Source organism: Mesocricetus auratus, unplaced genomic scaffold (assembly GCF_017639785.1).
Source record: "Mesocricetus auratus isolate SY011 unplaced genomic scaffold, BCM_Maur_2.0 Super-Scaffold_15014, whole genome shotgun sequence".
Lineage (NCBI taxonomy): Eukaryota > Metazoa > Chordata > Mammalia > Rodentia > Cricetidae > Mesocricetus > Mesocricetus auratus.
Genome location: NW_024429186.1, coordinates 13,756,341 through 13,827,825, shown reverse-complemented (window position 1 = coordinate 13,827,825; position 71,485 = coordinate 13,756,341). Strand labels below are relative to the sequence as shown.

Genomic DNA, 71,485 nt, shown 5'->3' with positions numbered 1-71,485 from the left:
CTGTGTGTGCATGTGTGTGTGCATGTGCTGTGTGTGTGCGTGTGTGTGCATGTGCTGTGTGTGTGTATGTGGTATCTGTGTGTGTGAGATGTGTATGTGTGTGTGATATTTGTGTGTGTGTGTGGTGTCTGTGTATGTGATGTCTGTGTGTGTGAGATGTGTATGTGTGTGTGATATTTGTGTGTGTGTGTGTGTGGTGTCTGTGTATGTGATGTCTGTGTGTGTGAGATGTGTGCGTGCATGTGTGTGTGTGTGTGTGTGTGTGTTGAGGATTGAACTCAGGGCATTACCCACGCTTATCACTGAGCTGCCTTCCCAGACTCTTTTCACTTTATTTTGATACAGGATCTTGCTAAATTGCCTGGGCAGTCCTTACTTAGTGACCCAAGAAGCTGGGATCACAGATGTGTGCCACTGTGCCCAGCTGCCTCATTAACCTTCATAATCACCCTGAGGTGCGACACAAACTAGAAAAGCCAGGACTTGAACTCAGATCCTCATGCTTGCGTAGCACATCAGAAGCACAAGTCACTAAACCCTGCAACATGTTACTGAAGGCCTGGCTGTGCATCCCAGGCCTGGAGGGTGGGGCATACCCCTGCTCATTCCTGCCCAACTGTCCTCAGCAGCCAGCAGAGCCGCGTACCAATTAATTCCGCAAGCGCCTCCTCTGCCGTGTCTGTTTTATCCATCAGGCTTCTATGAGCAGATTTCACGACGGCTAAAAATAAAACAGCACAAAGACTTACTGGGAAACCCACGGTTTACATCTCACAGATTAGAGGCCAAAAGATCCGCCAGAGTCCCTGAGCTGCCGGAGAATCCTGTCAGTTTCAGGTGTCACCCAGAACTGGGCTCTGTATAGCTCAGAAGCAGAGAGCCTGTCTAGCAGAATGTGTCTCCATGGTCCCTTCCCCAGCATCATGCAGAAGAGGGACCAGGTCAAATGCTGCCTGGCCCCAGGCCCAGAAACAACAGTGACTGGAGCTTGGTTTATAAACATCAATTCCAAAAGATCCAAGGTTTCTTGAAACACAACCACCAGTCCCCAGCCAGGAAAGTACACTGTGGACTTACAACATCCAATAGTCTCTGAAACCCTAAGTGACCAAAACAGTGATGGGACTGTGATGGTCAGTCTTTATTGTCAACTGCATTGACTCCGTAATCACTAAGAGATGCCCCTCTGTGTTGATCTGTGATAGTTTCCCTGGAAGAATTAACTGAGGGGAGATGACCCTTCCCCCAGCATGAGCCTTGTCTTCCCACAATTGGCTCAGATATAGTGAATCCTGAAGAAGGAGCATTGGAGCTTGCTTTCTTATCTTTGCTTCTGCTGGTGCTGTTGCTACCACCGCCGCCCTTCACTGACATCAAACTCCAGCATCTTTGCCTTTCCAACAAGGCTGAGAACCAGAAACTCTCCAGGGATCTTCCAAGGCCTTCAGTGCTAGATTGAAATAGCTGGGCCATCCAGTTTCATGCGCCAAGCAACCAGAAGGTGCTCAGCCTCTCCAGTACAATGGTTCAGCCCAGCACCAAATCATAAACTTACTTACAGCACCACAATGTGGTTTTTCTCAATTGTGTGTTCTGGAGTATGAATTTTGCAGATGTCCATGTCAGGTCACAGCATCAAGAGGTTGAACAGCTCTGGTAAACTTAGTAAATGCGCTCTCATGACATATACATTCTATTGGTTCTGTTCCACTGGGGAACCATGCCTAAGAGGAGAATATAGAAAAGGGTGTTGTCACCAATGAGACTCAGTAGATGGGGCTTCCAAAGCCAAACCCGGCCAGAGTAACACAGTAATGATTAACTAAAGCATGCAGCCCTCCGATGCCGGCAGGGAAGCCCAGCCTCCATTGTGATTGGAAACGGAACCTTTCCCAAGTGAGTATGTTTCAGTGGGGCCGTGTGGGCAGAGCTGCAGAATGGCATTAGTGGCTCCTTGTAAGAGAAGACACCAAAAAGTGGCTGTCTCTCTCTCAGCCATGCGGGGACCCCATAAAAAGGTGACCACCTGAAGCCCACAAACGAAGCCCACAACAGACCTCAACTGTCCCTGGATCTTGAATTTCGAGTCTTCTTCAGAATTATGAAATATTTCTAGTGTTTAAGTCCTCCTGTCTGTGACATTATGTTACAGGAGAAACCTGGGCGGCAACCACTGGAACCTGGAGATTAGGTCATCCTCGATCATGGAATAGGACAACCCCAGGAGAAGCTACACGATGTGCTGGGGAGTGAACAGTAGCATTGTGGGACTGACTCTGCTTTGGGGAATGAATTCTCTGCCCCTGACAGCAACAGAGGAACCTGCTAAGAAACATGTTGTGGAGCAAAAAAAAAAAGGTAAAAATAAATAAATAATAAATATCTAAACCTAACCCATAACCCACTGAAACATTCCAGACTACAGAGCATAGAGAAGTAAAAGTGACAGTCAATCCCAAAGCTGTGCCCTACAAATTCCTCCCAGGGCCTGGAGAGATGACTCAAAAGTTAAGAACTCTTGCTACATGAAGCTTGAATTCTAATTGGTCTTAACAATGAAATCCTGAAGTCAGATGTAGGGGTTAATGCTGAAAGATCAGAGAAGCAGAGCAGCCTGCCACTGTTCTCACCTCTACTGAATCCTCAGAACAAAGAGGGGATCCTGTCCTTACTCACAAGCTCCTGTCTCCTCCCCACTTACAATCCTCTCTCTGCCCAGCCATATTCCTGACTGTCTCCACCTCCCTAGTGCTGGGATTAAAGGCACATGACTCCCAAGAACTGGGATTAAAGGTGTGAGTCACCACTGTTTGGCTCTGTTTCTCTTTTAGGCTGGAACAATTTCACGTAGCCCAGGATGGCCTTGAACTAACAGAGAACCATCTGCTTCTGCCTCCCAAGTGCCGGGATTAAAGGTGTGTGGCACCACAGCCTGGCCTCTATGGCTAACTAGTGTGGCTAGCTCTGCACTTGGATCTTCAGGCAAGCTTAATTTGTTAAAGCACAAACAAAATGACCTCACAGCTGCACAATAATAAAGACTGGGTTTTGGATCCCAGTACCACATATCAAGCCTGGCATCCTGTGAATTTCTGTAACCCCACCTTGGAAGGGAGTGAAGTCATCAGGTGTCCAGTCTAATGGAGAAAGTATGAGGTCCAGGTTCAGGAGAGTAATGGAGGACAACTGATGTCCTCTTCTGCCTCTGCATGTACACAGACTTGGGCATCTATACACATACACACATATACACCACACAGACACATTCACACACACACGCACACACACACACACACACACAAATAAATAACTCCTTAAAAACAAAACAAAACAATTTGCTGGGAGTGTAGTTCATGGTGGAGCTCTTAGCACGCATGAGATACTAGGTTCAGTTCTGAGCACTGCAAAAAGAAATTCAAAGACATTATGGAAGCTCTAGTGAAATTTAGATTCTTTTATAGAACAGATAACCGTATTGTATTAGTGTGAAATTGTCTAACTTTGATAATTATACTCTAAGAAGGCTATTCTTATTATTTAAAATATAAAGTAAATTTAGCTCACTAGTGAAATGAAGAAGATTTCCATAGTTCAGTAGCTAACTAGGTCTCCATTCCCATTGATGTATTAGTCAGGGTTCTCTAGAGGAACAGAACTTATACAATGAATTCATTTATTAGGCTGACTTATGGGTTGTGGTCCAGATGGTCCAACAATGGCTGTCTCCCAGTGGAAGTTTTAAGAATCCAGTTGTTGCTCAGTTATCAAGGTTTGACGCTTCAGTTCAACACACCGGAAGAAGTAGGCTCTAATGCCTGTGAGGCAATGAACTTGCTGGCAGGATCCAGAGCAGGCAGGCAAAGAGAGCAAGCTTCCGTCTTCCATGCCCTTTATATAGGCTGCCAGCAGAAGCTGTGGCCCGGATCAGAGATGCACCTTCCCACCTCAAAATATCTATGTGTGCCTTTCCACTTCAAATTAAGCAAAAATCCCTTACGGGTGTGTCCCTCCATTTTGGGGTTTTAGTTCATTCCAGATGTAGTCAAGTTGACAGCCAAGAACAGCCATCACAGTCTGGTTTGTACAGTTCTGGAAGCAGTGGTTGGTTGTAGTGGTTTTCTAACCCATATTCCAATCAGCTGTAGAAGAAGAAATGCAGACTGTAAATACAAACAGGAGTTCCCAGTATCCCTATCTTCCAGCCACACTCGCCTTCAAGATCAACTGGACTTCATTCTTTTTCCATTTGTGAGTGCATGGAGTACATATGTATGTGTATATTTTCTCATGTGTGTAGGCATATGTTTGAGTGTGAATGTAAAGGCCCAAAGCTGATGTCCAGAATCATCCTTAATTTTGCTTCCAATTTGTGCAAAGAGACAGGGCCTCTCAATCGAGCACAGGCCCACAGGGATACCCCCCTTGCCATCTGAGGCCCTTTGTCCACCCAGCATTTACATAGTGTCTTAGTTAGGGTCACTATTGCTGTGATGAAATACCATGACCAAAGCAACTTGGGGAAAAAAGAGTATATTTGACCTATGTTTCCACATCACAGTTCATCATCCAAAGATGTCAGGACAGGAACTCAAGAAGGGAAGGAATCTGGAGGCAGGAGTTGATGCAAAGGCCATGGAGGGGTGCTTCTTACTGGCTTGCTCCACATGGCTTTCTCAGCCTGCCTTCTTATAAAGCCCAGAACCACCAGGCCATGGATGGCACCACCCACAATGTCCTTGGTCCTCCCCCATCCATCACTAATTAAGAAAATGCTCTACAGGCTTATCTGTAGCCCAATCTTATAAAGGAATTTTCTTAATTGAGTTCTCTCCTCTCAGACTTCTTTAGCTCATGGTCAAGTTGACTTAAAACTAGGCAGCACACATGGGATCTAGGAGCCTAAACTCCAGGCTTCACATTTGCATGGTAGAGGCTTTAAGCACTATGCCATCTCCCTAGCCCTCAACTTGATGTTGTATAAGACAACAACACTCTTGTAGCTACGAATGCCAATTCAATATGGCTTAGCCAAACCAACTTATTGGCTGACTTGGCAGGAAACTTGGGAGCTCCAAAGTCCCAGGAGCTCAGGATGGTGTCTCAAGCCCAACTCAAGGGCTTTGATCTGAGTTGTCCTTGCTTTCAGGCCTTCCTCCCACAGGAGCTAGACACTCCCAACCATCCCAGGCATTATACTTACCAGCCAGCTCTGTGGCCTCATGAGAAAGAGAGCCCCTCATTTTTCCTTCTCTGTGCAAAGACAGTATCAACTGACTCTCCTAGGAACTCATGCATGCCCCTGGCAGATCCTAAGGTGTGATCATTAGTGACCCAGTGTGTGGTGATGCAGGGACCCCTTCATCTGAGAAGTCAGGAGGTAGAGACGTCTGTCTGGCCTGACCACTGTGTGGCCATTGTGGGGTCTGTCCCTGGGGGAAAACAGACTTCTTAGAAAAGGCCAAGCAGGGGTTAGACAGGCACGTCACCCGGATCCACCCTCCCGAAATGCGTCATGAGGTTTTCTGGCCTGGCAGGTCCCACTGCCCTTCTCAGTACCAATGAAGCACACAGATGCTACATAGGTATGAACACGGTTGGCCTTTGGCTAAGGTTTCTTATTCTTAATCAGTAACCCATTTCTGTAAATCTACATAGGTATGAACACTGTTGGCCTTTGGCTAAGGTTTCTTATTCTTAATCATTAGCCCATTTCTATAAGTCTAAGTGTCTCCATGTGGTCTTATCTTACCGGAGAAAAGGTCTGAGCCTCTTACTCCATTGGGGTCTACATCATGTCTCTTCCACATCTCTGGAGAGCAGCGAAGAGAAGAGAGGAGGGAAGGGGAGAGGAGGGGAGGGGAGGGGAAGGGGAGAAGAAACGACTTCCCGCTTGTCCCTGCTTATATACTGATTCTGCCCTACTACCTCACTTTCTGCCTGTATCAGGTGACTACTTCTCTTTACTACATTTCCCAGAATCCTCCTCGACTCCTAGTCCCACCTATCTTGCTTCCCTCTTGGCCAACAGTGCTTTATTTATCAACCAATAAGACAATCATATACACCGAAGAACATTCCCCATCATCTCCTCTTTTCTGTCTAAGTAAAAAGAAGGGTTTTAACTTTAGCACAGTAAAATATATAACAAAACAGTTATCAAGTATAAACTATAGTTACAATATTTAGTACATTAACATTTGGCAAAATTTATAGAATATATTCTATCATCTATCCTATCTTTGTGAGTCTAAAGTCTTATATATAATTTATCTTTAACCCTAACTAAGGAAAACCATAACCATAACTATCTGTCTTCAACTCTATCTAAGACCACAGAAGGATAATATGTAAACTATAGAACTGACAGAGACATCTCGTGCCTGGTTAGTCACCCAAAGTTCCTCTGTAAGATTGGAGCATCCATCTTCAGTCCATAAGCCACAGTGTGTCTGGAAGACTTCTCAGCAAAGCAGGAAATTTTAAATTGTCCACCTGCATTGGCAGTTTGCCAGTCATTTTTCTGTGTCCTGCAGAATGTCTGGAAGACTCTTCCATGAAGCAAGACCCCTTTAGGACTTTCCCATCAAGTTCAGCAGTCACATTCCTGTGGGTCCTACATGCCCAGTTTATCAAACAGTCAAGGCAAGAGCAATTTCTTGCCCAAATGGCTAATCTTGAAATGTTGAAAGCAAACTCCATAACGAGTTTGTTCAATGCCCATCTGTAGGGTGAAACTTAGTACTCCACCATTAGCCATGTGGCATATTAGAGGTGCATACAGATGAGGTAATAAAAGGGCAGTTTACCACACCGCTAACCATACCCACTTTAAGTGTGACTAAAGATGTATACAGATGTAGTCGGTGAACTACATCACTAGCCAGGGGCATGTACGGAGGAAGGAATAAAAGACTGAGCAGCAGAACCTCTCGCCCTCTTAGCAGCTTCCAGTTTGGAGGCGGAAAAATGCTCGGCTCATCTGGGTTGCTTGTTTTTCTCTTGTGAGTAATTTCTACAATAAATACTTACCTATACTGTCAGTAGGTGTGCTGCTTATCATTGCAGCATCACTAATTCTCCTCTCAGACACAACGGGTGTCAGGAGCTGTTGTGTCTCACTGTCATGAAAAGCCCTAAACCATTTAAATGCCATATATTCTTTGAGAAGTTTGAAGAATATCTATCCATCTCAAATACATCTCTATCTAGAAAACCTAACTAATATACTTTTTGACTATTATAAGTGACTATATACAATCTGTACTTAGTTATGTATTACATTTTAAAAGATCTGCATAAACACAACACCTAAGCAAGAGGAGAAATATACATATAACAAGATCGACCTTAAATTTGTACCAACAAACGAAAATCCATTCTAATACCAAGTATTCAATTCTATATCATATTTCTTTTTTTTTTCCTTTAAAAAGAGACTGGTTGTTATTATTAACCATTTATAACCAACCCCATATAAATGAAAACAAACATTTATAAACAATAGCTGGGAATGTAGGCGCTGTTCTCTCCAAACTACTTCCTGTTATTTGGGGGCCACTGTCTTGGGGATCCCAAGAAGACCCAGAAATCCTAGCTGTAGCGGTCTGTGGCTGCATCATCCCTGGTATCTTCAATGTTGGATCACCTGGGCCACTGCTTCAGAAGGTCTTGCTTCATCAAACCATATTAGTTTGGAAGGAATCCACAGCTTTTCATTTCCTGTAGAAACAAAAATCCTAACTTTCACACACCATGGTCTTCCCAGACCCTCAAAAATGCCTCTAGCAAGCAAGTCACAAGCCAGTGTTGCCTTCTCTCCGTCACAAAGCAGAGACCATAGGAAATCAGGCCCAGATCCAGATCTTAAGCCAAGATCACTGGGTGGGTTTCACTCCATTGGATCTAGAAGTCCTCTCTAGAGGTCTAGTAACATAGGCCTGAATGCGAAACCACAGAGGGAGGAGGTGACATGAGCGTTACCCATGAGAAGAGGTGACAGCAGGGCCTGTCTCTTCACAGAGTCCAGGTTATCCACAACAGCCAGGACCCCTGTGGCAGTGGCCGAATGCCCTGGTCAGCACGGCTGGCTGTCCCTCATTCTGCTCTCTGGGACAATCTTTCTGACCCTATCTGTTGACCATCACTCCTATATCATAAAACACTATCCTTGAGTTTGTCTGCTCCCCATCCCTATCACAGGGGCCCACTTCAGAAAGAGATCTCCTGGGACTCATAATGCTGGAGTTTTCAGTTCATATCCAAATGGCCTTGTTGCTTTTGGGTTTGTGCTGAGACAACACAATAGGAGTAGGGAGTGAAAGAGGGAGAGAGAGAAGGGGGAGATAGAGAGAAAAAGAGGGAGAAATCCCTTTAAGGTCCTATCTCCAAAAGCCTAAAACTTCCCACGATGCCTTACATCTTGCTTCATTCAACATGCAGGCCTTTGAGAACGTTCTAGAAAACCCTACAAACCCTGAAAGCATGTGTCCTGAGCAATCTGATTCCATGGCTGCCTTTGGCTCTGAGCTACTTGGCTACCAGTTTCTAGGACCAATATTTCTCTCTTAATCCTTTGGGTGTTATCAGCTTAGATGGCAAACTACCTGCCATGCCAGCATGAGGACCTGAGTTTGGATTGCCCAGGGCCCAAGTGAAAGCTAGGCGTGTTGAGCATGGATCTGCACGAGGCAGGAGGAGGGCACTGGGGAAACAGGCAGACACCTGGCGTTTGCTGGCCAGGCAGTTTAGCCAACCAGTGAGTTCTAGGTTCTGTGAGAGACCCTGCCTCAAAAGAGATGGTGGAGGGCAATAGTAGAAGATGCATACATGAGCGTGCAAACAGAGCACAGAATCTGGTCCCGGATGTCACCTGGAAGGCCCCAGAGACATTGCTCTGAGGAGTCATGACATATGAGGTGGTGGCCTTGAATTGCCAGGTGCTGGGTTCAAATGCTGACTTGAGACTCAAGTAGCCACTGTAAGGAGATGGCTGCTCCTCTGCGAATGACAACTACCCCGAAGGGCTGCTCTGGGGATTGAGTAGGAGCCAGTGAAGGGTCCTGGTCACTCACGTAAGAAAACAGGAGCAGCCTGGAAACCATGTTGGTCGCTGTCATCATTGCCCTGAGCTGGAGGAAAAGCATCTTTCAGTTATGTCCCTGCATCACCATCACCATGGGCTACCCACCCCAGCAGAACTGCAAGCTCCCTGCCATTTCCTCTGGGTGCAATCAGTGCTTTAATTAAAATGACTTCATCAGACTCTTCCAAGGAGCAGCCAACAAAGAAAGGAAAAGAGGTACAGCCTGGAGGAGACTCAGGCATCTCCTAGGAAGATATGCAGGTGTGGGTGGCGGATCCAGCTGGGGACTGGGGAGGGGGAGCACTTTCTGGATGGGGGAAGATAATAAAAGCAGGATGGGCTTATGGTGAGCCCAGACAGTTCTGTGGATAAGCACCGCTTGCCCCAGCAGGTGCCCAGTCTGCCTAGAACCCCACAGAGCAGCAGACAGCTACATCCCCCAGAGAGTGTGAAGTGAGACTGGCTGGGTTGGGAACAGCTGCTCTGTCAACTTGGAAAATGAGGCCTTACTTGGGTTAGAATTTCTCAAATTGGTTCCCTTGCTAAAGCCTCTACCTGCTTTCCTCTCCAGCCAACATCCACACATCTGCCATCCTCCAAGACTGTAGAGCCTGCCCAGACCCCTTCAGCCTTCCTGTACCCACATCCGTATGTGCACACTGTATGACCCACAGCCTTCCTGTACCACATCTGTATGTGCACACTGTATGACCCACAGCCTTCCTGTACCACATCTGTATGTGCACACTGTATGACCCACAGCCTTCCTGTACCACATCTGTATGTGCACACTGTATGACCCACAGCCTTCCTGTACCCACATCTGTATGTGCACATTGTATGACCCACAGTCTTCCTGTACCCACATCTGTACACTGTATGACCCACAGCCTTCCTGTACCACATCTGTATGTGTACACTGTATGTACCCACAGCCTTCCTCTACCCACTGTTTGCTTTGAGCTATTTGAGCCGGGAATCTTCATTAGAAATGGAACACCAAGGAGCCAGGGAGGCAGTTCAGTAGAAGTGTCTGCTTTGCCAGCACAAGTTGGTGAGTTTGGTCCCCAGAGCCCACATGAAACAGCTAGGGATGGGGGTGTGCACTGTGATCCAAGCCTAGGAAGTGGGGGCAGGTGGATCCCTGGGTTTTGCTGACTGGTTGGTGTAGTGCACTTGGCAAGTTTCAGTCCAATAAGACACCTTCTTTCTTGCAGGTGAATCTCTGAGTTCGAGGCCAGTCTGGTCTACAGAGCAAGTTCCAGGACAGCCAGGGCTACACAGAGAAACCCCCTGTCTTAGGGGAAGAAAAAGATAACTTCTGTCCAAAATAAGGCTGGCAGGCCCTGGGGAATGGCACCTGAGGTTATCCTCTGACCTCCACATGCACCCTCCCCCGCCACAAAGAAGTAACATACAAAGCAATAGATAATTTAGAATGTTCTAGTAGTGATATATAAAAATGCCTGCATTTTCCACTTCCCTTTCTGGCTCAGTGAGTTTCCAGGGCCACAAACAACTCCCATATTGGCCAGAGCAGGTCTGAACTGTGAGTTCATGGTTGGGCAGTGACCATGCTTCCACTCAGCACGGTATAGTCAGACTGTGGTCTGAGAGAGGGTCCTCCCTTACCAGGGAGCCTGGCACAGTGCCTAGTACTTGGTTGGAGGTTCATACTTACATAGGGGTGAATGAGTGAGGCACATGAGGGTCCCTCTGCTCCCGTATTGAAGAGAGCTGCAAGAAGATGTCTAATTCTCCCGGTACACCGAAGCCCGGACCCCCTGTTCCACATTAACTCTGCTCTTCTGTGTTAGTTTCTTTTCTGTTACCGTGGCAAAACACCTTGACTGAAGGCAACTCAGGGAAGTGAGTGTTTGTTTTTGTTTACAGTTTCAGAGGGATAGAGTCCATCGTGGCAGGGAAGATGTGGCAGCAGCAGTGTGAAGCCAGCCTGGTCTTCAGGAAGCAGAAAGATCACATTTCACTCATATACTATGAAAGGGAGGGGCAGGAGGTGTGGCTAAGCTATGAAGCCCCGAAGCCCACCCCTGGTCACACACCTTCTTCAGCAAGGCTCTGCCTCCTACATGTTCCATAACCTCCCCAAACAGCACCACCGACTAGGAACCAAATGTTCAAACACTGGAGCCGGTGGGGGACATTCTCATTAAAATCACTGCATTTCCTGTGCTGCGGGACACCCTTCACCTGTTGGGGCCAGACTAAGCCACAGGTTAGCCACACATGTCCATCTAGTCCCCATTTATAAAAGTCTGTCCTGGTGTGTGTGCCTGGGCAAAGGACATAGACAAGGCCGTGGAGATGGTAAGAGGGTAAGATTTTACTTCTTACGGTCTCCTAATTCTTGAATCCATACATTTGTTCACTCATTCGCCCATGAAACAGTCCCAGAAACCTCTGTTTAAGTCAGCTACCTGCTAGGTGCTGGTGAGTTTTGTGAACTCAAGTTGGTGGTTGGCTGTCAGGGAGGGGGGTTGTCCAACCCTATGTGAAAAGTTCTACAGCAATACTTGCCTGATTAGCGCTTCGTGATAGCGGAGAGGTTGGAATGTCTCAGGTCAAGTGCCACATTATCTTGGGCTACTTTTAGTCCCCATAATAGCTAGTCATTGCTCACTTCTGTGTGTGACCTGACATCCTGTGACTATTAGGTAAATGTTTTTGGAATGTACAAACAAATCTTTTGGGGTTGGTGAAGAATGTTGTCAGACAGCATCTGAAGCCCATGGCCCAAACTTTCCTGCCTGCCTTGTTGTAGCCTGTCCACCTGCTGTCCACTGACATATTCAGTAGGTGTCTTGATTCATTGCTTTTGTTCCGTGACTATTAATAGTTTGTATGGGTGCTTCCGCGTGGGAACATGTCATACAGGACAGCATGAACACGTTCTCAGTACACAGTCACACCATGGCATTTGACTCAGCATATAGAGTCTCTTATTCCCTGTGAGGTGAGAGCTGTGTCCTGTGTCACTGGCTTCATAACCAACTTAGACGTGTCCTCCCCTCACTTTGCAGCCTCTGCTGCACTCCAACAGAACATCTGCGACAACCAGAAGAAACAGGGGCAGGTGAGGGTTTCCTTATAGCACGTTCACTCTCCACCTAACCCTTTACCTCTCAGTCTTCCTACTCAGAGATGAGAACGCCGTGGCCTAGAAAGGTTAAGCTGGTGTCCTTCCTGGCAAGTGACAGAGCTAAGACACAATCCAGTTCAGTCCTCAACCTCCCTGGTCTGAGTGAGAATGGCCCCATAGTCTCATATATTTGAATACTTAGTCCGCAGTTGGTAGAACTGTTTGGGAGGGGTTAGGGGTGCAGTTTTGTTGGAAGAGGTTTGTCACTGGGGACAGACTTTGAGGTTTTAAAAGCCCATGCGATTCCAACTCTCTCTGTCTCTGTGTCTGTCTGTCTGTCTGTCTGTCTGTCTGTCTGTCTGTCTGTCTCTCTCTCTCTCTCTCTGGTATTTGTGGATCAGATGTGAGCTCTCAGCTATTGTTCCAGTACCACCATGCCTTCCTGCCCTCTGCCATGTTCCCCCACCATGACGGTCATGGACTCTCCCTGTGGAACTGTAAGCCCCAATAAACTCTCTCTTCTATACATTGCCAAGGTCACAGCTGGAGAAAATAGCTGAGACACTCCTCAAACTGAAAGCTTTGGTCACACTTTCTCCTTCTGGGGACACAGTACTTGGAACATAGCAAATGCTCAGAAAATCTGAACTGAGTGTGTGTGTGTGTATGTGTGTGTGTGTGTATGTATGTGTGTACATATGGCATGGCATGCAAGTGGAGGTCAGAGGGCAGGCAACTTTCAGGAGTCAGTTCTTTCTACCCATCAACTGGATCAAGCTCAAGTCACCAGGCTTAGTGGCAGGCACCTTTACCCACTGGGCCATCTCACTACCCTGTTGAAACGAGGAAGTAACAGAAGAGTGAATCCCTTCTTCCATTCTTGACCATTTGCAGAAGCCATTGCAAGATGGCAAGGACTTTGTTGTCATCTTCTCTGGATTCAAATGCCAGCACTACCCACGTGTGCCGAAGGACCTCAGCAAGGCTGACTGCTCGCTCTATTTCCTGTGGTCTGAATGCACTGATGTGTGGTGCAAGCATGGTAGTTCCTGCTAAATGGAGCTAGCCTGGGCTGCAGTTTTTGCCTGGGAGAGGTAGCCTTGAGAATCACCTGGGTCCAGAGTGCTGAGTCTGGTTCCAGAGCACTAGGCGTTTTAACAAGGTCCCCTCCTGGTCCGCATACTAGATACCTCGGAGTCTCCTTTACAAAAACACCGAGAGACCCTGCAGTGAGGGTTTTAAACAAAGTGTCTTGGAGAGAGAGCTGGCAGGAGAGGGAGAGCGGGGGCCAGGCTGGGTTTCCTCCTTCTCGCTTCCACACTTGCATGTCCGTCTGTTGCAAGGATGGGTCCTGGGCCATACCCCCCCCCCACTCTTTATGCTTCTTGGATAATTTATCAAGTCACTCAGTGGAGCATTCATGAATTCTTAAAGCCCTTCCCAAAAAAACCAGCCACGCCTCCACTGGGGAGGGCTCTGCAGGCCCCTGTCAGTCAGTGGTCAGGTCAGGCCCCTGCTGTGGTCTCTGGCTGGAGCCTTTGAAGGGACACGCTGTTCCCAGTCTCTGCAGCCTGAGTTCTCGGCACACATGAATTATGCAAACAGGGCTGGGCTTGGCACTAGCACATCCCGACTCTCCCTGGAACCAGAGGCATATCTCTTGCTCAGCCCCAGACCAAGTGGCCAGGACCCAGAGCTTGTGGTAGGCCTATGGCTCCTTGCCCTCATCAGCTCTGAGTTGTTGGCCTCATACTGGAGTGATTAAACCTCACCTGATCCCCAGGAACAAGCGAGAGAAAAAGCCACCACCAGCTGCCAGTAGCTCCCAAGACACCAGCCAATGCCATCTTCTGTGTGATGATACTCATCATCCCCGTATCTGCAAGTCCCAGAGGCAGGAGTGACACCAGGCCCATGACCCATGGTTAGACACAGTAGGCTGTGTTATAGAGGAGCAATGTACAGCCCCATGGATTTACTAACTGTTCGGGGGGAGAAAAAAAAGAGAAAGACCTTCTCATGTCCAGAAAGGAAGATGGCCTCGCTCAGTCTAGATTATACACTGAAGCACAGCTCTGCTAAACAGCCCAGGAGAGAGCTCACCAGGGCATTGTGTTCTTGTCAGCCCCTGGGAAAACTCGGGAGCACTCAAGACCCCAGGCATGCCACCTCTTCCAACAGGAGAGTCTGTCTCGAAGACAAAGAAATTTTATGGACAAATAAAATAAATTGGTAAGACAGACACAAGCCACCATGGTCCTGGAGGGCCTCCAATTAGAAGTGGGTGAGGTTTTATTTTTAAACGTTTAATTGTGTGTGTGTGTGTGTGTGTGTGTGTGTGTGTGTGTGTGTGTGTGTGAGTGTGGGGGTAGGGGAATTGCATGTGAGTGCAGGTGTCTAAGGAGGCTAAAAGAGAGCTCTAGATTCCCTGGAGCTGGGGTCACAAGTGGTTGTGAGCCACCCAAATGCAGGTGTTGGGAACGGAACATGGGTCCTCTGTAAAAGCAGTGTGTACTCTTTCATGGGCTGTCTCTCCTGCCATGAAAACGTGGCTTTTGAAATAAAACCTGAACCACTTAGAGAAAGGTCCACGGCAGAAGGAACCCCAGAGATGATGGCACACCAGCTGGGATTCTCCTGGTAGAGAAAGAAGGTTCCTGGGTGGCCCTCATCCAGACATGGACTGAGAATCAGGTGAGGGAGAGAGAAAACTGAAGCTGATGTCCAGTTCCTGCATAATTCTCCCCCAAAACTATTTCTGGAGACTCAGCAAAGACACTGTAGGAGGCAGAGAGGTCCTCGTGCTCACAGATGGGCACTGGGGGAAGCCGGGCTGTTAAACACGGTGTTGTCCTTTACAGGGAAGGATATATAACCTGTTATCCACCCAGAAGGCTGGGAGTAAGCGTGGTTAATTGTGCTATCTTTGTGGTGGGAGACGACACTGGATCCCTCCCAGCAGGTTGGGTTTTTTTAATCTATAGAGCCCATCTTTAAGGAAGGCACCACATGTACTTTACAAAGAGTCTTGATGTCATCACGTCTGAGCTTTATTTAGCTTGTTTTGTTCTGTGTGCTTTATTGTGCACATGAGGCTGAGTTAATTATCGCCAGGAAAGTTTTCACCAAACTGTACTATATTTAAATACGCCTAAAATAAACTACTGGGGGGTCAGACTCCCGAAGTTTGAATCAGCAACAGCTTACTGAGTCATGTTTAGCCGTTGATACACATGGCATGAAAAGAAGAAAAAATTCTATGGGTTGTTGAGACTTGCCAACCTGAATATGTAAAAGTGGTTCATTTGGGTGACCAGAACTACCTGCAGTGGGCTCCTCGAGTGTCACAGGAAGTTACCCTTTTCCTCCTTTACTGTGTGACAAACTAGTGCTTACCACTGAGACGCGATGAACACTGGAAATGAACTCCACATTCACTGGCCACCACTGCCTCTTCTTTCAGAGGTAAAAGGCCCACCGCCCAAGGACAAGGAGGGCAGATGAGCCTCGTCCAAGGACACAGCTTGACTTAGGCACTGACCACAGGGTACTCAGAGAGCCATGGATTTGCAAACCAGAAATAAAAACAACTGGCTTACTCCATCCAGCCCTCTCCTCCTCCAGAACACGGTCAGGAGAAGTCAGACCTGCAGGCTAAGGAGTCACTGAGCATGCTCTGTGGAACATCCTGTAGAAGTAGCAATGCTCCAGGACCACCACCATGGGAATGGGTGAATGACATGTTCATATGACCCCTGAGACATGCGTGTGCATAGCAGCTGTTTCCATAAGCACCAAAGAACATAGACACCTCAGATGCCCTCTGTCAGACGTGTGGTTAAACTAACTGTGGCACATCAATAAAATAAAACACTACCCAGCAATAAAAAGGAAGAAACTGCTGCTACCACGACAACCTGGATGGATCTCCTGGTAACCAGGTTGATTGACACTGACCCCAGAGGGTTACTGGTCATGCTTCCATTTATAGAACCTTCCTGAAATGATGTAATTGCAGACATGGAGAACAGATTCCTGGGGAGGGGACAGGCAGTGGTCAAAGCGTTGTTCACTTTAGGAGAAAACCTGGGTATCATGTAAACACCAGCAGACGGGTGGTAGCATCCATCACCATCGACACAGACACGGCGCTGACTGAAATGGGGAGAAGGCACCTCAGAGGGATTCTACGTCTCCACGCAGATTTGAAGCAGGTAAGTGTGGGGCTGTAAGAAGAGAACAATGATGGCGAGCATTTCCATTACAGGAGGCTGGCACACAGCGGGGCAGGCAAGAAAGAGCTTTGGAGAGACGCCCCTGGGGGTTTAAAGTACATTGCTTCTTCTTTTGAATTGTCAGCCTGAGTCTTTAATGGACAGGCCATCTCTCCAGCTCCATTTATCCTTTTTGTTAGACTGCAAGGGGTATCATTTTTTAAATTGTACCTCACACATATGTGCATATGCATGCATGCACTCACGCACATGTGCACACGCGCACACACATACACACACACACATACACACACCTCTGCAAGTATAGGACTTCATGGTGAAAGTGCAGAGAGGTGATGAAGGTTCTAGACAGGCTGAGGAACTGCCAGGCCACACAGCAGTGGCTCTCAACCTCTGGGTAGAGACCCCTTTGGGGGTCAAATGACCTTTTCACAGGGGTCACATTTCAGATATCCTGAATATAAGATGTTTACATTATGACTCGTAACAGTTGCAAAATTACAGTTGTGAAGTATCAATAAAAATAGCTTCATGGTAGGGGCTGGGGGTCACAATGACATGAGGGACAGTATTAAAGGGTGGCAGCATTAGGGAGGTTGAGAACCATTGCCATAGAGGGATGGGACCCAGTTGGGTGGTTCTGGGCATTGAGACTCGAGGTAGGTACTTGGACTGTGTCTCAGTTAGGGTTTCTATTGTGAAGCACCATGACCAAAAAACAAGTTGGGGAGGAAACTGTTTATTCGGCTTTACACGTCAGCATTGCTGTCAGTCACTGAAGGAAGTCAGGACAGGGACTCACATAGGGCAGGATCTCAGAGGCAGGAGCTGATGCAGAGGCCATGGAGGGGAGAGGCTAACTGACTTGCTCCCCATAGCTTGCTCAGCCTGCTTTCTTATGGAACCCAGGACTAGTAGCCCAGGGATGGCACCACCTACAATGGGTTGGGCCCTCTGGCATGGATCACTAGTTAAGAACATGCCTTACAGCTGAATCTCGTGGAGGGGTTTCCTCAGTTGAGGCTCCTTTCTCTCCGGTGGCTCTAGTCTGTGTCAAGTTGACACACAAAGCCAGCCAGTACAGACTGGAAGGGGGCAGAAATGACGGGTGGGGAAACGAGGAAGAGACCCAGGATGCAAGAGAGGGAGCAAACCGGAAGAAAAGGGTGGGAGGTGGGAAGAGAGAAAGAAAGGAGGGAGGAGAGAAAGAGGATGGAAGGATGGACACACACCCCAGAGAAGCCGCTGGGCATCTCTGTGACTCCCTGCATGCAGCTATGACACCTGAGTTACCTTTCTGAGGTAAGACATCTTAACAGAGCCACGGGCACTGTCTGCAAGTTGTGTATGTCATCCTGGAAGGACATTCACTCCATGCTCTCCACTAAGAGACTCTGCAGCTCACCCTGTGGTGACAGATGCCATGTCTTATTTAATTCCTAGGTTCTGTAACTCCCCTTTTACAAATGAGGATACCCGGCCTCAAACAAACACTCATTTACCCAAGCCACACAATACAGAAAAGCTAGACTTTCCACTTTGTTCTGCCTAGCTCAAGAGCCAAGCACTCAGGAGTCTGGGCACAGGGTTGCCACTGAAAGCCAGGTATATCAACCCCGTAACTCAGCCAACCCCAGGAAGGCTGGAGTCAGGTGCCCTGGGAAGGGCGCCCACCAGACTGGATTTGGGTTGGAGGCTGGCTCACCAGCCCAGCTGCCCCACCTCAGGCCTCAGTCTCCCCACTCGGCCAAGGCAGAGAGAGGATGGCTAGAAATGAGGGGTCCTGCTCGGCCCGCCCCCGGGGGTGGGGCTGGGAGTGGTCACGTGAAGGGGCGCAGCGCCCGGGGTCTCCCTCCCACTCGACGTCTGGAGCGGTAGCCCGGAGTCAGCGAGGACGCCGCAAGGGCTGCAAACGCGCCGCCACGCCGGGGCTGCTGAGGTCACGGTCGCCGGGGCCTGAGGACTCCCTGTTGTGCCCGCTCCGGGATAGCTGTGAGGGTGACTGGACCCGCAGCGGCGAAGGCGACGACAGCAGCAGCGGCAGCGAGGACTGGAGCGCGGACCGCAACAGCAGCAGCAGCCACGCCAGCAGCGACACCATGGATCTGTCTTTTATGGCCGCGCAGGTAACCCGGAATCTTTTCCACGGTCCCTGGGTCGCCAAGTTTGCAGAACCCCAGCCTTGCTGTGCTCCCCGGTGCAGCTCTAGCGTCCGTGGCCAGGTCCTTTGTCCCGAGCCCGGCAGTCCCACCTGGTGCGCGTACCCAGGGCCGGCAGCTTGACTGTCGTGGGTGGAGTGGCCGTGTCCCTCGCACACCGAAGGTGGAGCGGAGCTGCCTCCGTTGAGCGCCCCACTTCTGAACAAGACAGTCTGAGAACCCTGGGCAGCTGGAGTTGCCCCTCCCAGCCCAGCCCCCACACATTGTGTGTGCTGGAGCCCCGGGACTGGCAGAGGAGAGGTTGGAGAGGAGCTGCCCTCCCCACTCTGGTTTTGCTGGCGCTGACACTCTGTCACTTGTTGGTGTCCTCGGGGCAACACCGTTTCCCTCCACTGTGGGTAGGACTTTAGCCCCTGCCGATTAGGAAGGCAGTGACAGAGCTTTGTGACAGAGATGGATGGTTTAATCCAGTTTTGCTTTGTGCTGGGTTTGAGCAGGAACCCACCACCCTTCCCTCCACACAAAACAAGCTCTTCATGGCAGACCTACAAATGACCTCTCTGTGCGCACTGTCTGGTCTCCGTGGCAGGAGAGTGCCTTGGAGATGTGATCTTAAGTGTTGATTCTTTTGAACCAGAACAAAGACACAGACCCTTTTCTGGGCTCGTGTGTGTTCCTTGAAAAGACTCAGAGGTGACCACGGTGAGGTTGCATTTGGCTGGACACAAGTCCCAACCCACAAGACAGACATTTCACCTTCTGTGGCAGAGAAGCCAACCCTGATTGTCTCCTGGGGGTGTGTCCAGGCCCCAGTCCCTGCTGCTTGTCTTCAGGAGTGATGTTTGAAGGGACACTTTCCATTCTCCAAACTTCACCCGTGTGGTGGAAGTCTGTTTAAAATGTAACTTCAAAAGCCAGACTGGATATAGAGGGTTGTTCCCAAATGGGAGCATCAAAGGACACAAAGTACCCAGGTTGGCTCTGGGACCTCAGGATCCAGGGTTGGGCGAGGTCTTAAGCAGGGGAGCCATAACCCTAGCAATTCCCACAAGCTGCCCTTCTTCGCTGATGATCCGTCTCAAGTTTACCTGTACATAAGTACTGTATGGTGAGGAAAACAGTCACTCCCGTTGCAGATGGAAGTGTGTTTAGCTGCACCGTAAGTGCAGTGAGGAGGCAAGTGCAGGATGTCTGTGGCTGCCATCCTCTCAGCATCCCACAGAAGCTGGTGTTTCCATGGTAACAAGATAAATTGATCATTACTAACTAACCCCAGAGCTGGCTAGAGCATCCATCGTTGCTATGGTGACTTGATAAAACAAACAGGGCTTTTCTGCATCTGTGGGCAGAGCCTGCAGAGGTCTTGGGTTTTTGTTGTTGTTGTTTGGTTTATTGTTTTTGTTATTTGTGGTGTTGGCAGTAGGGTTTCTGCTTTTGTTTTTGTTTTTATAATTCACATTTCACTTGGCCAGTTTGTTCCTGCCAAAAGATGGCATTGATTATGTGCTCAGCACCATGCTGGCCGAAAGAAACAGAAATGTGACTGGGCACACCAATGGAAGACACACTAAGGTTTGTTGAGGACCTACTGTGTGTGGATTCTTACAAGTCCTATTAGCCTGGAGTTCTATAGGTCAGCATGCCAGATGTCAGGAACAATTTACCCAAGGGCATGCAGTTCGTGAGGGAGGGAGCTGGTTTTGAACCAGACCCTAGGCTCTGCAGAGATACTGGGGTTTCCCCGTGTGGCTTCACCCTAGGAACACATTCCAAGATGGCCCATCCGTCCAGTCCCCTTCCTCTGGAGTGCTGACACCATGGTGCCTCCTGCTCAGTACAGCCTTAGCTGTGGTCAGTCCTGCTTCCTGCTATACATCTGTCTCACTGTCAACATAGGATGAGAATTGCTACTTTTTAAAATCAGCCTCTGTACATTGTGTGTGTGTGTGTGTGTGTGTGTGTGTGTGTCCGTGTGTCCCTGCTTCCTCTTGTCTGACATTGAGCACCTTCAGAGAAATGCTGGCCCTCTGCTTACTTCTTTGGCACGAGGCCATGGACCCTGTCAAGCACTAGGACGGGCATGCTGAGGGACAGAGTTGGACGGGACCTTCCTCTGGGTGCTTACAGTGTATTGGTCAGACCAGGACCCAGCAATAGAAATAGATCCAGTGCTGGGCCCAGCACTGAACCGACACACCGTAGGCCTTCAACAAGTACCTGTTAGATGATTGGATGAGGGTGACATGAGCTGTGTCCTCATGAAGAAGACACTCAGATGAACAGAAAGTGAAACGCAAGATGTCAAATGTGTATACCAACACCAGGACTTTGAGAAGGAGGCAGCAGACGTGTCAGGACGGCAGGCAGATAGATGGTCCCGAACAAGCCTGAGAATGAGACTTCTCCAGAAAGCAAGGAGGTGCTGAGGCCTGGGACATAGGCAGAGCCCTTCAGAGAGCTAGAGGACAGGAGACACAGAACCTCTGAGAGTGAGAGGTCAGGACCAGGCTTGGAAGGTGCTGACTGACAGATGAGACATCTGAGTTGAGTCAGAGAGCACTGGGAGCTATTGTGGGTTCTTCAGCATGTATGCCTGGGGAAAGAAACCCTCTTCCCCTGTGAAGAATGGCAGCTGGAGGAATGGGTGGGGTCAGGAGTATGCTCTACCCACTCCAGACCTGAGCTTCCTGCCTCCAAGTCCTGCCAATGCTAAGTAGGATTCCTGTCAGCATTTTACATGATTCACAGCATGTGAACCTTTGGAAGGGTTTGGGGCTGCAAAAAAATAAGTGTTGAGATGACACCCATCAGCTCTGCAGTGTAGACGTGTTCCCCTGATGCAGGGATCTGCCCTGCATGCTTTATAAGAGGCTGAGACAGAGCATAGGAGAGGCTCAGCCTCAAAGGTTTACGATAGAGCCCCTGGGGCACTTGGCCACCCTAACTGACACCTTGAGAATACTCCACACAGTCCCTTACAACCCCTGGATCCTGGAAGCTTTGGAGATTGTGGACGTGCAGGACATCCATCACTCTGTAGCCAGAGGAGACCAGATGGGCAGGGCCACCAAGACTCCAGGACTAGAGAAGGGGGGGTGTCAGTCACAGGTCTCTAGGATTTAACCCAGATTCTTGCACTCAAAGATGGCTACTACCAGTTCTTTCCCTCAGGAGCCCGCATCTGCTTTCCTTCCCCTTCAAACCTGGGCCACCATAGTGACTTTCTAGGCCCAGAGCATGTTGTGTTGGTGACACTTAGGAACTTCAGAGACTGAATTCTGAGAAACAACCTGGGACCCGTGTACATCTACTCTAGGGGAAGCCAGTGCAGTTCAGGAAATGGGATGCTGCTGGGGCCTTTGTGGGCTAGAGGAGGGACCCTGCTGTGTGCCAAGCTGCCACTCATGCCCACAGGGTTTGTGACGGGACCACACCTTCCCATGCACTTTGGATCAAGCATGTATAAGAACTCAGCCATGCTTATATCTTGGACTGTCTCCGAAGTGGCTAGTGTATGGCTGGTATTGGTCAATTTTTCTTGACCCTAGGGTCCTTCTGGGGTCCCCCAGTCCCACCCCGGTACCCACATCACAGTAGAACTTACAGTATCCATCAAGACTGAGGCCTGGAGTACACACCCAGCCAGCAGGATGCCCTCCCAAGTCCTTAGCTCTGTGGCCAGTCTTAGACCATAATAAGATGTGTGTCTCTGGAAAATTCCGAACACAATGCTGATGCCGTAGCTTAAAATACTTAAGCTAAGAACTTGCTCCAAATCTGAGAGTCCCTCCTGTAGAATGTGCCTGGCACAGGGGCCAGCTGCAGTCCAACGGGTGATTCTGGTTTTCCCATTGTGCAGTCTGGGAAGAAACAGATAGCCTGAGGGCACAGCCACCTCCTCCACAAACAAAGGAGTAGAGCCCCCAGAAGGGTGGGGGGGCAATGGATCCTTCTAGAATCAGCCTCAGGGAATCCCCCATCTTCTCAGATGTACCAAACATTATCTGTATGCAGTGTTTAAGCAAGTCTTTAAATGAACAATTGGGCAGAAAGCCAGTTAAAACTAGAGTTTCTTCTCCTGCAGCTCCAAGGCCAGAGGTCCACACAAGGTGTCCACCTGTCCTGATTACTGAAAGCCTGGAAAGAGGTCAGCCCCCTGCCAGTTGAATATCAGGGTGTCCCCTGCCACTGCTGGTGCCCCCTGACGTCTAGATGCTCCCTTCGGGTCTCCGACTCTGTGATTACATGGCTCCTCTCTACTTGTGCAGGGTCCTCATACGGTCTCCAGTCTTAGGGGGCTGAGGGTCACCCTGGAACCTTGATCTTCTTTTTTTTTATTTTTCAGTTTAAATTTAGATAAGAAAAGGATGCTTCACAAGTCAGTTCCAGGTCCCTCTCCCTTTCCCTCCCCTACTCCCGTGCCCTCCCCCCAACCCCCCCATTAACATAACCCTCATTTCCCCAGGGAGGGTGAGGCCCTCCATGGGGGTGTCCATAGTCTGTCATTTCATGCAGGGCAGGGCCTAGACCCTCCCCCAAGAGTTCAGGGTGAGAGTGCATCTCACATTGTTGGATGGAAGTCCAAAGTCCGTGTGTATACTCGGGATGAGTACTGATCTGCTGCCCAAGGCTCAATAGATTACCTAGGCCTCCTCACTGACACCCACATTCAGGGGGTCTTGATCAGTCCCATGCTGGATTCGCAGGCTGATGCCTGGGATTCAAGAGTTAACCCTTGTCAGGTTAAACCAACCCAGTCTTAATCCCTTTGGTCATCAGTCCTCCCTCTCTGTTACTGGCTTTCTTGAGTTCAGCTCAGTACTTAACCGAGGGAGTCTGCCTCTTCTTCCATCAGCCACTGAATGAAGTTTCTGTTTCCCAGACTCTTTGGCCATGGGATTGTAGGCTGGCACTCCCCAGGTCTATGTCTAAAATCCATATATGAGAGAGTACATGCCATGTTTCTCTTTTTGTGACTGGGTTACCTCACTCAGGATGGTTTCTTCTAGTGTCATCCATTTGCACCTGCACAGAGACTCTCTTTGCAAATAAAGGTGCTGGGCTTGGGATGTCAGTATACTTGAGGGGACACAACCCAGCTGACACCAGGTTCTGAAGACCCCACCTTAGGATCAGTGAGCAGACTCCTGTCCTTCGCAATGTTGACAAAACACGGCTCATTTGGTTCATTGGGTGGGGATTATCCGTGGGTCAAGCCCACAGGGGATTGCAGGATATGAAGGTGTGACCCAGGACCTCTGGGAGCCCACCCTGGGCACCTCTGATAGAGCTTGACTTGAAGGCCACGTGGCTGTCATACACACTCAGGAGCGAGGGCAGTCAGACGGAGGAAGCAACTCGCACATGGTCAGCACAGTCTTTAACACGGTGTGTCCTTCCCGGCGGGAATCTCTAGGAGCCGACCAGTGGGTGAGAGCAGAGGGGCAGGTGATGAAGGATTGAAAGGCAGAGCTAGGGAGCCAGGGCCAGTGGGGTGGCTTCATGGAGTGGAACAGGGTGGTGAGGGGTTGTGATGTCCTGAAGAGCAGAGGCCTGATCTGCAGGTGTGACAGACACTAGTCCCCATGCTGTGGCTCTTACTTGTGCCAGGCATACGCACAGGCCTGGGGCAGTGGTGCTTCTGCGTTTCAGAGAAAAGTAGAAATGGCGATATTTGCATGCAGTCTGTGTGTGTGTTTGCACACGTGTGCATGCGCGCACTCTCGCGGGTGCATATGTGTGTGCATGTGAGATCCAATTGCTTTCTACCTTAGCTTTTAATTCAAGGTCTTTCACTGAACCTACGCCTCACCAGTTCACTAAAGGACTGGTGGCTAGTGAGCCTCAGGGATCCTTCTGTCTCTAGACGCCTGGCATTGGGATTACTCATGTGTCTCGCTGTGCCTGGCTTTTTATGTGGGTCCTTGGTCTCAAACTTAGGTCCTCGTGCGTATGTGCAAGCACTTCACCTAGTGAGCCCTCTCCCCAGCCTCCAGATTGGATTCTTTAAATGCTAACAATTAACTAGAAATCTGTAACAAACTGGCTGGACACAGCATGGACTGCTTGGATGCTGTTGATTACTGAGTTGCTAAGAGATTGAAAGGAGGTGTCTAAGCTGTTTAGTTTTGAGGGACAAATTCAAGGACTCTGCTAGGTAGTTTGTATCCACTGCAGTGGCCTCTGTACGACATCTAGGATCCAAATCATGGCTTCTTCAGAGGTATTTCTGTCACCTCCCTACATGGCCACTCTCTATATGGTGTTCCTCTCTGCAGGGCTTGATTTAACAGCTGGATCCTCCTCCCAGAAGAGTCCTCGGAGTCTGCCCCTCCCTGTGTAGCACTGGTTCCCCTAACGTGAGAGGGCAGTGGTCCCAGGGAGAGGCTTCAGGCTGCTTAGGACCTAAGCTCAGAAGTCCTACAGTGCCTACAACACTACATCCTCCTGGCAGAGAAAGCTCTTTGGCAATCTAGATGCAGAGGGAAGGAACTAGACCACAGTGATCTGTGTGTGTTGGCCGGCATGTCCAGGAAGGCAGGAAGATGGACTGTGGCATCCTTGGAGACTGGCGACTGCACTGAACCACACAGAACAGAAGTGTGGGCTGGGTTTATCTTGGAGCTCCAGTGGATTCTCAAGGCCTAGTATCTCACCAAGCCTAGGGGAGTAGATAGTTACTCTGAACTAGGTGGAGATTATGTCATGTGCAACTGCAAATAATTGACCATTTCAGACCTGTCAACTCGTATGACTTAACCTCATGGCGGAGGAGTCTGAGAAGGCTTTCTGGTCTGGGGAGATGAGATTACCCCCTTATCTTCCCTCAGCCCACCCCTCAGAATCATGGCCTTTGCAGGTGGGAAAGCATCTGGAACAGGATGCCAACCCTGGGCCTGTTTCCGGAAGCACCACGAGGGTCTAACCACTACCGAGATATTTCCTGCCTGCCCTTTTGTCTTGCCTCGCCTCCAGGGCCTTAGGAGCTCACAGTAAATTTGCTTTTTACTTATTTTGTTTATTTCACAGAGAGGGAGAACCACAAAAGACTTTTAGTCATATTGGACAAATGGCTCTGTTTTCTCTTGAAAACAAAGGTCTTCTTTGTATTGCATAAAGGAACCTGTGGGATCTTTCCAACAGAGCTGTCAGAAATTAGTAGACATTTCTTGTCCAGAGAATGCCACTGCACAAGAAATAGAATCCTGGGGAGCCATGCAATCTGCTATTTAGCCCATTTGTGGGGCGGGGTGGGGAGGTAAGGTGGAGGGTGGGTATTGGGTCCCCGCAGATGTCAGGCAGGAAAATGAAGTGAGAAGAGGGAAGGAGACAGTGATAACTCAGTTGGGATTGACTTCATCACCCTGGATCATAACTCTGGGAGTCTGATGCCCAGAAGTTCATTATCAACATATTTTTTATCGATTGTTTTTTATTCTACTTTTTTTTTTACAGTAGTGGGGATTGAACCTGGGACACATGTATGCTACGCCAGAGCTCCACTGTTGAGCTAGACCCCAGCTCCATTGTCAGCATATTTAAAACACAATTTGGGGAAAAGCTTCCAAGCAACAGTCATTCCTACTCCAGGTGCACAATAAAGACTACGGTGCAACTACACAGAAAGTCCTTGGCAAAGTAGATGTGACCTTGAGGGTGGGCTCTACAGCTAAAAGGCCTAGAATCTAGTATGGTCTCCACCCAAGACAGCATAGAGGTCAGCAGGGCATAGCATGCGTGTGACATTACCCCTGCAGATGGGTCTGTTAGCTGGAGCTGAAGATAAAGGTCTAGGGAGAGACAGTCTAGGTACACATTCAGGGGATTTGGGTGTGGTCTGCCTCCACAGAGAACAAAAAGGTCATCAGGTCATTAACAATACTTAGTCCCAGCCTTGTGGGTAGAAATAGGCAATTCTTCCTTCGAGGAGAGGCCCCTGAGTACTCAACAACCCTGGCCCCCTAGTGCTCTCTGGGGACAAGGACCTTTGTGTCCCCAACAGTCCATGTTTTCTTAAAACAAAAATTATCACTAAAGTACAAATTGCCTATTATCCCAGATGGTTCTAACCAGTCGGCCTGTCTTCTTCAGGTTCCCACTGAAAAGACCTAGTAAGTGCCTGGGTGTTTTCCTCAGACAGCAGAAGAGGCTGTGGTGCCATGTCTGTGGGAATGTAATGAATAATTAGCAAAGGCATCAAAATCACAGGCACTTCTCTAGATCAAGTTTCCAGGTAGTATTTTAAAACCCAGAGCTTCATGGAGCCCAGAGAGTGGGGGGGGGCGGGGTGCATCTCCAGGTAAATATCACTTATATAACAGTTTCTGTGTGCTCTGTCTTACTGTTGGGCCAAACTTTGCTTCTGTCCCAAGAGTTGGAGACCCATAGTTGCACCTTCCCTGTCTCCCTGAGATGTGTGTGTATGTTATAAACCATAAAACAATATTACTCTCTTTGCTAAAAGTCCGTTTTCTTCAATTGACTTAATAAGGGGGAAATCTTACGTATTTCCCCCTGCATTAGTTACTACTTATGCCTTTTTTCATTTGTGTAGCCTCATTTCTTTGGGGCATCATTTTCTTTCTTTCTTTCTTTCTTTCTTTCTTTCTTTCTTTCTTTCTTTCTGCCTGGAAGGGCTTTGCCATGTCTAGTGCTAACTGAAGGACTGGACGGATCCTTTCAGCTTTTGAGTGCCTGGACATTGGGTTCAGTTAAAAATGCGGCTTCAACTTCTGGCTGGTGTTGTTTCCAGGGAAAATCTTCTGCTGTCTGTATTTTGTTCCTCTAAGAATGGTGTCTCTTTTCCCCTCTGGCTGCTTTTAAGATTTACCCTTTTCCCAGGATTTTGAGCAATCTGGTGAAGATTTACCTTTGTGCAGTTCTTTTCGTGTTTCTAGCATTTGGGACTTCCAAGTGTATGCACAGGAAGCAAGAGAGGAGGCTCAGCAGTTAGGAGTGTGTGTGCTCCTCTAGAGGACCCCAGTTTGGTTCCCAGCACCCACATCGGGTCACTCATAACTCCCGGTAACTCCAGATTTGACACTCTTCCATCCTCTGTGAGTACTGCAATCATATGCATATACCAGCCCACATACATGTCCATGTCATCAAAAATGAAATAAATCTGGAAAATGTATGTGTGTGTTACAGTTTCATCACCTTCGGAAACTTTTCTGGCATTGATGTGTATTTTTTTCTGTTCCTTCTTCTTGTCTTTTGAGACTCTGACTACATTAGGCTGCCTCAAACTGCCTCACAGCCCGTTGGCACTCTGTTCTTTTTCTCGCTGTTTCGTGTGAGTAGCTGTCATCAATACCTCTTCAGCATCAGTACAATTTTCTTCTGCAGTCTTTTAACTAGTGGCAAGCCTGTCCAGAGCATTACTATCCCAGAGACTGTGGGTGTCATCTCCAGACACTTGATTTGTGTCTTTTAAGAATTATCTTGCATTTTCTTAACATGTTCATTGCTTACTTAAGCCTCTTAAAAACACGTGGAACACAATGTAACAGTTTTGAATGTCCTCTCACCCTAATTCTTAGTCTTCAGCATGTGTTTGATGCCCTTGCCTCCTAGTTTGGGTAGCATCTCCTTGCCTGTCTGATCATTCTTGGTTGGATGCCAAACCCTATGAACTTCTCTCTCTGTGTGTCTCTCCCTTTCTCTCTCTCTCTCTCTCTCTCTCTCTCTCTCTCTCTCTCTCTCTCTCTCTCTCTCTCTCTCTCTCTCTCTCTCTCTCGATTTTTTCAAGACAGGGTTTCTCTGTATAGCATTTGTAAAGCAGGCTGGCCTCGAACTCACAGAGATCCACCTGCCTCTGCCTCCCCTTGTGCTGGGATTAAAGGCGTGCGCTGCCGTCGCCGCCACCGCCACCACCACCACCACCACCCTGTCTCTCTTTTAAGACATGGTTTTTCTGTGTAGTCCTGAATGTCCTGGAACTCGCCCTATAGGCCAGGCTAGTCTTGAACTTTGAGATCCGCCTGCCTCTGCCTCCCCTTGTGCTGGAATTAAAGGCGTGTGAACCACACCTGGCTAAGCACTGTGAATTTCACCTCGTTGCATGATAGGTATTTCTATCTAAACATTCTCCATCTTTATTCTGGATAAAACCCACTCATTTGGGGGCAGTTTGGACTCTTTGGGGATTTATGATTTGCTAGGCATTACAAAGGGCCATATTTAATCTGACAATAACTATTGAGGCTAACAAGGCTGGCCCAGTATCCATGCTGCCCTGTGAGTTATGAGATCCACAGAGTGGCCTATGGGAAGAGACAGGAGTGGTGATTTTGTGTGGGCACCAGGCACTGCTCACTGCCATCCATTCGGTTGACTGTGTCCCAGCAGCATGTGCGCATGCACGACTCACCAGCCACAGTCTGTGGGCACTGTGAGTGCCCTCTGCAGGCCTCCAGGGTCACCGTGCTCTCTCCATATTCAAGCCTTACTTGCTTGACATCGAAGTCCTGAAAACTCGTCATATACTGATCTGTGTTTTCCAGTTGAGTGAGTGAATTTGATCCCAACGACTCCATCCGGCCTGGAAGCAGAATTTCTTAAGCCTATGTTTTACCATCCATTTATCCATCCCCCCTTTTCTCCCGTTGTGGTAAAAAAAAATGTACACTGGATCCACACCGGAACCCTGGACATGAACTTGTCTTTCTGAAGGCGATGCAACTCAAGACCTCAGATCCCTACACTGGAAGCAAAGGTCTGACACCAGAGTTGCAGAGCTGAATCCTTGTGCCGACTGCCGGCCTGGGTTCTTCGGTGTGTGCTTCCTGTGACAGGACATTCCAGGAGAGGCTGGGGGAGCCGTTCCCTGATCCTGATGTTGATTATACCAGGAAGCCAGGAGGGGTGCATCCCAATGTCAGAGCTGGGTCTGGATCTGGTTTGGGAGGGGTGGCTTCTGTTTTAGTGGGGCCAGACTGTCCCAGAACTTGCAATCCTCCTGCATCCACGTTCCAGATGAGGGAATTATAAGTACTCACCATCACACCCGGCTAAATCTGGTTATTTTTGAAGCTTCAGTCTCAACATCAGGACCCCAGGAAGCCCCTTGGAAAGAAGGCAGCAAAGGAGGGGGCATATGCTGCAGACTGAGCCTGCCAACCTCCCACTCATCCTGTCCCTGCAGGTCCTGCAAGGAAACCCCATCTGTAGCCTCAACCCGCAGCTCTAGAAGCTGATTAGCAATGCATTAAGCCGGGCTTCCGTGCCAAGGGAGGCCTGAGGGTGACTAATGGGTTCTACCGTCTCCCACACGCCGCTGTGCGCCCTGCCACAGCGGCACCAGCTCAGCCGCTGCCCCCTCCTCCTGCCCTCCTGCCCTGCCTTCTCCCTCCCGCAGAAGTTCACCTGGGCCTGCTGTGTCAGTCAGCCAACCAGCATGGCATGGCGAGCCGTGCAGATGGGCAGTGGGGGGTGCTGGGGCTCCAGGACCAGCTTCTCCAGCCCTCATCCCCTTTGCTGTTGCTCATTCCTATGTCAGAGCACAAGTGACATAAAGGACACCATCAGAGAGGCAGGGACCCCATCCTCAGATGGGAGAAGCAGGGATGGATAACAGAGATGGCACCCCCAAAGGGCAAGTCACCCCAAAGGGCAATCTAGTGAGTACGCCCATGAGAGAGGAAAAAACATGTGGGCTCACAGGCTTTAAGATGGTACCCAGAATACTTCCCTGGCAGGAAAATCACTAAGGTGGTTTTCCCAGGGCGAGACTTATCCATTGCACTCCGGATGTGCCAACCCCTGCGATTTCCCCAAATGCGGGAACGAATGAGGGAAACCCCACTGCATAATTCGTGATAGTGAGGGACTGAGTTCTCACTCTCCTCTAAAAATGGTACCCTGAGTCATGCAGGCAGGGAAAGAGCTAAGTTATGGCCAAGGACAGGAACTAGCTAACAGCTGGTCAGCTGAGGAGTGCTGGAAGGAGATCTGAGGCTCACATACACGTGGACTTCCTGTCACAATCCTCTTCAGGCCTGGACTCTATGGGCAGAATGGACCACGGCTGAGGGAGTTGTCAAGGCTCAGATGGACTGGTGTCAAAACTGGAAGGAAGGGACTCCACGCCCTTCCATGCAGCCCTCCCCCGTCCTGCACCCCACAGCTCTGGCCAGCCCTCAGTCTGAGCCACGCTGTCTGATGCTCCCCGACAGTGGAGAGCGTCATTCCATATGTACCAAGCTCTCTGTGCCCCAGCCCAGGGCCAGACCCAGCGAATATGTAAAGGTCTGGCACAGAGGTCAACAAAAGCAGGGAGTGCTAGGAAGCAGGCCTCATCCTGGTGGACCCAGAAGGCCAGCACTCCCTACCGGGACAGAGTGTCCCTCTCAGTCCCTCCAACCCCACCCGCTCAGTCCCCTTAGTCCCCTGCAGTATGCCTGCCAAGTGCCAGGTCCTGGCACATCTGGCTTTTTGTGTGGCATTTTGTTCCAACCTCTGCTGCATCTTGTAGTGTACACGTGGGGTGCTTCTCAGCTTACTGAAGAGAAAGGGCCAGAAGGGTGGAGATACCTGCCCTGGGGCCATGCAGGCTCTGGGGAAGGATTTGGAGAAAGGGCTGACCCTCGGAACCTCCACGCTTGTCAGTCAGGATGGTCACTCAAGTGCAATGGGACCAACAATCACAGCTCTCTCTCGGGACGGGAGAGCTTCAGTTCTGACACCAGGATGGGTGCCAGCTAAAGTGGGATGCTCTGCCGCCCACAGAGGCCATCTGGGGCTTTGGAGGGGGGCTCAGGGAAGCAGCCCTGCTGCCCCAGAGTTCCATGCACCTGAGCGTGATCCCTTGTGTGCTTGCTCTTCACCAGTGAGAGGGGAAGACAGTTTGCAGAGTTGGTACATCCCCACCTACCTCATTAATTCCGCAGTGTCTGGCAGTTGTACAGTATGGGCGCTGTTCTAGGCAGTGTGGTACTTACTGTTCTAGGCACTGGAGCAAAGGCTCTGAAGGACACTCCTTGATGGCTTTGACCCCGAAACTGGGTTACCTTCTGTGAGACGTGGCCAAGGATGAGTGCTGACCACTCAACCCTGTGGCCCAGCAACTTGTAGAAAGGTATCCAGTGAAGGCTAACTCTGGCTAACTCTATCAAGAAAGCTGCAGAGGGTAAGCATGACCCCAGCACATCATGGTCCCAGGAAGCTGATGCTTGCACACAGCCTGAAACACGCTCCTCTTCCCCTGCAGCTCACAACATCCCAACTCCCTCGCAGCCCTAGATCACCCTCAATCCCAGACAAGCCCCCAACAGACATACGGGGCCTCACACAGAGAGCAAAGTGCCACTGACTCCCCTCTTTCCAGCCTGCCACCCAGTGTTAGGGGGCGCAGCTGTAGGGACAACCCCTCCAGGCCACATGGCTCACCCCATGGATCCTGGTGAGGAAGCCTGGGGTGAAGAAGTGGGGTGTCTGATGAGAGTCAGACAGGGGACGGGTCAGGTGACTTGAGCCACGCCCCCACAGAGCTAATGCAATGCTTTCCCTTTCCACACACAGCCACCTCTATTGCTAAAATGTTGTGCTACACAAAATGGGAATGTCATAAGATTTTTTAAAATTTATTTATTTATATACAGTGTTCTGCCTGTCTTTATGCCTGGAAGCAGACGAGTACACCAGATCTCATTATAAATGGTTGTGAGCCACCATGTGGGTGCTGGGAATTGAACTGAGGACCTCTGGAAGAGCAGTCAGTGCTCTTAACCTCTGAGCCACCTCTCCAGCCCCAAGATATTTTATTAAGGGAGCAATCACTTACATGAGAAGCCAAGAAAGCCCAGAACCAAAGGTCTGAACACTGTTCTCCAGGACATGACCAGAGTGCAACCAGAACCCAAAGGAGAGCGAGTCTCCAACCCCAAGCTCTTTTATCCCCCGTATGTTCTATGCACTTGTGACCATGGGCATGGCCAGTGCTATGGGGACATAGATCTCTCCCTACACACCTCCCTCTCTGAGCCCCTCAGGTTAGTGAGAAAACACCAATGCCTCTGTAACCCCTGGGGCCTGGTACCTTGAAAATGGAGCTAGAAACCTGGGTGTGAATTCTAACAAGCCATTTCATCATCACAGAGTGCTGGGGCCAAATCTCCCATGCAGAATCAGTTCTTATATCATCAAGAGCTAGTGAGTAGCCCACAGTGTCTGCATCTCCAATGCCTGTGGGGGGGGCAGGGGGGACAGGCTCACTACCTATCAAAGCAGTGACTTCAGATGGAGGCAGGTAGCCGTGTTCGTCCTGCTGTGCTGACAGGAAGTCCCTGAGTCGCTCCAAACTCCGGTGTGCTTGGCCACACTGTGCAGCGAGGGGATTTGTAGTCACTTATGAGAAGCCTCAGGATGCTGCATCCTAAATATAGCAGTGTGACACCCGTACGTGTCAGGCAAACTGGCTGATTCACCGTGCCCTTCTTGTCTTGAGCCAGAAATCTTCTCCCCTTCTCACTGCCTGTCATCCTCGGTGGCAAGTCTTCTCATCTCACACGTGGCGGCCTGTCCTCCAGAGCCTTGAAGAGGGCCTGAGATGGGAAACGCATCCATGTCCCAGGCTCCGCCACTGGTCACATGGGTCAGGTGATACACCTCAGTTTCTCTGCTCAGCAGGAACCGCCACACCTAGTGTGCGGGCTAGACAAGAGAAGCAGTGAGATGGTGGCTGTGGGAACACACGGCTTGCCCGGCGCGCTGGGGGCTCTGCTCTCTAACTACAGCCTAAGAAAACAAACCCCCAAAAACTGGAAGACGGAAAGTATCCAGCTGCACAGGGCTGTACAGATGCCGGTAGGCAGCACGCCTGAGCAGTCGTCCTGGGTCCTCTCTCTGTGTCACCTCCTTTCACGGCCTTATGAATTGACACCGAGCATGTAGGACCCGCATTCTGCTGCTGGGCCATATCCCCAGCTTTATAAATATCACCAAGTGTAACGTGTAGTCTTCCCGCCAGCCTGGTCCCAGTGCCGCGTCAACCCCAAATGACACACAGGACGCTATAGTAATTATGAAGCTGTTGGCCGTTTGCTTGGTTTCTTATTGGCTGGCTATGACTTAATTATTAACCCATAACTGCTAATCTGAGTATTTCCACGTGGTCTTCTCTTACCAGAAAAAGAGTCTGGACCTCTTATTCCTCTGGTGTCCTACATCATGACTGACTTTGGCTCAGTTTCCCAGAATCCTCCTCGACCTCTAGTACCACCTATCTTGCTTCCCTATTGGCCAACAGTGCTTTATTTAATCAACTAGTAGGACAACGTATACACAGAAGGACTTCCCCCATCAACCATGCATTTGTATATTCAAACTACCACACTCCCTAAATTGCTTTGGGCCAAGATATTTTATCACATTAACAGAAATGAAGCTGGCCCTGTTGTTGGCTAAGTGAACCAGGACTAGCAGGCCTGGGAGCCCCAGACACCTGTTTGTCTCAATCTCCCAAGTGCTAGGATTACAGGAAATTTACACACAACTTCTGGAATTGAACTCAGTTTTTCATGTTTGCAACGCAAGTACATTGATGTCTGTACCTTCTCACCTGTGTATTCTTTTATTGGCCAATATATTTGTCTACCTGTTGCAAATGTTGTATCCAGAAAATCCTGCTAAGTTCTGCAAAAAGACAGGTGTTACAAGGTTGCTGTGACAAAACAGTATGATCAAAAAGCAAGGGGAAGTGGTTTATTGGGCCTACACTTCCATATTGCTGTTCATTATTGAGGGAAGTCAGGACAGGAACTCAAACTGGGCAGGATCCTGGATGCAGGAGCTGATGCAGAGGCCATGGAGGGGAGCTGCTTACTGGCTTGCTTCCCTTGGCTTGCTCAGCCTGCTTTCTTATAGAACCCAGGACCACCAGCCCAGGCATGGCACCATCCACCTGGGCTGGGTCATCCCCCATCAGTCGCTAATTAACAAAATGTCTTATAGCCAGATTTATGGAGGCATCCTCTCAATTGAGGTTCCCTCCTTTCAGATAACTCTAGCTTGTATCAAATTGACATAAGACCAGCCAGAATGCCCTCTAACACTGATGGAACTCCCTGGAACACTGATGTAATTGTGGTTTTTGTCTTTACAAATGCTGTACCCCTGAGCTTCAGCACCAAGTGTTTTGGAGGCGTTAGCCTACTCTTGGTCTGACCATTATAAAAAAGACTCTTGTCCTCTTAATTGCCTTTATTACCATGGTCGTTGCTAACTACCTCATGTGGATCATTTCATAAAGGCTCAGACATCACAGTCACCCATGGGAATCTCCACCCTGATCACCCTCACCAGCTTTTTCATCAGGGGAAGAAGGAAATTCCATTTGAGTTGGGAAAATCTGCCTACCTCCCTGAAGGCTACTAGGATTTTGCACATATCCACAATTCCAGGGTAGTGGCCACAACAGTCCCTGTGGGCCTCCACAGCTGGAACTAGACCTGGGCTTTCCAGCCGAAGGTCAGTGTGCCATTTTCAGCCTGGTCTGCCAAGATCACCACTTCCTGGGGGCACTGTGTCCCCTAGATGCCCTAAGTACTCTTGGTAATAATGCAGTTTGGCTTTTAAGATGGTTTTTGTCTCCAGCATGAAAAAGATTGAGTGGAACATGATACAGGTTTGAGGTTGCCGTAATGCATTGAGATTTTATTGATTTAATTTTATTGATTTATAAATTTACCTTCACTGTGCCAAAGAGTCATGGTCAAAGACAGCCATCTCTCCTGCCAGGATTGTCCTCAGAGTAGATGTCAGTGTACAAAAAAACAGGACCTCAATCCCAAGAGAGGCAAATTATTTAATCTGAGGCTTGCGGGATATCTGGGCGTAGGGCAAGATGGGGATCCACCCATCTATTTGACTGTAGCAGAGACAGAAGTGCTGATGTAGCATCAACTAGCAACCGTGGGCCAAAGTCACAGCTCCTTGTTCCTGGCTGCATACTTCTCCCCAGCCACACTCACGGCCTAGACTCCACCCCCAGAGGACAGACAGCGTGGGCTTAGGAAGTTACCTCTTATAAGGTCCTCTCTGCTGGGGCACAGGTTGGTGGCATGCTTTGAAAGGTCACTGTGTCTGCTTTCCTGGAAGGTCCCTTTGACATCCTTATATTCTGATGAGGCCCACTGTGTAGAGTAGCTACTGAGCAATAGGATTTGACCCACCCACAACACACCCTCATTTTCATGGCAGCATGGCTTGTTCCGTGTGCTCAGTCAGGGCTCGGATGGCACTTCCAGAATGCCGCTGGAGACAGAAGACTCTCCTCTGACCCAACTGGACATACAAAAATAGCCACAAGTGAGCCAGGTAGGGTCAGCCAGGCACAGCTGCCTCTGAGTGTCTCCTGCTTGTCCAGGTGACTGTGATTGTAGTTCACGAAGGAGCCTTGATGCCGCATGGAGGAGACTGGAATGTTGGAGGAGTTTTCCTGTGACTCACCAGCTCCCCAGTGTAGAATCCCAAGTGTGTTGGTGGCTTAATCTCAACAGAACTTTCCGGGGCAGAGGAAGGAAGAACGAACATCCCAAAGGATTGGATCAATAAGGGGAACTCTGGACACATCATTATTGCAGCCACCACCGCACTCTCCAGGATACACCCCTTCTCCATCCTGTTCCAATTCTTCCCTTCCTACACCACCCCCTCCTTCCCTCCTCCAAGAATGTGTTTCTCTCTATACATCTGGCTTCCAGCCTGTTCTTGGCGTATAGTAGATGCTCAACAAAATGTCTGTCTATTTTATGAATTCAGGAATAATTGGTCAGATTCCCCACCCTTCGCCTTGCAGCCCTAGGCCCTGTTCTGTTCAGGGAAAGGGAATCTATATTTGGTTCCATCAGTGCAACTGAATCACTCCAGAGGCTCTCTGGAGCCCTCGGAGGTGGAATAGGTTTGGTTTGCAATCTATTGTAACTCCGTCATCCCTTCCCCTAACAGAAAGTCTTAAAACCCTCATTGTCTTCTGTCTGCTCAGCAGTTGACACTTTGAGAGATGTCTGGAACCTCGTTGACCTTCAGAGGGACCGACCACAGCCACTCATGGGAGGTTAGGCTGGCCAGGAGGTGAAGCCATTCCGCTGCTCTTGGCCATTTTTTTCCTTGATTGTTCTCAACCAGAAAGTTATAAGACAGCCCAGGCTCCTCCACGGCCCTCTGAGTTATGGCTACACCACAGAGGACAGATCCCAGGTGGTGACCAGCCACATGCAACATGTCTGCCCCCAGGGCTAATGTTCCCTTCACTATTAGTGATCAAAGATGATGGCTCTATGGAGACAGCATTTTTTTACTGCTGTGTGCTGAGTTACTATGGCAACAGCCCCAAAAAGGAGTCTGTTTGCTTTTTACTCTTAATTCTGCAATGTTCTCAAGTTTTCCAAAAATACATTATTTTCCTGGGTCCCTCTCTGGGGTTGAGCCACTAGAGCAGGCAGCTAGCTGTCTGCATGCCATGCTGTAGCTCTGCTCATGGGTGAGGAAACAGTTTTGCAGTTCGCTCTTATAATCTACTTCATTTAAGTAGCTGTGCCGTGCATGGGATCCAAGAAGAAACTCATCTCAGGCTGTCTGTCTGTGAAAGGCTCAGAGTCCGGGGAAAGATAGACACGCCTGTAATGTAAGTGCATGGCTAATTATAGTAGCTGGCAGGATAATATAAGTACAGGCATGTGTAACGTAATCAATGCTTTGTCTGCTGTGGAGGTTTCTTAGTGTCGGGCTCCGGCAGAGAAAGCTGTGAACTCGGAGTGGGTGACAAAGGTTAGAAGTTGGCCAGTTTGCCATTCCGTTTCTCATCAATTCCTCAAAAGCTGTGCATTCTCAGGAAAGTGACGGTGCCTCTCTGGATCTGCCTCATGCTGGGCTGTTGAGAACAGATGATACAGCACCCAGGAGAGGCTCGGTAGGGGGACGAGCGTATGCCGAGGGCCGCCAGCAGTCACGGGGCAAATGAGCCAGCAGGAAAGGGCGTGGAGGGCCCTGGCATGGTGGGCTTGGGGGAGGCAAGGGAGCAGAGCGTTCTGTGCCAAAGCTAGGCCCTGGGCTCGGTCACTGGGACCCAGGTCCACTGGTCTCCAGGCTCTGGTGGGACCCCATGAAAATCACTGAGCACCAGTAGCTTGAGGGTTTGGTGCTGCTGAGAGAAACAAGAAAACAAAAACACAGACAAGGCCAGCATGTCCTCAAACAGAAGCTCAGGTACCCTTGTCGCATGCCTGGTCACATTTGGATGCTGCGGCCTGAATTCCCCACCAGCTGAGATCCCCTCTGAAGGAGGGAAGTATCTCTGTCACTGCGATGTTAGGACATAGAGGTGACAGGGGCTGGCCAGGTGACTGAATGCTTACGGTGCCCCCCCCCCCCGGGATGGTGGTGGGGGTTGTGCGTTGCAACACCCAGAGTTTAGTTCCTGGTTAATTACTTTCTGAGCTTTGCAGGCTCAGGGAAGCTATTGTTCTTCCCTGAGTCTCGACTCAGTCATTTTCCCTTGGAGCCTTAGTTCCCCCACCTGGAAAACAAGGGGTGGATCTGTGACAAAATACCCTCAAGTTTTTATGGTCCCAGCCCCACCTGGCCCGGAGCAAACTCTGAGTAAATGTTACTTGTGTTTTTGTTGCACGCACTTTGTTTTATGTGGAAAACTCTGGAGCATGGGTGCTAGGCAACAAGGATGGCTGATTCTCTGGTAGGCAGCAAATATTTCCATTAGCTGCGGTCTCTGTGGAAGAACCACGCTGGAGGGGTCAGCCACGGTCTCTGGGGGAGTCTTCAGATCTGCAGCCATTAGCATCTCTTCAGCACCTTCCAGAGTTCGGCGGGGAGGGGTTTGATACGGCAGAACGCAACCCTACTGCCAGGGTGGCCCATTGCTGGACGGAGCCCTGCTCCAGGAACCAGAGCTGCGGTTGGTGCTGAGCCAGGCAAAGTCCTACCCTCACCCCATCACTCCAGGAGCCTCCCGGGATGCCACCTGCAGGCTTATTCCTCACCACACATGCTTCCTGTTGTCCTTTCTGGGAGACCCCGTTCCTCCACCATCAACCCTGGTGGGTTAATCCTACAGTCTGTACCCAGTCATTTTCTTTCCAAGAGGGATATGTCCGCCCTCTTGAGCACTCCTGAAGCCCATTCTGGTCTACCTGAACTCTATTCTTGTCGCTACCTAGTTCCTCTTCTGAGCCATTAGACACCGGGAGAAACCTGTAGCACACAGAACACAGACCATACTTATAGACTGCAGGAAGACCTGGGTGTAGGGGTGACCACCACAAAACTATCCACCCTAAGGGCAGGGATAAGGAAATTTAGGACAGGTGGAGACAAAGGGAAGTGAAATAGAAATGAATCCCTCTTCTCTCTTCCTCTGGAAGCCTGCCAAGCTTCTGACTCCCCAGCCTTTGTGTGCAAGATCTTATTCTGGTAAATAAATATATTATATTCCATATTGCATTGTCCTTCCACGTCACCTGGGAGTGGGGAAACAGGGGGACAAGCAGACACTTCAGCAGTAGACCCCACATGAACTGTGTGTGTGTTACAAAGCTTTGCTCTTATACCTTTATTTGAAACAGATGAATCAGTTCTGACCATAGGAAAATCCCTAGTCATGGCATAAGGCTTGAGGAAAGAAAGGGCACTTCAAGGCATTTCTAACCTATGACCTCATGCAGGGTGCATGTGCATTGCATGTGCCTGTGTGTGCACGCACGCTGTAATGAGAGAGGTATATCGGGTGTTAGGAAGATGGCTAAAACCAATGCTCGGCCGCCTGACCCTGCATCAGTGCTAGTGTGCATGGAGCCGATCTGTGGCTGCATTTAAGTCTGCATTTTTACCCAGTGGTGTCAAGCTGGAGACCACGCCTTTAACGCATGGGCCTTTGAGGGGTGCTTGGGAGCCAGCCCACAGCAGTATCACTGACGCCTTCCCTGCCCTCTTGGTACAGAGTTGGCCTTCAGTGTTTGCTGTGAGAGAAGGACAGATGACTCATACAAACCTCTGTATTTAGAGCACAGAGACTCTGAGAATTTAGCAAGGAGAGAAATTATCTGTATATTTACTCTGCCTGGAGGCTTGTCGGGAATTCTCTGGAGAACTAGGTCACCCAAGAGGCCACAGATGGTGCGCTCTGAAGCGACACAGCTGAGGAGGTGGGCCTTGGTACCGGGCCTCAGTGTCAGCAAGCTTAGGCCGGTCAGAGGGAACAGAGAGAAACACAGGGCTGACTCCCTGCCGAAGCTGAATGTCAGATCAACAATAACTTTTAGATATGTTCAGTGCAGTAGCTGAGTTACAAGATGTCTTAGTCAGGGTTTCTGTTGCTGTGAAGAGACACCGTGACTACACAACTCTTGTAAAGGAAAACATTAAATTGGGGTGGCTTGCAGTTTCAGAGGTTCAGTCCGTTGTCATCATCATGGTGAGACATGGCGGCATGCAGGCAGACATGGTGCTGCAGCAAGAGCTGAGAGTCCTATATCTTGACTCGGAGGCAACAGGAAGTGGTCTGTCTCAGTGGGAGTAGCTTGAGCATAGGAGATCTCAAAGCCCACCCCACAGTGACACACTTCCTCCGAGGCCACACCTATTCCAACAAGGCCACACCTCCTAATAGCACCACTCCTTTGGGGGGCCATTGTCTTTCAAACCACCACACAGGATACAGTATTCTTTATATTTTCATTATTACATTTAGGGGTGGGAGGCATGTGTAGGCATGCCATAGCATGCCTGTGGAGATCAGAGGACAATGTGTAGGTGTCGGTTCTCTCCATCCATCATGTAGATCCTGGGGATTCAATTAAGGCCATCAAGTGCTGTGACACACTGAGTCATCTCGCTGGCTCTAGCTCCCCTTTTTTCCCTTGAGGTACTTATTGTTCCTCTGACTTTCATTATTGAGTACCACGTGTCTCATCTGAGGGTGCTGGTGGGGGCGCCCTGGAAGTCCTGCAGTGTGGCTCTCACAGCCCAGTGGTAGCTCACTCTGGTCTACTCAGTGTCTGCCTGGGACTTCTTGTCAGCAGTACAAACTGCTCACAGGTCTCCTTGTCCAGAGTCCAGTGGGAGCACCAGAGCCTACGGTAGACACGGGACAGTCAGAATATTTCTGTCTCTGTGTGGGTTTAAAGTCCACATCCCAAGAACGTTACATTCTGTTTGTAGGTGGGCCCCCAGGCTCTGGGGAGGTGGAAGGAGACAGGCCACTGAACCCTGAGAATGGCCACCTGACTAAGGAGTCTGACAGAGCCAGAATGACAAAGCAAACCCCGTGTCCAGAGCCCCACAGACAGACTAGTTCTTCCTGAGTGTCCTCCTCAGAGGGGAGCTTACTGTTCAGGACAGCATCTGCCACTGTCACCTCAGAGGGGTCCCAGAGGGGTTTGTGTAACCTCCACCTTATGGAAGGCACCCTGCCCCTTAAGGAAGCTACCAGCAGAGAATGGAGATCAGGGATACAGACAGGACCCTCCCATAGACATTGCCCAACGTGCACAGACCTCTTCACGCCAACTCAGCCACCGTGGGCTACACGGTGACCCTCCCACTGAGTGAGTCTTAGTCCAGAAAACAGCCAAGATTGTGACCCTGACAGTGTGGCCCATACCTGCATTCAGAGTGTTGCCCATCGTGACATTAGCAAAGAGCAAAAAGTAACAGATGCCCATGCAGCCACTGACCAGGATCAGCCTCCTTGTGGGGGAGGGGTGGGAGGACTCAATTAGAACGCTCTGTGCTGTAAAAATGAAAATGTATATAGTGTCGTGATGGCCCATCTTCTCTTAGGGCTGTCAGTCTCCCTTATCTCATGCCCGCCTTACGCAGAGGCAGCCGGGGCATACATCCGTCTGTGGGGTCACAATCCATATTGGCACTTTCATTTACGTGTATGCAGATCCATGCACTGTACATGTCGCTGTGACGCATGTGCGGCTTTCCCTGCAGGAGAGCATCTAAGTTTCTTTGAGACTTGACTCCCACCACATGGCAGAATGCAGGGCTAACTGAATATAAGAGACCACCACTCCCAAGCCCCTATCTAGAAACAGTCTTCGGTGTTCTCCTGTTCTTGAAGTAAAAACTCGGGCTGCTTTCTTAGGGTTTCTGTTGCTGTGAAGAGACACCATGACCATGGAAATTCTTATAAAGACAGACATTTAATTGGGTGGCTTACAGTTCACAGGTTCAGTCTGTTATCATCATGGTGGGACATGGTTGCACACAGGCAGACATGGTGCTGGAGAAGGAGCTGAAAGTCCTACTTCCTGCAGGCAACAGGAAGTTGTCTGAGACACTGGGAGGTACCTTGAGCATATGCGACCTCAAAGCCCACCTCCACAGTGACACACTTCCTCCAACAAGACCACATGTACTCCAACAAAGCCACACCTCCTAATAGTGCCACTCCCTTTGGGGGCCATTTTCTTTCAAACCACCACAGCTGGGAATATGACTGTCAGTAAGATGCTTGCCATGTACTCAGGAAGACCCAAGTTTGACCTCCCCCCCCAGAACCCACATAAAAGCTGAGTATAGTTGCCTGCACATGTAATCCCAGTCCTGAAGGGAGCAGAGACAGGGGGATCTCAGGGCTCACTGGCCAACCAGCCTACAAGCTCCAGGCCAGTGAGAGACTATCAAAAGACAAGGTGGGCGGATTCTGAGCAAAGATACCCAGGGTTGACCTCTGCCCTCCACATGTGTGGACCTCCACACACTCACATATCCCATAGTAAGACACAGCATCCTCTGGGTGAAGAACTGGGCCTTGAGGTAGATCAAGTCCCATCTTCCTGAGGAACCTCCAACACTGGTTTGCTCAGTGGCTGCACAAGCTTGCACTCTCACCAGCAGCAAACAGGTGTCCCCCTCCCCCCACATCTGTCCCAGCATGTGCCGTTATTTGGTTTATTGATCTTGGCCATCCTGGTTAGAGTGAGATTAAATCTCAAAGCAGTTTTAATTTTAATTTCTCTGGTGGCTACGGATGTTGAACATTTCTTCTTTTTTAAAAACTTGTTTTTATTGAGCTCTATACATTTTTTTCCTCGCTCCCCTTTCTGTTGAACATTTAACTGTTTTATCTTTTGAGAACTCCACTTACTTCTGTGCCCATCTTTATTTGGGGTGTGTGTTTTCTTGATGTCCAGTTTTTTTTTTTTTTTAGTTCTTTATATAATGTTCTAGACGCCAACCCTCTCTTCAATATGTAACTGGTAAAAAGCTGCAGCTTTCGTTGCTGCTGTCTGTATAGAAGATCCCCAGTACATAATGGCTCATCATAAGTTTTTTGACTCTCCCAGGGCTAATGAAATGGGTCGCACCAAACTCTGGATACTGGGCAGCAGCAGCAGCAGGCTGCACACAACTCCATCCTCCCTGCCATGACATGGGGGTGGCACACAGGACATATGACACATGGCACTGGAGTTACCTGATACTTGGTAGGACAGGCATAGCAAGACATCTCCTACTCAGGACAGTATTGACTTGTAGCAGATCTGTCAGGTAATTAGGAGATGTTGAGGAACGCCTATAGGCTGTTGTTACAACCTTGTACCAATATGCTAATGGCGTTAATTTAATTAAGTACATCTATATGGTATAACAGACATATCAGAAGCACACACATCAAAACATATTGCTGAGAAATTTTTCAGCTAGCCAGCTCTGCCCTGGAACTGCTACCTTCTCATCAGGAAACACAGCCTGCCCTGAGCTCCCCCTGGTGGCCCCTTTCAGTCATTACACACCAGGGTCAGTTGCTGTATTGTTTTTATAGGGTGGTTCAGCTGTGCTATCCCAGCACTCAGATGGTAGAGGCAGAGGGACCTTCAAGACCTAGCTGGGACAACATAGTAGAATCATACATATACATACACATTATATATAAGAGCCTCCCTGTAGCTAAGGTACTTGCTTAGTATGTGCCAGGCGGGTGGGGGGGCATCTCTAATACAACAAAAAATAAAAGCCACAGGACCCCCTGAGTACTAGCCTGTGAGAAGGTGTTCAGAAGAAGCAGGCGATTGGGAATCACTTACGGATTCTACAATGATTACTCTTTACAAGGATACAACACAACACGAAGCAACCAAGTGTCTTTTATGTATCAAGTTGAAACTGCACAGTGTGCCAGGGAGTGGCCCTGCCACCGCCTCTGTGGGCCATCCAGGCACCCAAGTTATCCCTGAGACTTAATGCGTGTCCACTCTGCCTCTGGGGAGCATCCTTAGGGACCTGGGACAGCCTGGAGCAAGGAGAGGCCTTTGAGCTGCTGTGTCCAGGCTTATCCCTCTCTCAATGGACAACCTGCTGTTACCCCCAAGCTGGAGGCTGAGCGAGTAACAAGGACCCTTTAAAGATCCACAAAGGGAGTACTGATCTCCAGGAACAAACACTCCAGCATTCTTATGGAGTGTGGTGGACAGCCCACATGGCCAGAACTCAAATCATCCTCCTGAAGTGGGAGGCAAGGGCACTTTGTCTCTGAGCACCAAAAACCCTGACATTTCACAGTTGCTAAAATATATGTGGGGCTGGAGAGATTACCCAGTGGGTAAAAGCCCTGGCTGCTCCTGCAGAGGTCCAAGTTCGGTTCCCAGATCCCACAACTGTCTACAATTCCAGTTTCAGAGGAATCCAGTGACCTCTTCTGGCCTCCATGAGCACTACATACACTTATTGCACAAACATACAGAAACCCACATGAGTGTGCAAAACTATGTTTAGTATCATCAAAAGGAAGAGAGGGGTAGGAAAGGAAGGAGGGAGGGAGGAGGGAGTGAGGGAGGAAGGAAGGAAGGAAGGAAGGAAGGAAGGGAGGGAGGGAGGGAGGGAGGGAGGGAGGGAGGAAGGAAGGAAGGAATCAGGCAAAAGGGAAATTTTCTAACTCTAGAGAAAGAGTGATACCATGGCTTGTGTTTACAAAGCAGCAGCTACTTTGATGCACCCCTGTAATCCCAGCTATTCAGGAGACCAAAGCAGTAAGATCATGAATATAAAGACCTTTAGTGTGTGCGTGTATGTGCGTGTGTGTGCACACGCGTGTGCGTGTGTGCATGGTTGTTTGCATGTGTGTGTGCATGTGAGCATGTGTGTGTGTGTGTGTGTGTGTTGTTCTCTAGCCTGCACATGGCACGGTATGCGTGCATACCCATCCCACACATTAAGTAAATATAATAAGACAAACACATAAATAAATAGCAAAATTAAAAATAAAAGGGTTGGTTGGCTCCAAATAAAAGACAATTCTTTATTGTCTGAATGTAAAAAAATAAAAATAAAAAAATAAAGGGTTGGGTTGTGGCACTGTGCTTTAAAAAATGAACAAGAGAAGGGGGAGAGGGGAGGGAGAGAGAGACTGACAGTTGGTGCTGGAGAGATGGTTAGGGACAGTTGATATTCCAGAGGGCCTGGGTTCAGTTCCCAGCACCCACATGACAGTTCAGCCATCTGCGACTCCAGTTCCAGGATATCAGACTCTCTCCTCTGACCTCTGCTGGCACAGACATGCTTGTGAACAAAATGCTCTTGCACGCAGAATTTCAATTAGAAAAGAAAATCACACAATAAAGTAGGGTGCTCGCTTCGGCAGCACATATACTAGAATTGAAATGATACAATAAAGTAGGAATTTTGTCAAAGCCTTGGTGTTTTATTTTTGCAAAGAGGCTGTACAGTAAGAACTTTAAGGCCATGAAAATGTACTCTCAAGTCTGATCAAACTGAAATTACGCAAGTATGAACAACTCAGCTTTTGTGCAAGGTCTGATTTCAACTGCATCTCAGCTAGCTGGGTGCCACTCACATTTTAGTCCATTTGCAGTAATTCCCTTCCACATAGATGGGTCTTGCTTTATCGGTCTGGAAAGGCAAGTGTGCCACTACTCTTACCTTCCCTGGCTTCACGCCTCTGTCCTTTGTTCTGAGGCAGACAGAGAGAGACAACTGAGGGCCATCATCTTAGTTGCTTCTCTACTGCTATGGCAGAACACCATGGCCAAGACCACTTATAAAAGAAAACTTCTGACTTGGGGCTCACCATTTCAGAGAGTTAGAGTCCACGACCATCGTGGTGGGGAGCATGGCAGCAGGCAGGCCAGCATGGTGTTGGGGCAGTAGCTGAGAACTTGTATCTTCTTCTGAAAGTATGCGACAGTGAGAGCTAACTGGGAATGGCATGTGGCTTTTGAAACCTCAAAGTCCGTCTCCAGTGACACACCTCTTCCAGTAAGGCCACACCTCCTGATCCTCCCCAAACAGCTCCACCAACTGAAGAAACAGGCGTTCAAATGTGTGAGTCGATGGGAACCATTCTCTGTCAAACCACCACAGCCATCAGTTTCTCCTCCTCCAAAGTCAAAGCTTAATGGTCACATGGGAAACTGTCACTCCGAGTTGTAGTTGTTTGAAGGAGTGATGTATAGGGAGAGCCCTGGCAACAGCAAGCAGGCACTGTGGCAAGACTGTCTAGATCCTAAAGCAGATGGTTAAAATGCCATCAAATGCTGCTGATTGCCTCCACAAGGGTGTCCTGTAAAAACTTCACGGCCCTTTACAAAAGTGAACATCTGGGAATTCTTGGATGACCTCACAGTTCCGGCGCTGTAAAAGCCATGCCTTCATTGAATCTAGCAGCCAAGTGTGTGACCTGAACTTTAGATTTTGTGGCATGCTGCAGGCTAGGCACAAAGGTCCTCCTCGAATTCTGTAGGCTTCTCTCCTGGAAACATCTGGAGGTATTTCCCACTGGGAAGCTCTTCCATGCTGAAGGAAAGTCTACCACATGGACTACAATTGTCCTTGGGCTAGTGAGCCTTTCCTGTCCCCTTGTAGTTGACAGTGCAATGCAACTGAAGTTCTGGAATGCTGTCAGCGGTGCCGGTGGCGTCACACCCATTTTTACCTGTGCACACTCCTCCTTAGATGGCTGCTTAGATGGATGCCAGCAAGGGTCGGCTTGATCCTTCTTGCCTTTGATCCTGTAATAGGGACATTGGAGCTATGGGGGTTGATCCACTCACAGTGACAATGTCACATATTTGGAAGATCCAGAGAAGATGTGGTCTTTACTCCCACAGCTAAGCAATCATCCACCACAGAGTTCATCTTCTCCACTTGCTGTTCTGAACCCTGGAGATTGTCTGGTACCTTTCCCTCAAAGGTCTGGACAGTTTTCTTCTTCACTAAAGAAAGGAATCGGGTGTCACACGAACTCACACACATCTCACCTGCCGCTCTTTCTCCTTTCCCTTGAACCAAGTTGGTAAAAGCTTTTCAAGGTCTGGAAAGGCTTTTTTTTTCATTAAACAAAAGATGCCACTCCAATTCCCGAACTGAAGACAAACCATGTTGCAGTCTTCCTGCCAGAAGTAAGACCGACAAGGGACAGTTGGTCCCATGGGTCTGCAGATGAGTCACCTTCCTGACAGTGTGGCCGTTGTCTCCAGGAGCTTATCTTGCCATTAGTCTGTTACTTTGAATGAATCTAGACAACTGGAGACGAAGGTGTCCTTTCAAAGGACTTTCCCTGTCTCTATTCCAACCAAGCAATCTATCAAGATGAGTTTTCCCCAACTTAGCAGCGAACTGGAAATTCATTTGACAGACACCACAAGCACCGTTAGTTCTGGAAATCGCAATGAAAGCCACACTCCCCGCCCCTGAGTCCAGATCTGGCAGTGCAAGAAGGTCTTCAGATGGAAATTGGCACACTCTTGCAGGAGCCCCATTGGGGAGTGAAATGAGCTGTTACTTCAGAGCCTGGGACATCAGGGACATGCTTAACTGATTGTCAGTCATCATGACTGTGGGGACTTGCCCACAAGCCACTACAATGCTTGCTGTACTCGGGAAAGATAATGCATCTGTCACTCACTCCTTTGTGCTTTTCAAGAGCATATAAACAAAATCTGGTAGCCATTCCAAACCACATGATCTGACTCTGAAAGCTTTAGGGTACAACTCTACTTGGGTGAATCATGCTCCATTAGCCCCAGTAAAACCGTACTGAAACTGCCAGCCTCTTCTGCCCACCCAGTGGAGAAGAGCGACAGGCTGGCAGCAATGCCAGTTTGGGACGTGCGGACCGTGGTTTAGTCACGCTGCTGTCAGAGTGAGGAGCCGGTAAGTGCTGTGGGGCCGTCCTGCAACTCGTGGCCCAGGATGCAGCTCAAAGGCTTTCCAGAGGTGTTGGGTCTGTGAAGAGGCAGTAGGTCTGTCTGAACACGGCATCATTCTTCTAGCTCTGTATCGGGATGCATGGAAGATTAATTCCGGTTCTGGAGTCCGGTGCTCAAGTTACAACACGTGCATGTTAAGCAGCAGCTTTCCTTCTGTGTGATGAAGAACGGGAAGACTTGGGAGGGAAGACAGTCAGACTCCAGCATCTTCACACGCTGCTTGGATCCACAGCACCCTCTCCACACACCCGGAACACTGGGACCTCTGTTGGAACTCCAGAGCTGTCCTGTGCCTAACCCTGAGAAACACTGAGGGTTAAGCCCATGTTTTAATCCAGTAGATCCCTCTGGATACATACAAACCTCCCTCAAGCATCCACCAGAACTTTCTGGAAGCCCCCAGGATAATTGCAGCACACTGGATAGCCCCAGCCCAGAAACTATGATGTATGGGGGGTATCTTCTAAAATGGGGGTTTGATGGTCTTTTTAATTCAGAACTAGAAACTGGCGAGTTTAAACTGCTCCCCCTTCTCTCTCACACATACAGAAAAAATAAAAATTAACAAAATGTTAACTATATAAATAGGGGTAGTTTGCAGTTTTCCCTGACATCATGTTATTACTGCTTTTTATTTACCTTATTTATTCTTGTTATTTTGAGACAGCTGTGTTGCTCATGATTCTTTTCCTTTGGCTGCCTAAAGGCTGGCACTGAAGGTGTGAATGTATTCTCTTTTAAAGTTAGAATAGGAATAAAGGTATTTTGCAGCTCATGTGGGTTTGGAAGGGCCTGGCACTGGCGTGGTGGGTGTGGGAGTCCCTGGGGTGAAAGCCACCAAGTCTTGTGTGTAAAATGTGCTCAGGAGTATCTGCCATAGAGCTCAATACATATGCTCGGGGGTTGTTGTTGATTTGGTTTGGGTTTGGGCTGGCTTAGAAATCACTCTGTGGCCCAAGCTGGTCTTAAACTGTGGTCTTCCATCTTTGACCTCCCAAGTATGAGGATTGCGGGCATGTGCATAGCCAGCCTGAAGCATTCGTTTTTATGTGTTAAAATGTGCATTAGTGCCCTGGGAATTGCACTTACTTGCAAGCCTATTGGGCTGGTCCCCTCTAGGAGTGTGTGGTCTCTGCTGGGCAGCCTGGTTCATTCTGTCTCTTCTCTTTGCAGTTGCCCATGATGGGAGGAGCGTTCATGGACTCACCCAACGAGGACTTCAGTACCGAATACTCCCTGTTTAGCTCCCCTGCCAACGTCCACGCCACCTCCAATGGCCACGGCCAGCCAGAGGAGTCTCCTCGCTCCTCCAACGATGCTGTTCTGCTGTGGATTGCCATCATAGCAACACTGGGGAACATCGTGGTGGTAGGGGTGGTGTATGCCTTCACCTTCTGAAGGCAGAGGGGTGTCAAAGCTGTGGGGAAGCCCCTCTTGCACCAGGTTCACTCGGCAAGGCTACCCAAGTGGCTCCATCTTGTTCCCAGTGGCTGGGGACACACCTGTGTTCTAGACCTAGGCTTGAACGGCCCTGGAGGGGCAGCCAATGCACATCTGTAATTCCCTCCAGGCAGCTCTGATTTAGAATAGCCTGTGTTGTCGTTGATTCAGAACGCCTTGAAGTCGGTGCTTCCGGCTCTGAAAAGCTTGATGGGTCAAGTCCTTCAAACAGTTCGTGACGTTTCAGTCAGTCCTAGAACACAAGACCAGGCTGAACATCCTATCAAGTTAAAAAAAAAATGTAAACCTGGTTTGGTGACACTTTCCTAGCAGTAAATTATCACTTGTATGTCAGATTTTCTGCCAGTTTATTGAACAGTGTGCTGGGACAAGAAGTTTCACAAGTTAGGATTCCCAACTTTTCATTTATGTCCCACCCCTTGGAATATGGATGGTGATGTTGTGAAATTGACTTACAAAAGGTACTTTATCACCAGACAGTTGGTCCCTTGTAGGACCCAAGTGCCTCGGAAAACCCAGGGACTGGGATGAAGTTTCTGATCTTTTTAAAACAAGCAGAGGGTACCTTCAAAATTTAGTTCCCCAGGCAGTTAACCCTTCACCACCCGACCTAAGTCACCCTTTCTTCGTCAAGGACTCATGGGAGTTAAAGATGAGTTAGTTGTGTCCTTTATCATTGGACAGATGTCATGGAGAGGGACATGATGGAGTCAGAGAGGCAAGGACTTTCCTAATCTGGCTGAGTCTGGTCTTCACCCTAGCTAAGCTCTCTAGTGAGCATGTCCCCACCTCAGCAACTGATGCAGAGATGGAAACCCCAGGAGGTGTCCAGCGTGGGGACTTCCCAGGTCACTCATCCATGTCTGTGCTGACTCCCCGCATCTACCACTGTATCCAGCATACTTGCAAATGCTTTGGCCCCAGGGGAAGCTATTCCAGCAGAGAAATGGTCCAACCTCTGTAGCCAAGAAGTAGGGGTGTTGGGTGTCTTCTATGATGCCTAAGATCATCACCAGGGCAGGATGCTGGGCTGGCAGTTAAGCTGTTGTGTGCTGCAGGTGGGAGTTTCTGGATGTCTTCTCTGGCTTCCTGACTCTCCATCAGAACCCTCCTGAGTCATCACCCCTCCCCCAGTCTTTCCCTAGAGAAAGGGGAGGGACATCCTCATGAGAGAACACAGGTCAGGGATGGGGGCAGGAGTGTGCTGTGATGTCTTCACATGGCAACTCTGTCCCATTGCTGTATGAGTTACCCCACGGGAGTAGCAGTTGGTGGTCCATCCCCTACCTTGTATCCATGGAGACAGCAGGTTAAAGAGGGATCTGTGCCTGCTATGATGAGAGAGGAAGGGACAGAAAAGATAAAGACAGCTTCTAGCCTTTGTGAAGTATCGGCATGTCAGTGCTTACACACACACACACACACACACAGAGAGAGAGAGAGAGAGAGAGAGAGAGAGAGAGAGAGAGAGAGAGAGAGAGAGAGAGAGAGAGAGAGTTAAACCCATGATGATGTCTCTCTGCTCTCCTGGGTCAGAGCTACATATGGTCATGATCATTGGAAGCCCCTTTTGTCTACACGGCATCAACTGGTTCATTCTCTCCTGTCTCCTGCAGTCTCCTGTCTGAACTTCCTCACCACAGATAACAGTAGGGAGTAAATGACAGGTTCCAACCAGAATAGCCAAAGTGCACCTCACTCCCCCTCCTGTCTCTGCTTCATTCTGTCTTGGTCGCCAGGAAAGGGACAAACAGGTCTGAGCTTGGTGCTCCACTACCATGAGCAGGCACGGTGCTAGATTTCCGTGCACGGCCTCCGTCCCCTCACCACAACAGTGCCCAAGTGCACAGAAAGGAAGTCAGAGGCTCAGAGCAATGGAGTAACTTTCCTGAGGCCACACAGCATGGAACTGGGGATCTGGGATCGGAACCTGGGAAGTTAGGCTCCGCAGCTGACCCTCTCTGTGGCACTGTCCTGCCCTCTGAGGCTGATGGCCTCGCTGAGGTACATTTGAACTGGACTTGAATCTTCAGAAGGTGTTTCCCAAGGTATCACACTCTGGGCCATCCCTGGGTCTCAGACCATCAGAATGAGTCAGCCTCTGCTTTCCCTAGACTCCAGAGGTGTGGTCCCTTCCCCCGCCCATTTAAGACTGATCTTGAGTCTGCATGTAAGTCTCTAAGGAGGGTGCCCAAGGTAGAATGTCTTGGGTACATGTGGAATGGGCCCCCAATAAGGTATGCAAGTCCTAAGAAACTAAACATTAGGAGGGTTCCAATGGACAGCGCTGAGGTCAGAGTAGACCTAAGTTGGGCTACAGTCTTTCTGTGAGCCCCAACACTCTCCAGAGCAGAGAATGTGTATCTTCTTTGGGGTCCCAGCCAGAACACCAGGGACTTTTCCCTGGGTACGGTGGGTACCAGAGCCTCCTTAATTTGACAAAAAAGACCTGGACTTTTGTGTAGCTGGCCCTTGCAGAAGTGCTGCATTTGCTGGGATGTTCTGTGGTCCATGAAACACAGTTAAAGAGACTAATGAGTCCCTTCTCTACCCTGCTCGGAGCGAGCACTGTTCTTTCTTGTATGAGTTTCTACGGTCCCAGGGAGCAGGCCAGTGTCACACATCCAGAGAGGCAGCAGGCCAGCATCTTTTCCTAGCTTGGATGTCCACCAGCCTACCTTAGCATTTACTAGGATCTGTCTGGGAGCCAGAGCCATCCAGCTGCAGGTGTACTCTTGGTGCACTGGTCCTCTCTTGCAGGAGCATGGCCTCCCTTTCGTATCAATGGGTAGTGAAATGGCTCATCTCTCCTGCTGCCTGTCCTACTGACAGCTCATCTACTTCCCAAGTCAGGGCCAGGGAGGAGCAGCCAGAGAGTGAATGGCACATGTGTACCTATACCAATCCCTCCTACCCTCTGTCCCCAATGACTACTCAATGCAAGGTATGAAGGAGAGAGTACTGAGCTGTCACTGAGAGACCAGAGGTGCAGACAGAGGTGGAACCCATCTAAGAAGCCCAGGGGAGTGAAATTATGAGCCCTGAATACTCCCTGTGTCACCTCCTGATATCAGAGCTTGAGCAAGAGGTGTCATGGGGATAGAGTGAACCATACAAACAACAGGGCTAATGGCGTTCACATTATTACCAGGGTGGAAAAACCCTGTCATCAGTCAGGACAGATGGGGGCTACACATGTAAGTCTCCATCATTTGTCAGGGCTCGCTGTGGATGCCACCTGTGGGTTTTAGTAGGAAATAAAACCAGAAAGCTGGGAGGTTGCTCAGTGGGTAAAGCATAAAGACTCGGGTCCAGATCCCCAGAGCCCATGTTAAATTAAAAGGGGTGGGCACGGCGGTGCATGCCCCCAATCCAGGCACTGGAGTGTGGAGATAGGCGGAGCTTGGGTGAAGCGAGAGACCTTGTGTGGTAGTTTTGTTTTTTAAAGAAAGGGTGAATAAGTGATTGCGGAGGAACATGATGTCAGCCTCTGGCCTCTACATGCAACTGCATGGACAACAGCATGTGTGCACACAGACACACATAGACAAGGCAGAGAGAGGAGGGCAGCAGAGAGGAGGATCAGGGCTCAGTCTTTGGGTAGACAGCATAGGTGCAGCCTGCCCAGGACAACCAGGCACAGTGGTGTCCTTGTGCCTCCTAAGCCACAGCATTGAGAAGGCATGGCCTCCGCCTCCGGTTCTCCTTCCAGCCAACTCCTGCCTCAAAAGGTTTCAGAGCTGCTTTCCCATGGGTTAAATCCTATGTGTGCTCGGTGTGCAGGGAGTGTGCATGCTTTGGCCACAGGGCACTTCAGAGCCCGGGGTCTACCAGCCCTCTGTCTGGCAGAATAGTCTGAGTCGCTGTGTCTGCCTCCTGGATTCTTTCTCCATTTTCTAGACTCGCAGACTGTATGCAGCCACACATGGATGAGCGTAGCTATGCATCCCATCCGACACAAAATCATACACTTAAAATATTATGAGGCTTTTGTCTTTCATAACCCAGTCTGGGGGTGGAAACTTTGCAGATGGCGTCACTGTTGAAATGCCAAAGCACTGGACTGGGCATCACTGCTTTTGCAATTCAGAGTATTGTCCTGACCTCACCAGTGGTTCTACGTAGAAGCTTGCAGAGGGCATGGGAGCCCAGCCTCTGGTGGGTTTGGGGACATTGCCAGACGGTACTGGTCAACAGAAGAACAGAGTCTTGTCCCCAGATCGCCCAGCCACAGGACTCACATGGTTCTTCAGTTCAGGCACCTTGGTTCCCCAGAGGACATTTGGCAATGCCCAGAGACCGTTCTTGTCACAATGCACAGAAGAGAGAAGACCGACTAGCACCTAGTGAGTGGAGGTCAGAGATGCTGCTTATCCTCACACAAGACGGACCCCGTGGCCAAGTGCTGCCCGCCCCCAAATGCCAACAGTGCGGAAGATGGGTGATCCCATTTAGACCTAAGAGGCCAAAGCAAAGGGGAATTCTCAAAAGCTCCAACGGTCGTGCATGAGTCACCTGTGGAACAGAGCAAATCACAGCAGTGAGCACCATGGCTGTCCCAAGCTGAGAAAACTCCAGGAGAGGGACTGTACCTTGGAAGCCCACGTGACTGTTTTCTTTTGGAAAGATCCCTACCTATGTGGAAACAACCCTACAATATAGCAGAATGCTGAGGCTGAACTTGTCCCCCACCGGTGGCTGTGTGTCAAGGACCTCCAGTGTCCGGCCCTCACCAGTGCGCCTGAGAAACACGGTTGGCAGAGCGATTCTGACGGGTACAGAAAGACTGGGGAACAGGAACAGCCTCCCCGTGTCCTCCAGCCCTGCTCCCCAAAACTGCAGGCATACTAACTCTTTCTACTATCTAAATTCTTGAGTTCTTCATGTGGCGAGCATCAGCCAAGCTTCTGTGCTTTGTGATGTTTTCCCAGAGGGCTTGTAAACACACATAGGTGACATGAAGTTGTTTTAACGATTGTTCCAGGTTCTCCCAGTAAGGTACCCTGTTCCCCCGTGTGTTGCTGGCTTCTACTGCAGTGGGAAGACTCCTTGCTGACACAGGACTTCAGCGTGCTCCTTTGAAGGTGTGGCAGTGACACCTCCCCTTGTTAGCTTTCCTGCTATGGTTGTCATTTTCTATTACAGTAATTAAACAGAAGGGAAGTTTGACCGTCTGGCTCCCGACTGCTTGTCTTTGAAACCACAGTTCCAGGGTCCACTGAGGCAGGATGGGTCCCTTCCTCCCTTGCTCCCCTCTGAGTCCACTCCACTGTCACACCCGAGATAAAAAGGGCAGAGGCTGCATATTGCCACCCATCAGTTCTCCTGGCTCCTGCACCCCCATCTGAGAGCAGTTTATCTCCATCAACTTCGGGACCCGCACTGTCTCCAGTGCATGGGAAGTCCCCAATAGATATTCAGGGAGTGAATGAGTGAATGAATGGATGGATGGATGGATGGATGGATGGATGGATGGATGGATGGATGGATGATGCCTGAATGACCAGTTTAGTGTGCTCTCAAGGAACACCAAGTATGCAACTGTATTGGTATTCTTATATTCACTAGTAGTAGAAACACCTCCAGGTGTGGTGACTTATCCCTGTGGTCTGTGGCAGCAGTAAGGAGTCTGAGGCAGGAGGATCACCATAAGTCTGAGACCAACCTGAGCTACTGAGGACTCTGCCTCAGAAGAAAAAAATAAAGTCAAAAAGACAAACATGTACGTAGCTATTGGGTGTCTGGTGGTATTCTGAACTCCTGGCCTATGCGTCAGCTGTTTGGGTGTAGGTTCTACTGGTATCTCCATTGCACAATTGAGGAAACTGAGCCAAACAGGCGAAGTTACTCAAGGTCCGGAAATCTGACTCTGGGATCATGTCTCAAGAAGGCTCGCAGCTTCTCGGGTTGACTTTGGAGTCCTGAGGAGCCAAGGCTGTCCTGCGAATTGACAGAGCAGAACTTGGCCACCATACCCCATTGCTGCCACAGGTAAATGTGCCCAGTTTCTCAGAGGTATTAAGCACCCACCTTGGCAGCAAGGTGAGCCAGTGGGCTCCCTGAGGGCTTGGGGAGGGGGGAATCTCTGCCTTACACATCTGGAGGGATGAGGGTCCAGCAGGCATGTTTTCAATAACAGAGCTGCTGGAGCCACAGGTGAAGGCAGCCATGGGGAAAGGTGGATGGGGGGGTCAGAACTTGGTGGGAGGGACCTGGAATACCAGAATGAGGCGCCTAAGAGGTCAGTGGCCACCATTAGTGTGTCCCTGAGAAGGTTGGTGCTCAGTCGAGGCAGGTAGTCTCTGGGGGCAGGCAAAGTGACAGGTGTGTCAAGACAACAAGGGAACCAAGAAGCGACTCCAGTTCTGCCTCTCAAGCCTGCTCCTGACCCCGCTACCTCCCCCCTGCTCCGTAAAAGGGACTTGTGTCCCAGCACCAACTCTACCAGCGCCTCGGGGCTCCCGCCCATCTTGTTTTTGGTGAAGATGGCTGGGGCCTTCATGCTGCTGTGTGGACTCGGTTTTTGAGACCCAGCTCCAGCCTTTGGATCCCCTAGGGAAGGCTGTCTAGGAGATCATTTCCTTGGCAGGCAGTGTCCACAGCCCAGCACTGCTAACTTTGTACTTTAAGCAACTACAGCAGGTCCAGCCCAGGCCATTGTCCACTTGGCGGCTCCACCAGCCTGCCAGCATCTGTACTGCATTTGGGGACTTGCAGACTTGGTCTGTAAGCACAAGCCTTTGCTTACTGTGTCCTGTCCCCTGGCCATCTCGGCCTGTGAGGTACAAGGCAGGTTTGTTGTGTCAGAAGGTCACGTGGTGTGAGATCTGCTGCTGAGATACGTGTGTAAACAGCCAAGGCTGCCCCTACCGGGCCAGGATCCTGCTGTATTGTGGGTAGCCAGGCAACTATCTTTCCTGGGAACAGGCCTGCCCTCCCTTTTGGATGTACCCCTAGGAGAAAATGCTCCCTCTTGCTCTCTCATGGGCCCTCAGAATGCCCAGTCCAAGAATGGTGTGGTAGTGACTTCTGCATACAATTAAACAGACAGCAGGAATCCCCTAAGGAACAAGTGAGGGGTAAGATGAAGCATGTGCCCCTCCCCCTCCCGGCACCTGTGGGCTAATGGCTTCTTTTATCACCTTATCAAAGTTGGCTGTACCACTGAAGGGCAAGGAAGGAAGAGGGGACCATGATGGGCTCCTCTGTGATTCCTGCCAGGTTGCTCTGTTTACTTAGTTGCGGCTTCATCTCCCAAACCCGCCTTCCCTGGGATTTTCCATTTGGCTTCTAATTGCTCTGTCTCCCGCAGCCCCGCAGTTAACATTAATACAAACCAGGATGCTGGAGCCAGCCGTACAGATGGCACAAATAGCATTACCCACCATGGCAACCAGCATTTGCGTGGACACTGCCCAAGGGTCTGCAAGAACATTCCAATCCAGCCCTCCAACTTCCGGACCAGAGCTCCAGGCCTCTGCCCCCACATGGCAGGCAGGAAAGCTGTCCTCTTCCTTCCGGGGGGGGGGGACAAGCGACCAGTTGAGAATCATGACACGAAATGGACAACTCTGAGATGCCTGGGGGTGGGTAAGAGGAAGCCAGAAAAGGATGGTACCCCAGGACAGACAATCACGACCCCAGAGTCCGGGAAGGGGATAGAATACTGTTACGTTCTCAGCTGCAGCAGCAGTTTGATGATCCAGGCTCTGTTCTGGGTGGTGAGCAAAACACAGCCCTGTCTTTCTGATGGAGAAGGTGGAGGAGAAGCAAATAAGGCGGTGGCTTGAGAATGGGAGAGCAGGGCAGGTGGTGCAGTTGACAAAGTGCATGTCTTGCAAGCACAAGGACCCGAGTTCAATGCCCAGGACCCTGTTTTTTTTTTTAAAGCCACGTGTGGCAGTACACACTTATAATCCCAGAACTTGAGAGGTACGGAAAGGGGATCCTAGGAGCTCCCTGGCCATCCAGTTTTGCCTACTTGGTGGGGTCAAGGCAGCATGACCCTGTCTCAAAATAAAAAGTAAATGGTGCTTGTCTTAGTGTTACTGCTCTGGCGAAACGCCATGACCAAAGCAAGCTGGGGAGGAAAGGGTTAATTCGCCTCACACTTCCACAGCTCAGTTCCTCATCACAGGGAGTCAGGACAGGAACTCACACAGGGCAGAGACCTGGAGGCAGGAGCTGATGCAGAGGCCAAGGAGGGGCGCTGCTTGCTGTCTTGCTCCTTATAGCTAGCTCAGCCTGCTTTCTTATAGAGCCCAGGACCACCAGCCCAGGCCTGGCACCACCCACCATGGGTGGGGCCTCCCCCATCAGTCACTAATTAAGAAAACGTCCGGCAGCCTGTGTGCAGCCTGATATGGAGACATCTTTTTTTTAAACTGAGGTTCCCTCCTCTCAGATGATTTTAGCTTGTGTCAAGTTGACATAAAACTTACCCAGCACAGTGCTTTCGAAACAAACCCAAAGTTATCATCCAGACTCTGCACGCATGCACACACATGTGCAAATGCCCTTGCCCACATGTACACACACAAAGAATGGAGGGGCACATAGGAGTTGAGCTGTGGGGAATTAAAGTGAGCTCGGGGCTTCAGGGCAAGCACCTGTGGCTTTGGGGTCTGTGGTCGTGGCATTTGTGACCAGGGAAGAGGTGGAACAGAGGTTCAGGCTAGAAGCAATTTTGAAAAGTGACCTGAGTTGCTCCCATGTGCTGACATCATGACCTCAGTCTTCCAGACTCCAGAAATGCAGGAAATAAAATTCTGTTTATAAACCATCCATCCCCTGGTGCTTTGTCGCAGGAGCCGGGGCTAAGGCATTGCGCGAGCACACGAATATGCTATGGTTGGTACAATGCCCGGGTCCCCTGGGAGAATGCATTGGTCAGTTACTTTTGTGAAATGCCTGAAGCTGTTATCAGGAGAGCAGGGTGGGGTTGGTGAGATGACTCAGAAGGTAAAGTCACTCAGTGCAAAGCCTTGATGCTGAGTTCAGTCCCTGCAACCCACAGGCCATAGCTAGGGTTTGTATTGCTATGAAGAGACACCATAACCCCAACTCTTATAAGGGAAAACATTCAATTGGGGTGGCTTACAATTCAGAGGCTTAGTCCATTGTCACCATGGTGGCACATGGTAGCATACGGAGGGCAAGGTGCCGGAGGGGCTGATAGTTCTACATCTTGCAGGCAACAGGAAGTAAACTGTCTCACTGGGCGTGGCTTGACCGTATATGAGACTACAAAGCCCACCTCCACAGTAGCTCACTTCCTCCATTGAGACCACACCTGCCCTAACAAGGTCACACCTCCTGATAGCGCCACTCCCTTTGGGGACCATTTCCTTTCAAACCACCACATTGCATAAGAGGGGAAGGAGAGAACCAACTCCAAAGGGTTGTCCTCTGACCTCCCCATGTGTGCTATGCTATGCACATTCCACACACATATACCACGCCTTTGTATAAAATAAATGTTTTATTTATTTGCTACCTTGCCTGGAAGCAGTGACTACTTTCAGACCCTGAGCACCTGGGGCAGACACTGCCGGGTTCATCTTTGGCTTTTCTGGATGCAGAACGGACTGCCTCCATCCTGAATTCCACGAGGTCAGTCTGCAAAGCGGGAAGCAGGATCAACAAGACCACGGTGAGGCAGGGGTGAGCTTCTGGAGGTTCCAGCTCAAGATCAGGTGTGTCGTGTGGAAGAAACGCCCCCCCCCGCCAAAGCAGGAGCACGCGGTTAGAAACCAGAGGCTTCAGCAGCCATCTTCATTAGCTTGTGGCCAGCCCCTGGGGGAGCTCACTCTAGGACTGTATTAGCCAGGGTTCTCTAAAGGAACAGAACTTCATTCTTCCAAGAATGAGTAAAGCAGAGCTATTAGATTGGCTTACAGGCAGTGCTTGTGCCGTCTAATAGTGCCTGCCTCACGCTGGACAGAGAATCCAGTCCCCAAGGCTGGATGTCTCAGCAGGACCAACCTGGTGCAGAAGTGTGGGTCGTAACCCCCCAAGACCCTCAAAAAAACCTAGATATTTACATTACAATTCAGAACAGTAGCGAAGTTATGGTTATTAAGTGGCAAGGGAAATAATTTTATCCTTGGGGTCGCAGCATCAGGAAGGTTGAGAACCACTGACCTAAAGGGAAGCTACTGGTCTTCAGTGTTAGCTGGAATCCTGAAGAAATTGGTTCTGGTGTGGGCCGATGAATGCCATGTTACAGGATGATTTATCAGGGAGAGTGCGGGCAGGCAGGCAAAAGGAATTTTCAGTCTTCTGTATCCGTCCATCTGGGCGGCTGCACAGGTTTAGGGTGTGTCTTCCTGTTTCAGATGATCCGATCAAGCGAACCCTTTGCAGGAGTGCCCAGCAGCTTGGCCTTTAGTTGATTCGTGTGCAGTCAAACTGACGACCAAGCTGAGCTGTCACAGTGGCCCAAAGTCATCATAGAAAACACCCAACAGCAGTCAGCCTGCAGCTCATCCCTGCCTCACCGTGGTCTTGTCGGGCCTGCTCCTGCTTCGCAGACTGACTGTGTGGAATTTAGGATGGAGGCGGTCCACTCTGCATCCAGAAAAGCCAAAGATGAGGCAGGCAGTGCCAGCCCCAGGTGCTCAGGGCTGAGAGTAGGCCCTGCTCCCTAGTAAAGCGGTTCCTTACAAAGCTCCCCAATAAGGTTCTCTCACATCAGCTCAAGCCCCGCCCCACACCCCATGTGCTCAGAGTGAGTTTTGCTTTGAGAGGGCAGGCCAGCATGTTGCCAGGTCAACAGGACTCTGTCAATGCAGTGTGGCTGACTACAGATCTGTCACAGTCTATCCCAGTGGTGGGCGCCGGGTGCTTCCGGGAGCCAGGTTGGAGAAGAGAACTTGGAGGGAGCTGTGAACCCCCACCCTCACCCCTGTACCCATGCCTAGAGGAGCCAAACCTCAGGTGGAGCTGCAGCAGCTGCCAGAGGCCACGCATGACACCCGCCGCCTCCATCCCTCATCCTTTCTGCTAGGAGGGAGTGTGTATGTTAGATCTGCGTTTGGGTTCCATCTTCCCTTAGGGAATCCATAAGAGACCCTGCCATGGGCAGGCACATCCAGAAAGCTAATTTATTCCCCTAAGTGAGCCCCAGAGCACAAGGTTAAAGGAAGGCCCAAAGAGTTATGAGGTGAGAGAACACGCCCAGAAAGGATAGTGTGAGTCATCCCAGTAGGGGGCAGTGTGGCACTAAAAACCGTAGATAGAGCCCCCCCCCCCAGAAAGCTCCTCATCCCTCCCTCCTTCCACAGGGACTTTGTGAGACCAGGACCCTCACCCAGCCTGTTCCAATATGGACAGCAGAACCCTTGAGGTGACCTTTATACTTTACTGTAGCTTGCATGGCCTCACAAGAAGTTGCTAACCCAGAGGATCCCCACAGATCATCCTGATATCCCACAAGCACCCTCCAGCCTATCTAGATAGGCGCTAAGCAGAGCTGGAGTCCAAACTGAGTATCACAGGCTTAAGGCAGTCCGTGGGCCTTTTCGGATAAGGACACACAGACAGAAAAAGTGCCCGAGTCCCTGAGTACTGTTCAGTGACTGCTCAAAGTCATTATACCCCCAGACCAGGAATCAGGACAAGCTGAGTCCTCTCAGGAAGTCCCTTAAGCCTACATTGTCGTGACATTCTTTCTAACCAGCTGCCCACAAGGGCATCGACGGGGAATTTTGACTTCTGGTTTGGCTTGACCAAATGGAAAGATCTGCTCAGTGACTGCTGGCCATGGGAGTGGGGAAGGGAGGGGTTCTGGGCCAGGCATAGCTGCCTGTCTTCTGTGAAGGACACCCATGCTCAGTGGTTCACACCAGAGCCCCTGGCCCAGTCAAAGGGCTCTGCTAGGACCCCTTCATGTCCTCCTGTGTACCTCATGCAATCCTCTCCCATAAGACAAGGGACTCAAAGGGCCTCATATGTCCACCCACTTTTTAGGTTAAGGGCTAGGGGTTAATCGGGCCATGCCCACTTGCCACAGCCTCCCTCAGTTGCTTTGGAGGGGATGGAAAGCTCCTTTCAGGAGCCTGCAACTCCCCAACACACTCTCCAGGTACTGGGATTAGATGCCACAGTTCTCATTCCTCCAGAAAAGTCTAGGCCCAGGCTACCAGACACAGAGACGTCAGCAGGCTGTTATGGCAATATATTCCCCACCTGTGTACCTTAACTAAAAAGTGCCCGTCCTCCCTGACATTTTCAGGATCATATATTCTCCCCAACTCCCACTCCCATGTAACGCATCCCACCCCAATGGCAAGATGACCTCTTTTCCCCCAACCCCTAGGAATCAGGAGCAGCATGTCTGCAGGGCTATGCTGTGAACTGCTCATCAGTTCCATGGGATGAAATCTCCCTTTTCCTCTGAAACCTGTAAACAGAAGGCACCCCCCAACTCTGCCATGTGGGCATGAACCCCCTCAGAGTTTCTGCCGTACTGTTATAATTCTCTCTAGTGACCCTCTTACCCCAAAAGATGGTCCTTCTCAATATCCCCTCTTGATGCCCAAACACAAGACCTTTCCTTGTTCCAACATTACCTTTCTACCTCACCCTGTGGAATTTGGGACCCCGGAATCCTGTGCACCCCCTCTGGCCTAAGTGGGTTTGTACATTTCATAGGTCACTGTCATGGGCATCTACACCCTTAGGCCCCAGGCAGTAACGATGAGCAATTGTCATGACAGAAAGAGGACACTGAGTGGAACTCAGAGGTACATGGTGAGTGTCTGTCCTAGAGAGCTTGGAGGAGGCATGGGGAGGCAACCCCGAGTCCATCTGCCCATCATCCTACCCTTTCCTCCACACAGCCCACTGCCAGTCCTGGGTCAGGAGGACCATAGAAATAAGAGGCCTCTGTGACCACTTAGGAAGTACAGGGTTCGCTGCACAGAGCATCCAGCCCAGGTCAGCCAGGGCTGACATCCAGCTGTGCCTGTCTCCAGCTGTCACATGCCTGCCATGGGCTGCTTCTGTCCACAGTCAGGGGCAGCCTCCATCCCTTGTCCTCCAGTGCCTGGGTTTTGCTTCCTGTCCTAGCCCTGACCTTGTATGGCAGACAGATACTGTCTCCCAACCTTGATCTTTATCTACAAAGAGAAGACAAGAACAATGACATAACAGAATGGTGAAGGCTCGGGTCCTTATCCTTTGGACCTGGCAATACATTGCTGTCCACTCAAAGAGATGTACAGAGCGACTCAGTTAGGGACCTAGGGATGAGAGGTGACCTTGGACCCTCCAGGTGGCCAATGACCTCATGAAGTCAAGTGAACAACAAAAGGTATGATCCAAGGCAGATGACAGAGGCCACAAGGAGGGGTCAGAGGCAGAGGAGTGAGGGGTTGTTAGGGTCTGTAGAAGGCAAGAGTCTACCCCAGAGCTGCAGGAGAGCCCAGGCCAGCCTTGCCTTGAGCCTGGGACACTGACTTTAGACTCCCGCTACAAGAACTGCAAGATAACAGATCTAAAATGCTCAGCTGGTGCTGACAGGTCACAGCATCAGCACGGACGACACTGGCTGTGAGGGGTCACTGGCTGCTTCCTCGTAAGTGCCAGGCAGGGCTCAGTCACTCTCCCACAAGGTCCCTAAGAGGATTCTCCCACCCCCGCCTCCCTGCCTCTCCCTCTGGCCCCAGGATGACTGTGCCACAGGGAGGCTGGAGGAAGAAGAGTAAGGGTGACCTATGACTGCTCGGAAGGGACAGCGGCCAGTGGAAGCCATGTGGTAGAGATCAGAGTAATTGTATCCTGGCCCCTTTCCGGGCTTGCCCCACCTTGGAGGAGCCAGTGTGGCGGTGAATACTTTAACTAAACTCTGGCTCCCAGCCCTAGTCTCCAGAGCAGAAGCTGGCAAAGGCAAAGGTTAATCTCAGACAACCTGTCAACAGCCCACACAGCAGCTTAAAACAGAGGCACACGGGGACGGTCAGTCACCCTCTACATGCTACCCTTTGTCTGGCTCAGGCCCCGCCCCCCTGCCCCATTTCTCTGGGACCCACTACAGCTCATCTTTCCTCTAGGAGACTTGAGTCCAGGTCACATGACCAGTCATTAAGGAGGGTCATTGTGCCTTTCTGAGCCTCCATTCTCAACTGTAGACTGGATCAGGTACACAAGCTGGCCTGGTCTTGAATGACACATGGGAGGAGTCAAGAGTAAGCACTCTCTTTCTTCCTTTGGCTGAACCAGCATGTGAGGCTTCGGCAAAGTGGCTCATTTCCTACCTGGTCCTTTACTGAGTGACAATGACACTTGTAAAGTGGCAAAGCTTACAACTGCAAGTCACCACAGAGATGTCCCAAGAAATGTAGGAAGAACCCAGCACTTGGGAGGCAGAGGCAGGTGGATCTCTGAGTTCAAGGCCAGCCTGGTCTGAAGAGTGAGTTCCAGGACAGAGAAACCCTGTTTCAAAAAACAAAGGGGAGGGAGAGAGGAAGAGAGGGAAAGGAAGGAAGGAAGGAAGGAAGGAAGGAAGGGAGGGAGGGAGGGAGGGAGGGAGGGAGGGAGGGAGGGAGGAAGGAAGGAAGGAAGGAAGGAAGGAAGGAAGGAAGGAAGGAAGGGAAGGAAGACAAGAAATGTAGGAGGGAGGGAAGTAGATTTCTGAGTCTTGGACTATGTTATATCTGAGATCCAATGATTCCCATCCAATCAACAAAAAGTCTTGAGTGCCTACTGTATGCTAAGCAGAGATTCAACTTAATGTACAAGTCTCTCTTTTCATTGTCCATTTTCAATGAAGCCAGCCCACAGTATGGAGAATTTGCAGGCGCAGCGTGCAATGTTATAGGCATCAGCGTCTTGTGTGTGTGATCAGAAAGCAGCTGGAGCTTTACTGAAAGCAACTGCTTCCCCTGGGGGAGCCACCGCCATTATTAATTCAAGAGCATGATGGGAAAATGACTCCCCACCAGGAAGGCCGGGCTTAGGGAAGGTATTCCCCTCGCTTGCATACTGTGAGTCTCTTTCCTGCTTGTGGGTAAATAAGCCTTAAACCAGTGTGGTCCCTATTTCTGTACCAACCTAGGTGGCTTCTTGTTTGAATGACACAAACCGGGGTTTCTCTGGACCACAAGCCCAGTTGCAAACACTCTGTGTGGAGATGAGAAATGATGAGAGCTGTGGAGGGCTGCGGCGATTGAATTTGCTGCGGACATTAAAGGAAGAAGGACAGTCAGGAATGGGGGGCACAGGACACCAAGGGAGTCTATCAATCGGATTGCAGGATGCTGCATAAGAACCTGTCATGAAGCCCCAATCAGGCAAATGACACCTGGAACTGAGAATACAAACTGGGGGTGACCCCAGTGACTCCGGAGTGCCATCACCACCTGCTATTCCCAAAGAAATTGCCAGTCAGAAGCCGGCATCCTGGAAAGGGAGATGGGAGAGAATTCCTGAGCTGGGGAAGGGAGAAAAGCCCAAGGGATAGCCTAGAAGAACGTGGAGTTCGCTAAGAACAAACAGTGGCCAATGGGAAGGGCTGTTACTGAAGTGACTCACCCAAGGTGGCTTCTAGAAAGGACCGCAAGCCACCTGCTTTCCTGGCTACTTGGTCACTGATTTGTAAGTGAAGTAAGGCGGTAAGGACAGGGACACCCCTGGATCTCACATGCCACTCAGGAGAGCAACAGGTATCCACATGGTGTTCTAGCTTCGTTCCAGTTGCTATGATACACTCTGACAAAAGCAACTTGGCAGGGTTACTTGGCTTACCATCCAAGGTTACAGTGTATCATGTCAGGGAGTCAAGGCCAGAGGCCACTGCTCCTCTCAGGTTTTCCATTCCCACACAATCAGGGGTTCAAACCTAGGGGATGGTACCACCCACATCCACGGTAGTGTTTCCCACCTCAACCCAATTAAGAAAATTTCTCACAGAGGTGTCCCACCGGCCAACCCAATCTAGACAGTACCTCCTGAGACTTTGTATTCAGATGGCTCTAGACTGCATCAATTTGACAATTAAAACCAAGCATCATGTGAGGTTAGTTAGCAGGTGTTGAGATCGACATGTAGGGTTAGGGACCAGGCAGGTTAAAGACTGACCTCCTTGAAGACTTAAGGGGTACCCTTTGCTGATACAGGACACCTGTCAGATCATGGACAGCAAGACAAGTAGGATTTGGGGACTGGAGATGTAGCTCAGTAGGTAGACTGCTTGTCTAGCAAGCATGAAGTCCTGGGTTCAATCCTCAGCACTGAATACTCCTGGTGTGGTGGTGTTTGCCTGTCATTCCAGCACTCAGAGCTGGAGGATCAGGAGTTCAAGGTCATCCTCAGCTACATAGCAAGCTCAAGGCCAGCCTGAGATACGTGAGACACTGTCTTAAAGTAATAATAATAATTAATAATAAGCAATAATAGTGCTAGAGAGAAGCCTTGGCATTTAGGAGCACATATTGTTCTTGCAAAGGACCAAAGTTCAGTTCCCAAATCCACAACGAACTTCACAACCACCTATAACTCCAGCACCAGGAGACCTGATGCCCTCTTCTGGCCTCTGTAAATATCACACAGAGACACATACACATAATTAAAAATAAAAAATAAATCTTTTTTAAAAATTAAATGTAGTTAAGAGTCTTAGGAATGCTTTTTAAAGTTCAAATTAGTACCAAAAAACAATGATGGATAAAATATTAAAATTTTAAATAATACAGAGAAACATTTGGCAGCAGGCCTGGGGCCTGGCAGGCTCTGGCTGAGTGGCAAGACTGTTCTAGAACAGTGGTGCCTGCTTCCCACCAGAGTGCTCACCAGCTGGGAGGACCCAGCATATGGGTCTCTTGCTTCCTAGGATTCAAGAAGGTTTGTTTCATGAAAACTAGAAAAGAACATTTCTTGCTAAGATTAGCATCTTTGAAAAAAAATGGGGGATAGGGCAGCTGGAGAGATGGCTCAGGGGTTAAGAGTACTGGCTGCTCTTCCAGAGGACCTGAGCTCAGTTCCCAGCACCCACATTGGGTAGTTAGCTTCTGTCTCTTTCTAAGTCCAGCTCCAGAGGATCTGATGTCCTCTTCTGGCATGTGTGGGTACTGCACACATGTGACATCTTACTATCTAAATATCTATATAGATAGATAATCTTTAATTTTTTGTTAGAAGATTTAAATTTACATGAGAATGAATGAACCATGAAAGGCATCAAAAATAAAAACGAAGCTCAGTAGAAATAGCTAACTGTGTAAAAATATGCAAAAACAGAACCCTGCAACAGTTTCAATACCAAGACTAAACAGAGATGTTTAGAAATGTGAACAGCAATTCTTTTTTTTTTTTTTTTTTGGTTTCTCAAGACATGGTTTCTCTGTGAAGTCCTGGCTATCTTGGAACTCACTCTGTAAAACAGGCTGGCCTTGAACTCAGAGATCCACCTGCTTCTAACTCCCTCGAGTGTTACGATTAAAGGCCTGCGCCACCACCACCCAGCACTGAACAACAATTCTTAACATAAAACAAGCAGGAATTTAAAATCTTTCATAAATTGTCAGACAGTAACACAACCCAACTTTTAGGTTTTAAATATAGCATAGATAGCATTTACTGAGGTTGAATCACAGCATAATTATCTACTGAAAGTAATTCTTTTCTCTCTCATGGGCCCTGTTTTCATTTCCTGGCATCCTCTCTCTCCCTCACTCCCAGGAAGAAATGCACATCTAAAATTGAGAATCTCAGATCCAACTAGGAGGGATATGATATGACATGTGTCTTCCTGAACTGGGGTATTTCACTCACTAGATTTCCCTATTTCATCCATTTCCCCCTGCAAATTTCATAATTTCATTTTTCTTAATGGCTGAATAAAATTTCATTGTGGGTTTCTTTTGTGGAGGGGATTTATTTCATAATACAGGCTGTAATCTGACATCAAGCAAACCCAAGGCAGGAACTTGCAACAGAAACCATGGAAGATAGCTTCTTCCTGGCTTGCTTCCTCTGTGTGGTAGGGTGAGAGTCCATCTGAAGAGAATCCAGAAGACACTTTCAGTGAATGTGCAGCAGCCTCAGTTGTGGTGGGAGCCCCAGGATTGTAGGGGTCCAGAAGAAAAGCAGAGGTTTGGCAGGATAGGGATCTGAAGAGGCCAGAAGACTGGGAAAGGGGAATCCTCGGTTGCAGTGACCCTAACTAGCAATGAAGAAACCCCCCACTGTTGGAGCTGTCATCCCCGAGAGGTAAGCCTGCGCAGCACAGGAAAGATAGCGCTACGGGAGTCAAGGGAAGCAAGCCCACGGCAGCATTCCTCCGGTCTCTGCTTTGCGGGCCTGCACTGGCTTTGTAAGTGGCAATGCACCCCATCCACTTACTTTGGGCCGGTGTTTTGTCACAGCAAAGAGGAGGCAAACTAGACGTTTAAAAAGACATGCATCCATTTTCTTCTAGTTTCTCCTGTAAAACTTAGCAAAACCAATCATCCTTGAGCCACGTTCCTCTTCAGTTATAGGATAATTGATTTCTTCCCTTTCACAGAAGACCTATATGAAGGAGATCGGTGTCTTCGGTTTATCCCCCTATTCATCTTTTTTAGAAATACTGTGTGTGTGTGTGTGTGTGTGTGTGTGTTATGTGTGATGTGTATGATGTGTGGTGTGCATGTAATATGTGTGGTTTGATGTGTGGGTATGACATGTGGTGTGTATGTGTGTGTGTGTGTGTGGTGCATGTGTAATGTGTGGTGTATGTGTAATGTATATGTGATGTGATATGTGTGTGTATGTGTAGTGTTTGTACCCATATTTGGTCCTAATGTGTGCCAGATACTAAAGCAGGGTCTACTGAAATGAGAAGCTAGAATAAAGCAGACCACAGCAGATGTCAACACATAGTGTGACAGTACAGAAATGAGCAGAGTGGACATGCAGTCTAGGCCCACTGTCTGGGCTACTCCACCTCTCTGCAGAACCCCCTACTCTGTTTTGATTTATGCTGGGTTTGTGGTTGTTAATTGTTTTGCTTTGCTTTTTTCTTGTGGTTTGTTGTGATGTTCAAAAATACTTACCTGGAAGGCTTGAAACAAGACATGTTCCAGGAATATCTGACTCTACTCTGGAGATGTCTTCGGGAGTCTAAACAGGCAATCCATGTGTGGCTCATCTACCCTGCACGCACAGCGGGGAATTCTAGACAGTGCTGGCAGCATGCCTGTGTTTTGACTACAACCCATCCTGAGAGGTCAAGCAGGGAATTTTCTGCTCATCGTAGTAAGTCAGTGCTCAAAAGTTTCAGGTTGGGGCTGGAGGGATAACTCATCCATTAAGAGCTTCAACAGATGACTTCCAAAAGCACAAAAATGTCAAGATTGTTGTCACATAAAGAAAAAAGTGGTCTCTCAAGTTAAGGTGTGCTTACATAGATCTAAAGCCTCTGAACTTGTTCAAAATTGTTCTGGGATGATGGCTCAGACAGTAAGCACAAGACCCTGAATTCAATCTCCAAACCCATGTCCAGAAGCAGGGCATGGTGGGAGGTGCTTGCAGTCCCACCACAGACACAGTGAGACGAACAGGTCTTTGGCATTTTCTGGCCAGCCATACTAGTCTACTCTATGAGTTCCATGACAAGTGAGAGATTCTGTCTCAGGAAAAAGGAGGGAGAAGACAGGGGGAGACGACTCATCAGTTAAGAGTACAGGCTACTCTTCCAGAGGACCTGGGTTTGATTCCCAGAACCTACACAGCATCTCACAGCTGTCTGTAACTCCACGTCCACGCTATCTGACACCCTTTTCTGGCCTTTTCAGGAGCTACAAGCACATGGTGCATATGCATACAGGCAAAACTTTCATACACACAAAAAGAAAAATCTTTCAAAAAATAAAGAAAGTAAACTGAGCCAAATGACTGTTAGTCCAAGGCCAGTAGGGAAAAGGGTCCAGCCAAAGAAACACACCTTGAGCAGAGCCAAAGAAACACACTTTGTCCCTGGAATCAGAGTCATTGAAAGAAATACACCCTGGCCAGAAAACTAGAGCCAAAAGGCTAAAAAGGACCAGATAAAGAGACACACTTTGTTCCTGAAACCAAAGCCAAATCTGACCCTAACCCTGTGCAGAAAACTAACCAATCCCTGAGCAGGAGATCTAACCATCCTAAGCTCAGGTATTGAAATCTGACCAATCCCCACCCTGGAAAACTCCACCTCCTAAGAAGTCCTGTATAAACCTGTGTCTGCTCAGCTTATGGCTGTTCTGGCTGCCTGGCTGTCCTCTGCCATCCTGGTAGAGGGCAGCCACTCTCCTGGATTCTTCCCTCCCAATAAATCTCTTGAATCAGATTTTGGTGAGACCTTCTTTCACAGAAGCAGAAATGACCCTGGGTGGAGCAGAGCAGAGCAGATCTGTAACACTTTTCTCCGGGGTAAACCTTCCACTGGTGAACTGAAGTTGCTACATTCTCGGGGGAATATTGCTGAACTGTAACAACTTCGCAGGGGAACCCTCTCCTGCCGGAGCAGAGCTTATACACTAGGGAAGCCTTTCCCTGAAGCAAGGCTGCAACTGCTATGCTTACTGTGGCCTGTGGTGTTCCTTGGCTCCCGAGTGCCAAAATACCTTTCTATCCAAGCTGTAACACCCAGTATTCTGTGACTCTCAAGTGCCAGAATACCTTTCCATCCGAGCTGTAACACTCAGTATTCTTTGGCTCCTGGTGCCATAATCCATCCCTGTCCATACCATCCGATCTGTCAAAATGCTTACATTTGGTGCAGTGACAATACATCTACATAAAAGATCTTGGGAAGGTAACAATTTGCAACCCAAGGAGAGAGGCCTTGGAAGGAAGGAGCCTTGCTCCATCCTCCAGGACTATGTGCATCCCATCCCTATGCTGAAAATAAAAATCCCAAATCCAAGTCCCCAGCCTCCACCACCACTCTGAGTACCCCTGCTAGGATAGTCACTGGCCTGCTCCACAGCTGCAAGCAGGCCCCTCTTTAGTCTCAGCAGAGCTGCTGGGTAGAGAACACTATTGCTGAGGGAGTCTGTCTGCCTCTTGGGGGAGAACCCCTTGGCAGGGAGGTTGTACAGTGCTAAGGACCAGCAGTCTTCCTAAGGCTGCAGCGGCTTGCAGAGTGCCGCCTGGGGAGGGTTAACCATGCAAATGTTACCTTGCCTTATTAGGAGCGTCTGCATGACTTAAGAATGCTCTGTTGCAATATTCCAACCCCAAATCTGACCAAGCAAACTGAGCAGAGCTCAATAAACAATTATGGGTTCAATGGACTTGAATCAGCCACATCCTAAAAAACAAAAACAAAAAACCACTGCACTAGCTCCCAGGGAGTTGATTGGGGGGAGGGTTAGGTTTTGACCCATGTCAGAGATATGGTATACAATTCACACATGGGGCTAAGAAAAAAAATAAAAAGCCTGCTATCCCACACGAGTGCCTTGCTAGCTTTATTAGAGTCTTTAGGGTAAGGAAGGCTAGTGGTTGCTGGAGCAAAGAAACCTAGCAGCTGCCTGAGGCCCTCTCACCCCCATTGTCTCTGTAATTAGGTCATGGTGTCTTTGATGTCATCAACAGACAAGAGTTGGCCAGCACTCAGGAAGCAAGGGCAGGTAGATCTTGTGAGTTTGAGGTCAGCCTGGTCTACATAACAAGTTCCAGGCCAGCCAGGCCTATCAACCTTGTCTCAAAAAGAAGAAAGGTGGGAGGGGGAGCTGGCTCAACCATTAAAGTGTGAGATGCATTGACTGAGGGCCTGAATTCAGAGCTGGACCCCCACAGAGGTCAGGCTTGGTAGCCAAAGCCTATGATGCCAGCACTGGGGAGGCGGAGACAAAAGGCTCTTTGGAGTTTGCTGGACAGCTAGTATAACAGAATAGGTGGGCTCCAGGTTCAGTGAGAGACCCCGCCTCCAAATATAAATTGGAGAGCAATGGAGGAAGACACCAAAGGTTGACTTCTGGCTTCTACACACACATATGCACGTGCACCTGCATATACACCACACACATATGCACGTGCACCTGCATATACATCACACACACATATGCACGTGCACCTGCATATACACCACACACACACACATATGCATGTACAACTGCATATACACCACACACAAACACGTGTATGCATGTACATCTGCATATCATCACACACACACACACACACACACACCAAACAATTATAAGTGCACATTGTACTCAGATGTCCATATGGCCAGGTAGAAGCAGCAGGAAAAAAATGTTTCAGAGACCAAAAGAGTGAAAAGAAAT

The 71,485-nt window shown here is 49.4% G+C and overlaps 1 protein-coding gene and 1 non-coding gene across 2 annotated transcripts; both read left to right on the top strand.

The window, feature by feature from the left end:
* Positions 1 to 17,614: 17,614 nt before the first annotated feature.
* On the top strand, positions 17,615 to 54,398 carry CUNH14orf132 (chromosome unknown C14orf132 homolog). Its single transcript, XM_013112232.3, has 2 exons — positions 17,615 to 18,543; positions 48,942 to 54,398. Exons 1-2 carry the CDS (start codon positions 18,181 to 18,183, stop codon positions 49,164 to 49,166), a joined length of 588 nt encoding a protein of 195 aa, XP_012967686.1. The 5' UTR covers positions 17,615 to 18,180; the 3' UTR covers positions 49,167 to 54,398.
* On the top strand, positions 30,261 to 30,427 carry LOC121139637. Its single transcript, XR_005876545.1, has one exon. It is a non-coding gene; the product is annotated as a U1 spliceosomal RNA (small nuclear RNA).
* Positions 54,399 to 71,485: the final 17,087 nt, after the last annotated feature.

Coding starts and splice junctions, on each gene's coding strand:
- CUNH14orf132 (XM_013112232.3), top strand. CDS start 18,181: ATGGCTAGAAATGAGGGGTCCTGCTCGGCCCGCCCCCGGGGGTGGGGC. Junction 18,544..48,941: donor TGTCTTTTATGGCCGCGCAG/GTAACCCGGAAT, acceptor TTCTCTTTGCAG/TTGCCCATGATGGGAGGAGC.